At 44.0% G+C, this 55,874-nt stretch overlaps 1 protein-coding gene across 3 annotated transcripts; it reads right to left on the reverse strand.

Annotated features, from left to right (window-relative positions):
* Positions 1-4,377: 4,377 nt before the first annotated feature.
* Positions 4,378-29,462, reverse strand: RPS15A (ribosomal protein S15a). Of its 3 annotated transcripts, none has more exons than XM_085892028.1 (5): positions 29,362-29,462; positions 28,741-28,878; positions 25,691-25,770; positions 25,479-25,564; positions 4,378-4,519 (listed from the first exon to the last, which is right to left on the reverse strand). In XM_085892028.1, the coding sequence occupies exons 2-5, from the start codon at positions 28,871-28,873 to the stop codon at positions 4,426-4,428; spliced, it is 393 nt and encodes a 130-aa protein (XP_085748154.1). In that variant the 5' UTR covers positions 28,874-28,878; positions 29,362-29,462; the 3' UTR covers positions 4,378-4,425. The 3 variants fall into 3 exon arrangements, with proteins under 3 accessions (XP_085748154.1, XP_085748153.1, XP_085748155.1); XM_085892027.1 differs by having other exon boundaries at positions 29,313-29,410; XM_085892029.1 differs by lacking the exon at positions 29,362-29,462 and adding an exon at positions 29,297-29,321.
* Positions 29,463-55,874: the final 26,412 nt, after the last annotated feature.

The raw sequence follows: 55,874 nt of genomic DNA on the forward strand, positions 1-55,874 counted from the left end.
TTGCTCCTGCATTCATCTTGTCCACCACTGCATCTTCCCCAACTCTTTCTTACCCGCATCACTTGTTTGTCGGTCTCTCAGCCCTGCTGTTGGCATTTCTCCCATACCTCCATCTGTTATTCCTTTTGTTCTGTTACATCCTAATCTGTTCTGTTCCACCTCTTCCGTGAGACTTGACCTTGTAAAAATAAATAAAAAATAAACCAATGTCACCCGCAGGGTAACCCGTATCTTGCCAAAAGGTCACACTTATTTAAGGTCACACTGAGGTGAACAGAGCTGCTATCCACCAGGAGCGACTCCTTGAGGAATATCTGCCTACGAGAGATTCCGATGAGAATCGTTCTACAGAGCAACCATGAAAAATGCTTTTGCCTCATAACGTCACCAAATGACGTTATAATGTCTCAAGCTTGACATATCTAGAAAGCACTCACGAGGTGTTCAATTTGAGGTACTACACGATATGGTTCCTAAAACTTGAAAATTTGACCTTGGGGTCAAATATGTTTAACCTCAGGCGCTAACCATGAAGGTCAAGGCCAATCGCCACCAAAAACTAATCAGCTGAGCGCCAGACCATGAACTATATTCCCATGAAGTTTGAAGACGATCCAATCAAAATTACTCAAAAAATAAGAGTTTCGTCGACTCCCCTGATTTGCGACAAAGTGACCTTGACCTTCAAAATTTTATGCGCTGAAAGGGACCTCTATAGGCCTCTGATATGCGAAGTTACAAAAATTTCCAATGATAACTGTGCTCTGCAGAATTTTTTATACGTGATTACAGACAAACAAAAAAATAAAAAATAAAAAAATAAAAAAAAAAACATACAAGCTGACTAACATATCTTGCAAAAAACTTCGATTTGGCAAGATAATAAAGTAGAAAATAAAATTGTTGGAAGAGCAGTAGAATGACTGAGAATGTCATCTCTAAACACCAAAATTAACTTTGTAGGCCTCAGCATAAGCACAGATTAAAAATGTTTAGTGCACATCACCAGGTTAACATTCCAAATACTTCAAGACAGCTATTCAGCACAATCTCAGATCATCCCCCAATCATCCCAATCAAATTTCTGGGTTTCTAGTTTTTCCTTCCTGAGAGTTGGCAGCTGTATCCATATTGTTCACCAGTGCCCTCATCCCATATTTCTACAAATCGTGAGCAACCTGTGTTCCGATTTGGCCATCACGGTATTTAATTTTGGACAATCGTGGCTTTTGAGCTAAAATGAGTTATTGTTTGCGTCCGCATGTTTGATTATTACAATTAATGACGAGAAAGAACAAAAGGCTTGCAATTGTAGGTAATCAGGCCAGAATATGGGAACAAAGCTAAATTTAATAATGAAGTCATCAAACAGCAAATTACATGAGGAGATCCTGTAATACTAGATTTACAAGATCTAATAGACACACAACAGTTAATAATAGTGCCCAAACGTAAAACAATGGACAAAATTAATCGTGCCAAAAGGCAGGGAAAGGTTATGACATTGTCTGAAGAAATCGAGTTGTTCGATATGTCGACAAGAAGTGAAAGTGTGGCATCTATAGGCCGCCATTACTGGATCAATGAATCAACTGTGTAAACACAAGTCAAATATCTGTGCAATGGTTCTTGCGAGTAAAGCACAAAAGGCTCATTCCAGTCCCATGATACTCATATTGAAAGGATGGAAAAAGGACTTTATGTTTGGATCAAGGACCGAACAGAAAAAAATGCCTTTGAGTGGAGTGGTGATACGGGAGAACCCATAGTGGATTTACCTGGCCTTCGAGTGGACCGATGTATGGGAGAAACCGTTGTGGATTTACCAACCTTTTCACGAGGCACCCGGGGCCGAAGGCTCCAGTTCAACCATGGCTCATGTAATAAATCGAGACAAAGGGATTTATGCTGGAGCAGGTTTTTTAAGGCCAGAGACGGGATTCTTTTGGAAGAGGATGCCATTTCGTACCATTCTATCCAAGCAGAGAAGATCTGCTCTGGATCAAGCTGGCCAACGATTGTTTTACCCTTCTTCTATGTGGCAATGCAGCAGGTGCCTTCATCGTGCTCCCACTGATCCAACAGCCATCACAAGTTCCACATCCACATCCTTCTCACCTCCACCAGCATTCTCATCTCCGAGCTAAGTCTTGTTTTCTATTTATGGCAGAGAACAATACGAACGAGTAATGTAATACATTTAACCTCACACACCTCTTTGTTTTGGAATAAATTTAACACGTAAAAGTTTGTTTAACTTGCATGTTTATTTCGCTGTTAATGACATCAAATATATATATATATATATATATATATATGTATATATATATATATATATATATATATATATGTATATATATATATATATATATATATGTATATATATATATATGTATATATATATATATATATTTTATTTTTATTTTTTTTATTTATTTATTTATTTATTTATTTACGTTTATTTTAATGGGAATGAATTTATTTCCGGTTGCCGTCAATCTTCGTCGAAGTCGAGGAACTGAACCCCCTCTTCCAATTGGCCCTTAGGTTCCACAATAATGGTTTTACACGATTATGGCATTTTCCAGAAACCTAACCCCTGCAATATTGGAGGGTTTAGTGTTTGAAAATAGAAAACAAGAAAAAGAGCAATCAGAGATTGCAGACCCTCACCAGGACTCTTTGGTGTGGTGTTTGTGTACTAGTGTTCCACAATTAGAACTGCCACTTTATAACTGCTGGCCATGATGACCAGGCACCAAGACATCCTGCTTCGATCAGACACCTGACCCTGACACATAAAGTTTTTTTTAATTATTATTCATTATTCAATTGAATTCAGAATGGGATAAAAATAAATTCAATTAAAATCAAATGGAAGACAAACCAGGTACAATCCTGCATTGGAGTAATCAGAAGGAACCCAAACAAGCAAGAAGCAAATATTAAGTCATCAGGAGAAACCTGGATAGGATTCACATTTCAGCTGCTACTCCTCTTCTCTCAAACCCATCCAGGCACAGCCAAGTGAACCTTTTTTTTGTTGTTTTTTTTAACCAAAAAAAAAACCAAAACCCATATCAAAAAAAATAATAATTCTGGCTGCCAGACCATGCCCCCATCAAGTTGAAATTTAAAACATGTATTCCCATCATAAATGTGAGGTTTCACGTCGATTAAGCGGTTCCAGAGAAATCATATATTTTCTCTTCAATCCAATATGGCTGTCAAACCATGTGACCTATGACATCATATGTGTGAACCTGTTCTTCTTCATAGATAGGCAGTCATACGTGTAAAGTTTCAGCCATCGAGAAGATTTTTTTTTAACAATATGGCTGCCGAATCACGTAACCGATGACATCAAATGTTTTTCTGTGGACTATTTTATCCCAAGATGACCCTCAAAAATGTTCAGACTAATCAAATGCAGCGTTCTACCTATGCAATGACGTCAAAAAGGCACCTATGCCATTAAAAAAAGAAAACCACACATGCCCCATGAGTAATGGCCATGTGCCAAGTTTCAATTTTTAACTTGGTGTGGTTTCAGAGAAAGAGGTCCAAACTTTTTCCAATATGGCTGCCACTCCATGTGATCTATGACATAATTATCATTAAAATATTCCACATGAGTAGTCTCACCTATGGTGAAAATTGTCTCAATCCGACAAGCGGTTGCGGAGAAAAACAAAAGATCTGTGCGGACAAATAAACGGACCCAAAAGCAACAACCCTCTCCTTCGGCGAGGGTAATAACTTAAATGATGCTGTTGGATTGACAGCTGGTACAATATGAATAAAACAAATAAAAAAGTATGTTCATAAATTTTTCGAGGTCAATTCACCATTACATTTGATCTCAATTAAAGGTTACATGAAAAAAAATATAAAAGGTCCAGAGAGGGGGAAACAGACAGAGACAGACAGAGAGAGATAAAAGATAAAAGACAGGCATCAAATTCTTCCAACTCTGAGTTATGGTCTACAAAATGATTTTCAAAGGGAACATGACCTTTGACCTGTTTAATCTAAAATTGAATCAATTCATCTTTGTATTAGTTCAGTAAAGTGCATTAAGTATGGTTGAAATCTTGAGTGGTTATTGCAGTCAGAGAATTTCAATTAAATGGCACTTGACCTTTGGCCTTTTGAACCCAAAATGTAATCATGGCATCATTGTATTACAGTCCATAGCTTTGCCAAGTTTGGTCAAAATCCCTTAAGCAGGTCACAAGTTATAGTGGTAAAAAAAAGTTTTTATTTGATCACGGACAGACGGACAACACGAAAACAACGCCTCTGGCACCTTAAGCGACGGAAGTACAAAAACTTAGAAGAGAAAGCAGCAGTTTTCAAAAACAAAACATCAGCAAACAAGTTTTACAAACGTCTTTATTTTCTCGTTTGGGAAAGGCACACATCTCAGAAGAAAAATCCCAGAATCTTCCCTCCGGTGTGTTTCTTCCTCGCCTCTTCGTGATCCATGATACCCGATGATGTGGTCAACACAATAAAACTAATGTCAGGGAGAGAAACAAATAGCTCTATGCATACAATCTCAACAGTGAAAGCAATGGGGTACATGAAACATACCCAACTAACAAGCAGACAAAATCTAAAAAATAAAAATTGGAGGCCAATTGAGAATAGTTAATGCGATTAAAATATGCTCATTTAACACATCACTGTCAGCAAGCATGAGATTAATCAACTATCCACAATAATTACAATTTCAAACTAATTTGAAAGTCACCCCAACCCCTTCCATCCAAAAGGGGAATGAAACCTTCAAACATTCGGCCTCTTTGGGGTCATGAAGTCATTTGACCCCCCAAAAAAATGTTGGGGTGGAGGACGACGTCTGTGCTGCGAATTACCGACCCATGCAATATATTTTCACACTACACAACCAAAAGCAAAGTACTCCCAAACAAAACAGTCAATAAAAATAGAAGGGCACTCAGTAGAGCGCATACTTCCACCATGCAATTGCCTGATCCAATATAACATCAGGCCCAATAAATTCTTAAAATATCAGTCTGGAATATACATATATAGATATATATATATATATATATATATATATATATATATATATATATATATATATATATATATATAAATAATAGAGTTTTTAGCCCCATCTCTCAATGGCGAAGAATCACTTAAAAAATTAATTAATGCTCGGATCCGGATCCCGATACGGATTTTCACCAAAATCGAATCAATTCATCCTTGTCACACATCCAACCTGTCCACCAAGTTTCATACAAATCCGTCCATAGCTTTTTGAGATATCATGCCATATATCGTTTTTGGCACCATCTCTCAATGGTGAAGAATCGCATTAAAATTCTAGGAGCCGGATCCGGATCTTCACCAAAATCGAATCAGTTCGTCCTTGTCACACCCAACCTGTCCACAAAATTTCATCCGAATCTGTCCACAACTTTTTGAGATATCCTGCACACAAACAAACAAGCAGTCATAGACTGGTACTTACAAAATCGTCAACTTGACCTCTGACCTTGTCTAATAAAAGCTGTCTCTAGAGAAGGTAGCGACGCAAACCAGAAGTTTATATGATGATTCTGTACGAAACCATCAAAAATCGAATGTTTTGGATGTTTGACCTCACTGTGACCTTGAACGTTGGCCGATTTTGCCCAAAATCGAATCAGCGCTAGCAATCACCCTCCTGAATCACATGGTGCAATTTGACATCGGTAGCTTCTTCCGTTCGAGTTATCTGTACCAAACCATCAAAATAGAATGTTTGACCTCACTGTGACCTTGACCTTTGACCGATTTTGACCAAAATCTAATCAGCGCGAGCCATCACCCTCCTGAATCACGTGGTGTAATTTGACATTGGTAGCTTCTTCCGTTCTCGAGTTATCGTGCCCACAAACACAAAAACAAGCAGTCATAGACTGGTACTTACGAAATCATCAACTTGACCTCTGACCTTGTCTAATAAAAGCTGTCTCTCGAGAAGGTAGCGACGCAAACCAGAAGTTTCTACGATGATTCTGTACCAAACCATCAAAATCGAATGTTTTGGATGTTTGACCTCACTGTGACCTTGACCTTTGACCAATTTTGACCAAAATCTAATCAGCGCTAGCCATCACCCTCCTGAATCACGTGGTGTAATTTGACATTGGTAGCTTCTTCCGTTCGAGTTATCATGCCGACAAATAAACACACACACACACACACACACACACACACACACACACACACACACACACACACACACACACACACACACACACACACGACGGAGGAAGTGATCAATATACTTACGAAATCTAAACAAACAGACGGGGTGAAAACAAAACCTCCTTCCACCTTCGTTGGTAGAGATAAAAAGCCTACATAGCTAGTCAATCTTTAGATCTTGCATTGTGCTGCAAAGTAAGGGGCTTTCATGAAATCCATTACAACTTCCTCATTTAACATTGGATAGAGCTGATCTACAATCATATTTAAAGTTCCTATCAAGCCCAATTTAATGGGATCATTATTGATGTGATAAATCTGCAAAGTTTTTCTGAGACTTCAACTGAAACACATATAAATGCAGTCTGATGGAGTATACTGTACCTGGCAACACCATGTCTGATAAAATATCTTGCTGACGTTCACATTATTTGAGATCTCCGAGCGTTTATCTATTTGTAAGCAATCGAGTATTTTCAGCAGCCGGTGACCCTGAAGTGATAACGTGATGTAATGGTTGAAATTTTCAGCTGGTGTCCGTACATCTCATTGGAATAGATACACGTTGCCTTCAGAAAGTATCCACTTCCCTTGGCTTTTTCACATTTTGTTGTGGTACAGCCTGAATTTAAAATGGATTAAATGGAGATTTTTTTTGTCACCGATCTACACATAATAAATACCCCATTGTGTCAAAGTGGAATTATTTTTATATTTTAGAAATATTGTATTCAAAAATTTAAAATTTAAAGCTGAAATGTCTCTAGTCAATAAGTATTCAACGCCTTCGCTATGACACTACAAATTGAGCTCAGGTGCATCCAATTTTTTTTGATCATTCTTGAGATCTCCACAACTTGATTGGAGTCCACCAGTGGCTAATTCAATTGATTGGACATGATTTAGAAAGAAACACCTTTCTTTTTAAGGTCCCACAGGAGAAAGGGGAAACAACAGCAGCAAGGCAGAGGGAGAAAGTAGATTGAGATGGACAAACAAAGGATGCAAGTCATGATGAGGGGTAAGGGAGAATGCAAAGGGTGGACAGTATAGATAGATAAGCAAAATTGTTTGATCAGTCTGTGATTTTTCCAAGGTCTGAGGAGAGGGAAGAGGCTGCTGCCTGTCTGTCAGAAGTATGAGAGAGGTCACATCAGAAAGTGGAGTCATCAGCAAAGAGATAAGGAAGATTTTCCAGAATCAGAAAGATATTGATGAATATTAGAAATTATATGGGGCCTAGAACACTGCCTTGTGGTACTCCAGCCTTGACAGGGAGAGGAGAAGAAAGGGTTCCATTGAGAGCCACATGTTGTCCAGGAGAGTGGAGGAAGTTAGTAACCCAAGAGTGGAGTTGGCCTTGTATTACATAGACAGACAGTTTGGAAAGCAAGGCAGGATGCCAGACTGTATCAAAAGTTCGAGATATGTCCAGAGAGACGGCCCTGATCTCATGTCTGATATTGAGGGCCTCCACCATTGTTGGGAGTAGAAGCAGCATGTCCAAAGTAGAGTGACCAGGTCTAAATCCGAATTGATGATGGGCAATTCCACGAGAAACGGACCGCAGAGGTCAAATTTTAAATTTGACTGAAAAGGTTCATGTTATGTACCAAATGAAAGCTGAAAACGTACTTTCAGATAATATCAAGATCACAGAGTTAGGTTGCTCTGTTGGCTTACATCACTCGTTGCAATTAATGAAGTCCTTCTACCGAAAGCGCAGTAAAATCGGCCCTCGATAATGCAAAGAACTATCAATTCATTAGTCTTTCAATTCAATGGTATGAAGTCAACAAATGCAATCCATCAGAAGCTACCTGTATTAAGATTATTTCAAAACCAATTTAAAATAATATGAGTTGTCCTTCTATGCTTAATTAACACTCAAATTAGGAGTCAGACGTCACTCTGTGACGTGCACTCCATAACGAAAATTTCCACGACGTTATGGAGTGACACCGAGTCATTTTTGTGAACTTTGATTGCTCTTGCACAGCGATAAAGCCACTAGTACCTACTCTCTTTTTATCATATTGCAAAGGAAGAGTTGCACTTTACAGAAATATTCATGTAGTTCCTGCAAGTTGGACCACTGTCAGGTAATTAACATTCAAAAACTGTATTACGAAGTGACACTGTCTTTTGTCGTTTATTAAACAATAACAACATTTATTGAAAACTCTGCTCTCACAATAGTTATAAAATTGTAATGAAATACTGGGAAGATACACTAATAGTTGTACCTTCAGTAAAGGTGTTTCAAAATTCCAGACATTATATGACCTAATTCCTCTGAAATAATTACAATAGTCCCGTTATGGAGTGACGAAAAATCCCGCTACAGAGTGACGAGTCAATTTTGAGATGTCTCCCAAAGCAACAAATAATTTATAGATTATGCCACACTTTCAGTCTGAACCCAGCTGACGACGTACTTGAACATTTCAACATCTAACACATAAGAAAATAATAAAAATTAAAAATCTGAACTGAGAAAATATACAACAAGCCGGTAGGCGACGAGGGATTCGCGAGGATCGAAGCGCTGGATACGATGCTGTTCATTCTGACCGATCCACCGCCGAAGATTCATTGCCAAGACGTATTGGTTCACATACAATTTTTCCTCTGCCTGGCAAGATGTTTCTTATTGCGTATTTTGCAAACTGGCACTCATAAAAAATGACGGTAAATAGACACCCTATTTTTGAAGGACTACCATTTGAAAAATAATCCGTTTGCTGGTTTGTGCTGTGGAGCCTCGCGTTGCGCGCGCGCACACACATACACACACGCACACACACACACACGGAAAACACGATAAACTTCTCTCAATGCTCTTGTTTGACCACACCTGAGCCACACAATATTTTTCATAAGCTACGCACACTTTCCTATGCCACTCCCACTTTAAATAATAAATAATTGGAGGTGGTGTGTGGGTCGTGGAATCGTTTTCGGTAAATAGATAAATAATGGAAGGTGGTGTGTGGGTCGTGGAATAGTTTTTGGTAAATAAATAAATAATTGAAGGTGGTGTGTGGGTCATGGAATCGTTTTTGGTAAATTAATAAATAATTGGAGGTGGTGTGTGGGTTGTGGAATTGTTTTCGGTAAATAAATAAATAATTAAAGGTGGTGTGTGGGTTGTGGAATCGTTTTCGGTAAATAAATAAACATATTATATTATTAGAAATCCACAAAGAGAGAAATGCCGGTGATTCCATTTATTTTGGATCCTTTTCACTTTGGTCAATAACGTTTGGATCGAGGAGAGATCGAAGGTGGAACGACGGTGTAGTTTGTTACAAACACTGTATACACACCTTAAATGACGGTAAACAGACACCCGATTTTTGAAGGACTACCATTTGAAAAATAAAACCTCAATCAAAAATCGGCTCGAGTAAATTTTCTAAATATCTCAAAGTGTTTAATTCCGAAGTCTCGTTTCTCTACATTCAAAACTGAAGGACAAGTATTGAAAAAAACTGTACGCGGTTTTTCGGCCGCTACATTGCAACGGGTGGTTGCTCAGCAACGAAATTCAAACGCGCACATTCCCAGTATATATTCCACCTCTTGGCAAAGTTTCATCGAAATCGGTTTGCTGGTTCGTGCTGTGGAGCCTCGCGTTGCAGACACACATACACACAGACAGACAGCCGGAAAATCCGACACTAAGGGATATCTCATGTATAGCGAATCCAATAAACATATACAAAAGTCAAGAAATAGACTAAAGAAATTGAGAACAATTTATGAGTGGATGACCAGAAACAAAACAAAGTTTCGACTTAATCCGTTTGCCACATCACAAAACTTCACATGACTGTCCTGCAAAAGGTTCCATTTCCCAAAGGACATTCAGCAAAGACATAATGATTGTGATGGTCAAGGGATTGCTGGAGAAGGAATCCAACGACTTGGTTGGAATCAATCCAGGATTTATCTTCCACCTCTGGGAATGTATATGCCACAATTAAAAAGGCCCGCTTTTCACAAAAAATGATACTTCCAAGCAACCATCATCTACTATCCGAGTCACCTGGCCAACAAACAACTTCTGAGATTTTTTTGTGACATACTGCACAGTCACAAAGTCACCAGGGTGCACTTGGGGTTGACCGTCTAACCTGGGGTGCTCAGCAGGTGCTGGACTAGCAGTGTTTTGACATTCCAAGGATGATACATAGCACTCGGGGTGAAGACTCACCAATTCAAATTGTTCCGCTGTTGAGTACATAGAAGCGCTCACAACATATTTCCTCACAGGTTTCACACAGTGTGTTTGGTGTGTTTTCGGAAGTGACGTCACCAACTGCCAGCGCTCGTCCAATTGCGACTGGCACTTCTGAATGTATCCTGCTGCCATGAATAAAACATATCCTTTTCCACTGTGCCGCTGCACCGCGGAAGAAGGATTCTTTTTTTTTTTTTTGTATACCTTGGTCGAGGCTCGTATGAGAGCTAACACACAACTCACAGCAAGGAGGCATGAGACAAGAGGGACAGGAGTGGAAGGGACAAAACAGTGGGGACCAGACACATTTGGTGAACTGTGGAAGGGAGAGGGATGGGGATGGGACAGGGAACATGGCGAAGAGAAGATGGACATTACAGGGACTTTCAGGAAGGAAAGCAGGAGAATTGAAGGAAGTGGGCTTGGGTGGATTATCGGGGGTAAAAAAGATCGAGGATTTGGATGGGGGAAGATAAGAGGTGGTGGTGAACAGCTGTTTTGAAAGCATGGAGGGAAGAATGGGAAAGAATAGAGTGAGGAAGTTTATTCCAAAGGCGGGAAAAAAGAGGAATGAAAGAGTGAAGATGGGCAGTGATTCGTGATTTTGGTAGTTTTACCAGAAGGGGGTTGTTGGCGGACCTTGAGCGCCCTGCGGAAATGTGGTGGGGACAAATCGCAGAGAGAGCAGGGGGGGCAAGGTTGGAGAGGAGTCGGTAGAAGACAGAAAGACCACCGACCAACCTGCGGTGATTGAGTGAGAGGCCCAAAGACTCAGCTTCATTGCGGGAGATGCCGATGATCTTAAATGCCCTGGTTTCGACAGCGTGAAGCCGAGAAAGGTGGGAGGCAGGAGCACCAGCCCAGAGGGGAGAGCAGTACTCCATCAGGCTACGGACAAAAGCTTTGTAAGTGGTCAGGAGCCCAAGAGGGCCGAGGAAGGACTTTGCACGACGGAGGATTCCCAGTCGGCGATTGGCTTTTGAGGCAAGGTTGGAAATGTGACTTTCCCAGGAAAGGTCATGGCAGATAGTGAGACCCAGAAGCTTGAAAGAAAAGACTTCTTCCAGAGGATTGTTGAGAAAGTGGATGGGGGGGTTTTGTAAACGGTCCTTTCGAAGAGACATATAATGGTGAGAGTGTGAGATTTGTCTGGATTGAAAGACATGTTCCACGTGTTGGACCAGTTTGTGATTTTATCCAGATCTGCAGTGAGCGTAGAAGCTGCTGCTTGCCGGTCTGAGGGATGACAGATGGTACGGCAGAGGGTGGAGTCGTCAGCAAAGAGAAATAGAGAATTTTCCAGAGAGTCCGAGAGATCATTAATGAAAACCAGAAAAAGAACAGGGCCCAGAACGCTACCTTGAGGAACTCCAGCCTGCACAGGGAGAGGGGATGAAAGAACTCCATTTAGGGCCACACGTTGACTGCGACAGGAGAGGAAGTCTGCGAGCCATGAGTGGAGATGGCCTTGAATACCATGGGAAGAGAGTTTGGTGAGTAGGGCAGGGTGCCAGACTGTGTCAAAAGCACGTGATATGTCCAGGGATACGGCTCGGATTTCCTGTCTGGCATTGAGGACCTCCATCCATTGATGGGAGAGCAGAAGCAGCATATCCAGGGTAGAGTGACCTTGTCTGAAACCAAATTGATGATTGGAAATCAAGCCATTGGAGAAGAGGAAGGATTTCATGTCTGAAGCGATGATGGATTCCATCACCTTGCTGATGATTGGGAGAAGGCTGATTGGTCTGATGATTCTGCATCAGATACAGGATCCCCAGCCAGATTTGCCAACCAAACTCTCCTCCTTACCTCACCTCCTATCCCATCAACAGTGCCCTTACCGTGAGATGTCGCAAAAATTCCAGGATAATTGAATCTTGAACAATTCTTGAAGGAATGTTGGATTGGAAAACAATAATTTCTGTTTAAATCGGCTGGCTGCCCCATCTGAAAAAAGTCAATCGCCCGAATCCTGGGGTGGCGTGATAGCAGTGTGGTGATTATATTGAACAGGAAGGTATGAACAGCATATTTGCCATGCTGGAGGTCATCGCGAACAATAACGAAAGACTCGGTAACATTAACATCAATCCAGGCGCACACTGTGAAGAGTGACTTGGACGTGGCTCCAATGAGCACTCTGGATTTCATTCTGTTCTATCACAGCATAGTTCTCCGCAAAATCGACCTGGACGACAACGCAATCACCATCAACTGCCTTCCTTCTATCTTCAAAGAAGTAGCTCTGCTTCCTCTTGATGAATGAGTGCAATCTGAAGTATGGAAGTTGTTTGCATATCTCATGCAGGGCATCCTGCAGAGTCCCATCTTTAGCTACTTTTGTGGCCCACTGCTCAATTGTCATCCACTGAAACCATTTCAGCGGCAGGTTAGCTGTTTCGTCATCGACAGAATACACTGTGGCAAACTTTGTATGGCATTCCTGACATTTTCTTGTCATGCAGTTGTCCGAATCCTGATCACATACAATGCTTCCAAGGAATTCACGAAAGTTGGTCGAAAGTCCAGGTACATGAGATTTCAAGGCCTCCAATAAGAGGCGCATGTTTTCATGATATCTGCAGAGGCAGACATTGTGCAGAAACTTTGAATTGAGGCATACATTGGCTGGACGAAGTGCCGCGAATTTGGAGGAGCCGATCTTGATGTTCGTATTTTTCTCACAAAAAAAAATAAAAAAAATAAAAAAAATTAAAAAAAAAAACTGTATTCCTCACACTGTCATCATGAGGAAATTATTTTGAACCTTGTCCTTCCGTTTCCCAGTCTTCATGATCACAAGGTCCTCCTTCCCTGGCGACATCCATGAAATTTCTTAACAGCATCACCAATATCGGCAGAAACTTTGTGCTCAGGAGCATACTTGCTTTCCGTGTCAACTTCATGTCGGGTAGGTTCGTTTCTGACAGCAAGCCGTCCGATAACAGCTTTGCGTTTTCTCGGTGATTTCGGGAGGGCCTCTCGAGCTCGTTTAACAGCCATGCCTATGTTGGAGCTGTTCTTATAGGCAGGAGACCAATAAGTTGGAACAGGACTCAGTGTTTTTACCCTTCGCCCGACATCTCCGCTGACGCGCACATTCACTTTTCCTTGCCTTGGCAACATTAGCAGCATGCGCCTCTCTCTTGCGTTTCGCATCCAGCTCCCTGCATTTTTCTTTGTGCCAGTCTAGAAAACGCTTTTGTCGCTCGGCAGCAGTCAATGGCATCCTTTCTGTAATATGAATGCATCGACAAATTATCCATATGAATTGCACTGTACCCTTCTATGAATAATCTAAAAGATCATGAAATGTTTTAGGCCACAAAAACTGACAGTAGAGGTTGTAAGCGCTTCACTCGGCTAGTCCACTGCAAAGTTGGCGGTCCGCGGTGGCACGGTGATTTGTCTAGTTTTCCTCTTACGAAGCGTATCTGCAGGTGACAACAGAGGTGTAGTTTGTACTCACCGATTGCTGGATGTAAACAGATTTCAAAACCACTCAAGATGACCACGCGTAAACTTGAAACTTGTCATACGGAAGTAAAATCTGGCACGCAATGAATTCTGGGACAGCTACTCTGCCACCACCTTTTTTCAGGCTGAGTTAACAATTGTTTGACAGAATGAGTCACTCCGTAACGTTACGGAGTGACAAGCTTTCTTTTTAATTTATTTTTTGCACATTAAAAAAAAAAAATTATAATTGTACTGTACAGTGATTGGGTGGTATAAGTTCTTAATGACCCTGGATTTATTTGGTTCTTCATCCACCAGTCATGACTGTGCAGTATGTCACAAAAAAATCTAAAAAGTTGTTTGTTGGCCAGGTGACTCAGATAGTAGATGATGGTTGTTTGGAAGTATCATTTTTGCGAAAAGCGGGCCTATCTGACTTGGCATATACATTCCCAGAGGTGGAAGATAAATACTGGATTGATTCCAACCAAGTCGTCAGATTCCTTCTTCAGCCATCCCTCGACCATCGCAATCATTATGTCTTTGCTGAATGTCCTTTGGGAAACAACCTTTTGCAGGACAGTCATGTGAAGTTTTGTGATGTGGCCAACTGATTAATTGCAAACTTTGTTTCGTTTCTGGTCATCCACTCATAAATTGTTTTCAATTTCTTGACTTTTGTATATGTTTAGTGTATATTTTCTAACTTCAGATTTGTAATTTTTATTATTTTCTAATGTGTTAGATGTTGAAATGTTCAAGTACAACACCAGCCCAAGTCAGCTGGGTTCAGACTGAAAGTTTGGCGTAATCTAGCAATGATTTGTTGCTTTGGGAGAAATCTCAAAATTGACTCGTCAATCCGTGACAAGACTATTGTAATTATTTCAGAGTAATTAGGTCATGTCTGGAATTTTGAAACACCTGTACTGAAGGTACAACTATTAGTGCATCTTCCCAGTATTTCGTTACAATTTTATAACTATTGTGAGAGCAGAGTTTTCAAATAAATGTTGTTATTGTTTAATAAATGACAAATGACAGCGTCACTCCGTAACAGTTTTTGAATGTTAATTACTTGACAATGGTCCAACTTACAGGAACTACATTAATATCTCTGTAAAGTGCAACCCTTCCTTTGCAATATGATATATAGAGAGTAGATATTAGTGGCTTTATCGCTGTGCAAGAGCAATCAAAGTTCACAAAAATGACTCAGTGTCACTCCATAACGTCATGGAATTGTCCTGATCTGAGACAAGGCTGTTGAAGAAAAGGAATGATTTTATGTCAACTGCGATGATAGATTCCATGACCTTGCTGATCATTGGCATACATACAGTCAGCTAAATGGGCTGTAGTTAAGGAGATCATTTTTGCACCATTTTTATGTCATGTTGTGATGGCTGATATCTAGTTTTCCTCGGTAGATATCGGAGACCAGTGCTGAAGTGTTAAAAATAAAATAAAATAAACTAATACACGAATGTTGAAGCAGGTCGCATTTTATGACCTGCAAATATGTGCAGTGAGTGAAGAGCAAATCCACAAATCACGGCGTCCGACCATACAACGATACACAACACACAAGACGAAAACATCGTCACAAAGTGTTTACATTATACGTGCACGGAGTCAGGTCAGGTATGGGAGCATGTGCCAGAACAGCGCGTCGCTGCGTCCACTTTCCGCCGGTACTCCAGGGGCCTCCGTCTGGCCATCCCCCAGGCAGATGCCAGGCCCATCCCCATCTCCTTGAGATGATTGTCAACCTGCTGCAACCATGAGGCACGTGGTCGGCCCGCTAGCCTCCTCCACTCATGAGAGAATCTGGTGAGCAGGATCAGCGTCAGGAAAACGAGCCACATGTCCATACAGCCGCAACTGACGCTCAGGGACTATGCAGGTAACAAATCTCATCCGAGTCTCTCTCAGCAACCGCTCGTTGGACACAAAATCCGACCAGCGATAGCCAAGGATTCTCCAAAGAGACCTGGTACCAAAGGAATTAAGTCTCCGTCTCAGATCCTTGGTCAGAGTCCAAGTCTCGCACCCATAGAGCAAGACTGGAAGTACCAAAGACCTGAAGACTCGGACGTTCGTCCTCCCGCACAGGTACCGGCAGCGCCACACCCCATGATCCAGTGAATCCATGACTCCCCAGGCCCGACCCAGACGTCTATTGACCTCTGACTCGCAGCCAGCAGAGACATGAATATCACTGGCAAGGTAAGTGAATCGCTACACGACCTCAACATCCTCACCACAAACAGACACAGACAGGACAGCAGCATCCAAGATGTCACCGAAAGCCTGGATCTTAGTTTTGACCCAAGAAACCCGTAATCCTAACGGCTCCGACTCCTCATTCAGCACCTCGAGGGCCCCCAAGAGGATGTCTAAAGTCTCCGCAAAGATGACTGCATCATCTGCAAAATCAAGGTCCGAGATCTTGACATTGCCAAACGATGCACCGCAACTTGATCTCTCCGACATCCTCCCTAAAATCCAGTCCATACAAGTGCTGAAAAGTGTGGGGGCAAGTACACATCCCTGACGAACTCCAGTAACAACTGGAAATAAGTCAGAGATGGTACCACCACACTTCACAGCACTCTCAGTACCAGAGTAGAGTTCAGACATCAGATCGATCAGCTTTGGTGGCACCCCACGAAGACCAAGAATCCTCCAGAGGACATCCCGATTCACTGAATCGAACGCTTTACAGAGATCAACATAGGCTGCAAGCAGCCCCTGCCGAAACTCTCGTCTGCGTTCGGTGAGGACACGAAGTGCAAGGATACGGTCAATCGTTGACCTCTTTGGTGTAAAGCCTGACTGCTCTGGACGCTGGTGCTCAAGCAGATGGTGGCGAACCCTATCAAGAATTATCCGAGCAAAGACCTTGCCCGGCACTGAGAGCAGCGTCACCCCTCGGTAGTTGTTGCAGTCTTGGCGATCACCCTTCCCTTTCCAGAGAGGGACAACAAGGCCCCTCTTCCAGTCATTTGGGATGATGCCTGTGTTCCAGGCAGAGCACAAAACTGCATGCAACGACACGAGTGCAGCATTTCCACCAGCCAGGAGAAGTTCAGCATGGATGCCACAGATCCCTGGAGCTTTGCCCCGTTTCAACTGGTTCACCGCAGCCCGTGTTTCCACAAGCGAAGGTGGACCACAGTTGATTCGAGGGTCAGCAACAGGGATTGTAACACCCTTGACGTCCAACTCGACAACTGGGGGATCAGCCTGGTACAACCGCTCAAAGTAACCGGCCCAGCGGGCCTTCACTTCAGACTCCTCTGTCAAGAGCCTACCACTCTCTGCTCGAACTGCAGTGCTCCGAGGGATGGGCTTGGATGAACGTAATGCGCGAATTCCCCTGCAAGCGGGACGAGAATCACCTGTCCACAGGTGATGCTCTACCCCCTCACAGATTCCTCGCACATAGGCCTCCTTGTCCACCCTCAGTGCATGTACAGTTTTACGCCTCAGCTCCCTGAACAGCTCAGCTCTGCCATTCAGCCTGGCCCTGCGACTCTGGTCAATGGTATCCAGTGTCCCTTGAGAGACAAAATTCTTCTTTGCCCTGCGGTGAGCTCCAAGGCATCCACCGGCAACATCAAGGATGGTGGTCTTGAAGGCGCTCCACAACTCTTCAGGACCCCCCAAAGCACCCAGACCCCCCAAGTGTCCACTCAGCCTGTTCGCAAACTCCTCAGCTACTCTCTCATCCCTGAGCTTGGCAACATCCAGCCTAGGCTGGGATGGTACCATTCTCCAGGATTTAAGGTGCAGCTTTAGAGTTGCTACAACAAGCTTGTGGTCAGTATTGAGGAACTGAGCACTCCGGTAGACCCTGCAGTTCTGGATCATCCTCCAACGACCGTCAATGAGGACATGGTCAATCTCCTTTGCCACACCGCCAGCGTTGGAATACCAAGTACTGCGATGAGCTTGTGGGCGCTGAAACCATGAACCAGCCACCCTAAGTCCATGACTTCTTGCAAAGTCAAGGAACTTAGTGCTATTCTGGTTCATAGTTCCTGACCCATGGGGACCAACACACACCTCATAACCATCCCTATCAGTTCCAGTCGATGCATTGAAATCCCCCAAGACTAGAAGTGTATCTCGTCTGGGGCACTGATCAACCACAGACTCGAGTGTGGCGTAGAATGCATCCTTCACGGTGAGATCACTCGCCTCAGTCGGAGCATAAACAGAGACCAGGGAAATGACACCTAAGGAGTGACGAATCCTTAATCTCATAATACGCTCGTTGACCGGTGTTACCTCAATTATCATTGGGGTCAGCTTATTGGACACAGCTACAGCAACTCCTTGGGTATGGTAACCATCAGAGCGACCAGACCAATAGTAGGTGTAACCACCCACCATTATCTCGCCGCAATCCGGTCTCCGAACCTCAGAGAGAGCTGCAATCCCGATGTCCAAACGCTTGAGCTCAGATGATAACAGAGACAGGTGATCATCCTCTCTTAGGGATAGGACATTCCAGGCACCCACCCGAAGGGACCGCCTCAGGTTAACCCAAGGAGACCGCCGTCTGGTGGACGACACCTCAGCACCACTCCGACACACTCTCCCGCAATCTGACCCAGGGATGTTACCCCGTGGTTTCCCTCCTATCATCAAAGATTGGGGGTCCCGAAGGCTTTGCCCCAATCCCGTCATCCGGTGAGCTGCCCTGCGAAGGGAAGCTGCGCAGGAGGTACTCCCACGGAGTGGGTTTTCAGATTTTTTTGCGTTTTGCGGAATGAAGGGTTTTACGGTGGCCGGAGTGCAAATCCTGCCACCAACCTCCTAATAAGAAGTAACCCAACTGCAGGAGGACGTCCGCAGACACAGTTGGGCACTAGATATGGATGGCCGTTGGCTCACAAGGAGCTCCTCCGCCCTTTGACAGGTTTTGTTTTTAATCCTGCTGGGTGTCCATATGCAAACACCCCCCTCACCAGAAAACCTGGTGGGGGAGACGGTTTAGTCGCCGACAACCCGACCATGGAACAGGTTAGTACAGGTTTACATGGTACCTGTGGCAGGTCACAGATCGAACCTAACCTGACATATGACCTGACCTGCACGGAGTACACAATATGTAGTCGTAGTGGTCCATGATTGTATGCCGGTCGACAAAATCTAAAATTTCATCACTTTCTTTGGGCTCTTGGATGAAATTTAGACCGTATTTAGCGATGGAAGAGTGTCACTTGTGTTAAAACGGTGAAAGCAACCAAAGTTTGGTCAGCCCTAAAGTTGGAGACAAACCAAACATTGAGTCACAGACTGAGTTTATGGTTTGGATACCATCGTGAGTGCTCCCAGCACTTTACTGACATCAAGAAGCTGGATTTAGCTGAGAAAGGAAGCAGTGGGGGAAAGAGAGTGGCACTTGTATATGTGGAAGAATTGCATTGCTCAGCCAGTGGGTCACCCAGATGGCAGAGCACTGGTATGGTTTGCCAGAGGACCTGGGTTCGACCCCTCGTCTGGGCCTGTAATTTTTCCACTTATATTTATGATGAGAAAGTGCATTAACTCAACAGCCATCTACCAATTACAGAGGAGGTAGTCTTACCCAAACCATTACAATGTCAAATGGCATGTCTGAAAATTAAAACCAATCTTTGTTGGTTCAAATTAGCATAAGGTTTGATAACATCCAGCAATGATCAGATCATTCATGTCAATGGCAAATTGTTAATGTGATGTGATCATGCGTCATGATGTACAATGCGAGTCCACACACAAAAAGTACGAGTGTAAATGTAAAACAATGCATCAAGCTGTCACTTCTCACAGCAAGAGTGGAACTGCAGTCCAGCAGGAACCTGTTTCCACACTTACTGTTTTGTGGAAGAGCCAATAAAGTGAGTTTGGAGAAGATAATGCCATTCAGCCTTGGCCTAAGCCCACTTGCACTCTCAACGACTCACGGAACCCTTGTGAAGCATGTAAAAACCAACCTCATGCATCAGAGTCTCTCACCACACCAGACCCCATCCATTCCATCCCATCAGTGTAAGGATTATTGAAAGAATGGCCATAATCCAACAAATGAAGGCCAATCACAAACCTACTCCATTTGGAGAGCTTGCAACACTCCTGACTGAGCTTGCAAAGTTGGCAAGCGCTATAACAAAGCAGATCCACTTTGTAACCGACATATTCTGTGAAAAGCAGAAACAATGCTGAACGAGCAAGAAGAGCTTCAGAAAGTATCCACAGTCAAGATCCTTGCACATCGGTTTAAGGTTCCTAAGCAGTGGAAGACGTTCCTTAACCATGGCCCAAATTTCCTGTTTACAGCATGGAAAGATGGAGCTTCAGATATCCGAGAAGAAACAAAGGTTTTTCATGCTCGAGGAAGCGAATGCTACTTTCTCTGTCAGGAGTGGTGATGCTCAGGTGGAAATCATCAAGGAACCAGTCATGTGATCACAAGGAAGCAGCTACACATTTGCTTCTACAAGGCAAGTATGCAGCTCGACAAGCTGAAACAATCAAGAGTTCTGACACAGATGTTTTTATTATTGCCATTACTCTGTGTACTGATGTTTCAGCGATGAGTACCATCTACTTTCAGACAGGGCAGAAAGTGAAGAGGAGTGTAGGTGGATGTGGATATGGTTACAGAGGAGCTGGGTCAGCAGAGATAGAGTGCTCTCCGTGAACTGCATTCCTTTACAGGATGTGATGGTGAAAGTGCTTTCTATGGGAGAGGGAAGGTGAAAGCATGGAAGATCATGGAGGAAGAGGTCTGTTGATGTGTTCATCGCTCTTGGAGCAGAAGTCACACCCTCGAGTGAAATAGTGTCAAAGCTGGAGGCATTCACCTATGTTCTAAACTCACAGAAGGAATGTTTATCCTTCAGCAAATTAAGGAACAAAAACTTCAAGCTGTTTGCAAAGACCCTAGAATCAGCTACGCCTCTTAATCAAGTTTCTCTTCAGTAGCATTGCAGAGCTAATTACCAAGCTGCCATATGGAGAAAGTCTCGAATGGAATATGGACATCCCTTCACCTGCTCATCTTGGCAGGCAGATGGAAGATGATAACCTGGTCATAGTCTGGACAGACTTGCCTCCAGCAGAGATTCTTGAGACAGCACATTGTTATTATGAGAAGTCAAAGTGTGAGAGCAGATGGTGATCTTGTTTGGCAAATAGCTCGTCTTGCCACTGATCTCTGCAGCTGTGGGAATTGCGTCAATCAAGCAAAGGATAGTAATGATGATTATGATTATGATGATCCAAGTGAGAGTTAGAGTGATGAAGAGGTAGAAGCAATTCTTCAATAGACTTCAGAGACCATTTACAAATGTTCACTGCTTAAGATACCATTTAATATACTTTAGTATTGTTTTAAACTGATGCAGTGACCCTATTACAAGTACACTGATAGTCATTTTGCCGACCTGAGAAGGATGACAGGCTGAGTCAACCCCTGGTGTTAGTTCAGCAGCAAACAGGAAACTCAGGACCCTAGGATCCCAAGCCACCACACTAACCGCCAAGGCGACGCCAGGCTAGGTTTGGGTTTAAACTGGCTATCTGGAGGTTATTGAATTTAACAACATATTTTTTAAGGTGTTTATACATATATACATACAGGGAAATGATGTTACTATTGTACATGCAGCTCATGTAAAGTTTCCTATAGGAGAGAGACAGAGAGAGTTATTAGCTTTGTCACATATTTACAGTAGTGTAATGGGTTAGAACGCCCACTCTGAGTATGGGGAGGGGGGGTCGTTGGTTAAAATCCCAGCCAAGTCATACCAAATAATTTAAATATACCATCAGATATGGGGAATCCCCCACCATTGAATGAAAAAGGTCATACATATTCCAGATAATGAGGGAGGTGAATTGGAAACAAGACACCATTTGGTCATCATCTCAAAAAAGTTCCCCAGGGGTGAGGAACGTAGTAACCAAAAATAATTGAAATCAGATAAGTGGTTTTCCATTTATTACAAAAAACATTTTTTAGCAGCGTCTCGTGTAGCGAATGCTGCTCATAGAGAGCTCGGCATTGTTCTTCTTCTTCTTGTGAAGACAAAACCTTTATATTAGGACTCGGCTCCTTTATATACACAATCCGGATCTCCTTAAATACTAAGGACTTGCACACATCCTCGCATTAAGGGTGCCTTTTGAGAGTGTCTATCATGAACTTTTAAATATATTCGGACATTTGCTTTAAAGTTTCGAAAAGTTCACGTTACTATTTAAAAGATTATTCCATTTAATATATTGTAAAGTCATAAATACATTATTTATTTCGTAAATACACGATATTTCGTAAATACACTATGACGGGTGACGCTATTGGCTTAATCAAGGCACGGGACGAAATATCGGAAGTTGTTGTTTTGTTTTTTTTTAAGCCGACAAAACCTTTAGGACGCTGCTCTTGGACACATTTGTCCTTGTTTCAAGATGGCCACCCCAGTCGGCCATCTTGGATCTGGCCACGCCCAAAACAAATAGTTTTAGCTTACGTTATACATTGTGATTTTACATTACTTGGCATCATGGGACTTAAGTACTTTTGGCGCTGATGCAGAACGACGACTTGGTTGATGTCAAAAACTCGACCGTCCATCACTCTTTACTGAAGATCGGTCATCAATATATTATTCATCAATGTACACCGATTTCAATGTTTCTAGTGCCTCAAGTGTCATTTGTTCAGGGATTTCTCCTTTATGTACAAGGACAAATGTGTCCAAGAGCCGCATCCTAAAGGTTTTGTCTTAACAACAGCAACAGCAACAACAACAACAACAGCAACAACGCGGAGCTCTCTTAGAGCCAGCGTTCGCAACGCGACGCGACTAAAAAGATGATTGTAAGTCACTGCAGTTTTATCAAAATAGTGGCATGGAGGTAGTGAATGAAAATCAAAAACCAAGACTGTCGAGCGTTCGTCCGATGGCCTACGAGGGCACAGGACAGATCAGGAGGTAACAGAACAAAAAAAAAAGGAAGAGCAGAAAGAGGGGGAGGATGGAGGGGAGAAAAACATTAACAGCACGGTTGAGGGAAAAATACACTGAGAAATAAGGGATGTGGGGAAGAATATGGGCAAGGGGAGGACACAGGGTGAACAAGATGGATTCAGCTGTAAACTCTCAATCACAGAAGAGGAAGGAAAACTGGAAACTCAGAAAGAGGTGGGCTTGTGGAGGATTAATGGGGTAAAGAATATCATGGTTTTGGATTGGGGATTATCTAAGATGGTGGTGAACAGCTGTCTTGATGACCTGGAGGGGAACACCGATATTGAAGGGACCGAGGAAGTTGGTTCCACAGGTGGAGGGAAAAAATAGGAGGTTTGACGAGAAGGGGGTTACTGGAAGACTGCGTCCACCCTGAATACATTTGGAGGGGGGCGCAGAGATACATGGAAAGGGCAAAGGGTGCAAGAACAGAAAAGGAGGCAGTTGAAGATAGCCCAGAGGGGAGAGCAGTACTCCACTAAGGTGACTTAACTGTCACCTTACTGGAGTACTGCAAGACCTTCTCCAAATGGCAGCTTGGTAACTCGCTCTCTGCAATGCTTCTGAGGCATGTCTTAGTTCGGACGCATAACTGATTCTAGGGTCTTTATATGCTGCTTGAAGTGCTTGTACCTTGCTTTGATTACGGATGACCATTCTTCCGGGCGAGGTGAATGCCTCCAGCTCTAACAGTACAGTATTTCACTCGAGGGTGTGAAGGGCTTACAGATTAAAGCTGCAGACGAACAACTTGTAGGTAGATAAGAGTTCAGGTGTGGTAAGGAAAGACTTTGCATGACAGAGGATACCTAGTCAGTAACTGACTTTTGGAGGCAAACTCAGATATGTGGCTTGCCAAGAAATATCATGGGTGATTGTGAAGCCCAAAAGCTTGAGCGACTAAACTTTTTCAAGATGATCAAGGAAATAGATGGGAGGGTTCACCATATGGCTCTTTCTTCCTCCTCCTCTTCTTATATTCTTGCAACAAAACAATGTTTCTGCCAATGTTTATTCACATTATCAATTTTACAGGTGTACTTGCTGGAAAACATTATCCCTACGTGTGTGTGTGTGTGTGTGTGTGTGTGTGTGTGTGTGTGTGTGTGTGTGTGTGTGTGTGTGTGTGTGTGTGTGTGTGTGTGTGTGTGTGTGTGTGTGTGTGTGTGTGTGTGTGTGTGTGTGTGTGTGTGTGTGTGTCCTCCTGCAGTCCCAGCCCAATTACATCCAGACCTGCAACATAGGATCAGCATGACCACAATTAGTGCACAAGGGTGTTTTTGTTTTTATCTCTATCTTTGCCAGTGCTCTTAAAGGAGGGGGGGGGGTGTGGGAGGATAAAAGTTCTATATTTAAATGCGTATTGTGCAGCACCACTCTGTGGGAGAGAGTGGTGCTGCACTCTGTGGGAGGTGGGAGAGGGTATAAAAGTCCCCACACCATAGTGTCATATTCCTGTCCCCATGTTTTCCAATGCAGTGAGGTGTTATGAAGTATGCAGAAAGAGGTATTTTGAATTACACATTTCAACTGGAAGGGTGCTTAGTACAGAGCATACCTCTGCCAAGCTGATTGGTTTACATTTTGTATCCCACCGATGGGGGGGATTCAGACCTGAACTAAAATTTAAGTTGGCTTGCTCTTGTCACCTAACCAACTCGTCCACCAAATTTCGTCTGAATCCGTCCACAAAGACAGACAGACAGACAGACAGACAGACAGACAGACAGACAGGCGTGAAAACATAACCTCCATCTACCTTCGGTGGTGGAGGTAATAAGGATAACAACCCTGGCTGCTCCCAATAGGGAGTCAGTGCTTCTGGTTAATGTTAATTTATAGTAAGTTTTTTGTATTACAGGAGAAAAGCACAAATTACATTTATTTATGGGACCATAGCTTGTTACTCCGATTACATCTGCATCGCCTTTCATCCGGTCACACTGGCCAGCAGAAAGTAACCGTACGATGGTGTGTGCCAATGTGAACACCACCATCATATCAAAAAAGCGCAGGGTGCAAATAAATACACTTACAAAGGATCATCAGTTAATCAATATCAGTCTTTTAAATAATGTAGCATAATTTAAACCACGTCGAAAATGGTTCCTTAAAATTATATAACGTTTTTAAGCGCTTAATACAAACGTGACACAAACACGTCAGGACATGAGACTCGATTAAATCACTGGAATACATGTGTGACACATCAGAAATGCTTTTTAAACAACATTTGGAGGGCTTATGGATAAAAACTTTTTTAAAAGATATAAAAAATTGCAATACCATGCAACACAATGCAAGATGTATTCATATCGACTTGCTATTATTTATTCATCCATTCAACACAAAATTACGTGCAAACACCAAACTGACGTATCCAAGGAATACATATGCACTTTGTAAAATGCACAACATACTTTTAAGATAACAAGCTTGGAGTAAGACAAGCAGCACTCTGAGCTAAAAAAAAAAAAAATTCAAAAGGGGTGAGAAGAGATTTGGCTCACCCAAACTGTCGAGAAGGCAGGAGGTTTCTCTGCCACTTCTCCAAATCTTTTAGTTGAACGTCAAAGCGAGGGCTGATCACTCCACACTGTGACACAAGGTGGACACTTTCTCAAAAGTACTGGTACTCCACGCCGATCCGAACCAACCAAGAGAATGTGCTGCTCATGATGTGAAAATGTATGGTTACGGTCAGGTAAAGCATTTCACAGACCTTGTTCAACCTTCCCGTCAGATTGACCACAACCTTTCCTGCTCGATGGTCATCAACTATCTCAAACTCTCCTATGTATCCTGTAATGAAAAAAGGTCACAAGATGAATGTGAAAACAAAACTATATAATACAAACTGAACGTTGAAGTCTTACAGTAAAGGTTTCCACATCATTCTCTTCACCTTTACCTGTTTCTCTGCGTAGCATAAAATGCCATATAAAAAAAAAACCACCTCAAAAACAAACAAACAAAAAACTAGAAGGGCACTTGGTAGAGCTCCGCCAAGAAATGCCTGATCCACGAGAACATATTGGTGACAGACAATACCTTTTTGAAATATCATGTTATACAGTACTATATCGTTTTTGGCCCCATCTGTCAATGGTGAAGAATGACTTTAAAAATTAAATAATTCTCACATCCAGATCTTCACCAAAACTGAATCAATTTGTCCTTACGAAACTCCCAACATGTCCACCAAGTTTCATCCGAATCTGTCCACAACTTTTTGAGATATCGTTATGTATATATATACATATACATCATTTTTGGTCCTATCTCTCAACGGTGAAGAAACTTAAAATTTCTAGTATCCGGATCCGGATCCGGATCTTCACCAAAATCGAATCAGTTCGCCCTTGTCACACACCGAACCTATCCACCAAATTTCATCCATATCCGTCCACAACTTTTTGAGATATCCTGCACACAAACAAACAGACAGAAAGGGGTGAAAACATAACCTCTTTCACCTTTGGTGGTGGAGGTAAAAAGTTTTTTTTTTTTTTTTTTTTTTTTTAAAGGAATAAAGTGGTTTATAATTTCTTTGTATTCCCAACAGAGTAATAACGCATGTCAATTTGTTAAGACAGTCACTTGAAACTTTCTGAGACCAACTAATTAGTTAATACCCTCACCAGAGGATAGGGTATTGTATTTGGGTCCGTTTCTCTGTCTGTCTGCACAAATGCCACTTGGTGGTAGCTAGTATTATTCCACGTTATCTTTTTCCAAGTACCTCTATAAAGAAGGTACGAATTACAACTTGCAATTTGCCCATGGCCGCACAGGATTCTAAAGATTCCAAGCGGGGTAGGAATGGAAACGGCAAAAATGCAAACGGCGTCTTCAGTCAGCGAGCCGGCAAGCTGGGAGCAACAAGTCACACTTTTTGCCACATTTTATGCAATTTAAATGCTCTAATTGCGGTGAGGTGCTCCATTTGAAACTGGTCAATAGATGTAGCTTTTTGATGGCTATGGTCTGAAATTAAAAAAATAATAATAATTAAAAAAAAAATTTGTATTGGTGCCAAAGTCAGTGACCAATTGCAAATTAATTGTAGGAGGATGAGTACACCTTTAAAGTACATGTATTTACAACTTTATTGCATCTATAAAGTATGTACGTATGTACTATAAAAATACGTCTTCACCAGTAAATACGTCGACGTATGTGCAAGTATAAAATATATACATTTGGAACGTGAATCAAAACAATAAAACTGAAAAGGTCAGTTTGTCCACTGCATGAACATAAACCATTGTGTCAATGCATAGTCTACACGCAACGCAAACACTACATCAAAACAAATTCGGGTGAGGGTCTGCAATCCGATTGTTCTTTGTAGTTTCACTATTGCAGTCGTCGTCCAGCCACCCTCACCATGGTAATTGCATCACAACCAGATTGCCAGCACACCAACTACACACCACCCAGAAACCCCCAAAAAGGAGGAAACCAGAAGTACATGAGCAGGGAAATGCTTGCATAACTGCTCACATACATCCATGTAACACCAACAGAAGCGCAAAGATTATGGCGCGGTGTTATACAGATGAAAAACTACAGGTTTCGGCACTTGGCCAAAAACGAGCTGTGAATCATAGATAGATAGACAGACAGACAGACAGACAGACAGACAGACAGACAAACAAATACATAGGTGTGGGCTGGACCTGGAGTTTTGGGCTTGAAGAAGTTTGTACGCCACAAACGAAACATCACCTGAAGCCAAGTTTGCACTTTCTTGGTTGTTGTAAATTGGTGGAATTCAGCTCTTGTTGGTAAGCTGTACCTTTTGTACATACATGGATCATTGGTCCTCGTTCGGGTTTAACAAATTCGATGACCTGCTGCCGAAAGCTAGCTCTTTTCACTGGCGAGTTCCCACAACTTCCAAAAGGCACTACCGTAGTCCGTCAAACTTTTCATTCTATTCAGTCTGGTGTAATTTATTACCCGTGATGTGATGTCTTCCATGAATGATCTCATCAAAAGGCAAATAAATGTGCTGTTGATGTTTGGTCATCGCTCCAATTGTTTTTTTTTTAAACACGTTGGAGATGTTTCATGTAACCGACACTGACACCGACACACTCACACATGAATGGTAAACATTTAGTATCTTCACAGGTGATAGATAAAGGTGAGAGCAGCACTCTTGACCTGAGAAACACAAGGGGGAAGACAATTTGGTTCCACAAGCACAAGTTGCACCGTACTGTTCTGTTCTTGCATGGCTGATGGGTAGCTATAATTTCAGCCTGATGTTGTCTTAGTGGTTAGGGTGGCAGCTTACGATCCTAGGGTCCTGAATTCAACCCCCGTTGGGCGGCTGAATTAATACACCAGGAGGTTGACTCAGCCTGTCATCCTTCTGAGGTCGGCAAAATGAGTACCAGTGCATTGGTAAGGGGGACACTACATCAGCGGCATAGCGGCGTCCCAACCAATGATGCAACCAGCAGCCACGGGCTGCACTGGATAGAGCTATCATTTATTGGAAGTGCAGCCCTCCACACGAGCACTTTTTGCCGACCTTAGGAGAATGACAGGCTGAGTCAACTCCACCCGGTGTTAATTCAGTGGCAAACGGCACTCGAACTCAGGACCCTAAGATCCCAAGCCAGCCACCCTCACCACCAAGCCAACACCAGGCTTCCTACTGTACTACAATTAGATTAAAATAATCATTGTTATTATCGCAGATGGCTCCACATTGTATTGTAAACAGTAACACCCAGCCGATGATGACCCATGACCCACCGTGCTTCATCATCACCATGAGGAACTTGACGATGACTTTGGAGCACGGCCGGATAAGCACCTGTCGCTTGCCAAGCTTCTCGGCGTTGTTGATGCATTTCAGAGCATCCGCGAGGACATTCATGCGGACCATGGCGGCTGTACGGGTCAAAGGTCAACACGGCAATGGTCAGCAGGCACGGACCCATGAGCAACGTCTGCTTTTTTTCTCAACGTTGCGCCAGCCAAACTGGCACTACACATACTACACGGCATGCTCTCGGCAGGAATAGGCCGTTCACGTAAAAAAAAAATATATATATATATATATATCTGATCAAATCGTCGAATAAAGCTGAGCTCCATAATTTGTTAATAATGAAAGCATTTCATTGTTAAAATTTAGACACTCGCAATGAACGACGTATAGGCCAAACAAGTTCAATAAACGGTCGTGCTCCCCACCCGTCTGACAAACAAGCTACCGGAAGCGAACGACGACCGAGAAGAAGGAAAATAAGTGTACAGACAAACTAAAAATTACTCGCGAGTACGATATTCCGTAACGATTATTCACAGAACAGGAGGATTACGTGATTACGGCTCGGATTCGGCCGGCCAGCCCAGACACAGAGAACACACCGGCCTCGCTAATGGCGGAAAGGAAGAAAGAGGTCCGCGCGATGCATTTTGGGAGCGACTCCGATGGTTCAAGTAACTCTGCACGGAATCGTGTTTCTTTGAGAGATAATTAATTCACAAAAAAAAATTTGTAAATATTTACTATTCAAGAGTTGCGTTATTAATCCTTAAAAAAAAATTATGAATAAAATAGTAACTACCCAAGCTGTGGGGTGGTTATACACCGATCATAAAGCAACTTTTTCGTACAGGAAAGGGAATTTTGAGAATCGGGTTTACGAGTATTTCGTCAATTATGCTTTACGTAAAATGATTCAAATAAACAAAATACTACATTTGATTTTTGTCCATTGGTTTTTGTTGAAGGGAAGAAGGTGTGGAGGTCGAAGAAGAAGAGGAAGCGGTTAATTCTCGTTCTTTGCTTCCCTTCAGCACACCGATATCCCCTTCAACGATAATTTAAACAAGTACTGCGGTGTGTTCCGCAATAAGCTTGCGATCGCTTACCAAGCCAGCCGTTCCTTATCATCCTTGGAGTGCTTAAGCCACTTGGCGAGCGCTCCACAAACTTATTGGCACTGGTGATGGAACACACCGGCCAGAACTATGGAGCATGGCACAAAAGTGTGTGCTGGAAAAATGAAGCATTTTGTGCTTCACAAACACAAACACAACTCCCACCAGATGTCTTGGCGGTTTAACAATATATGGATTTCACCACCCAAGGTGCAGTGCGCGGGCGCCATATTGGTTGGCAAGCGAAACAAGCGAGAAAAGGCCAACGAACGAGCGTAATCTTTGATTGCAGAAGTCAGAATAACGAGATAACGTGATAGATTGGAAAGCTCCTGAGGATATCGTTGCGAGGAAAGTGAATACAACCAACATGGCGGCGCGCACAGCATTATGAGATAACTCTGAAAACCCTCTTCACGCATTCGCCTCCGAGCTGTCCAGCTTGGGGTTAAATGTCGGGCTGAGCTATAAAAAAAAAACGTCCAGCTTGGGGTTAAATCTCGGGTCAGCGATAAAAAAAAACATCCAGCTTGGGGTTAAATCTCGGGTCAGCGATAAAAAAAAAACATCCAGGTTGGGGTAAAATGTCGGGCTGAGCTAGAAAAAAAAAACATCCAGCTTGGGGTTAAATCTCGGGTCAGCGATAAAAAAAACCCATCCAGGTTGGGGTAAAATCTCGGGTCAGCGATAAAAAAAAAACATCCAGGTTGGGGTAAAATGTCGGGCTGAGCTATAAAAAAAAACATCCAGCTTGGGGTTAAATCTCGGGTCAGCGATAAAAAAAACCCATCCAGGTTGGGGTAAAATCTCGGGTCAGCGATAAAAAAAAACATCCAGGTTGGGGTAAAATGTCGGGCTGAGCTATAAAAAAAAAACATCCAGCATGGGGTTAAATCTCGGGTCAGCGATAAAAAAACCCATCCAGGTTGGGGTAAAATCTCGGGTCAGCGATAAAAAAAAACCCATCCAGGTTGGGGTAAAATGTCGGACTAAGCTATAAAAAAAACATCCAGGTTGGGGTTAAATGTCGGGCGAGCTATAAAAAAAAACATCCAGGTTGGGGTTAAATGTCGGGCTGACCTATAAAAAAAAACATCCAGGTTGGGGTAAAATGTCGGGCTGAGCTATAAAAAAAAACATCCAGCTTGGGGTTAAATCTCAGGTCAGCGATAAAAAACCCATCCAGGTTGGGGTAAAATCTCGGGCTAAGCTATAAAAAAAACATCCAGGTTGGGGTTAAATGTCGGGCGAGCTATAAAAAAAAAACATCCAGGTTGGGGTTAAATCTCGGGCCAGCTATAAAAAAACATCCAGGTTGGGGTTAAATGTCGGGCCAGCTATAATAAAAAAAAACATCCAGGTTGGGGTTAAATGTCGGGCTGAGCTATAAAAAAAAACATCCAGGTTGGGGTTAAATCTCGGGCCAGCTATAAAAAAAACCATCCAGGTTGGGGTTAAATGTCAGGCTGAGCTATAAAAAAAAACATCCAGGTTGGGGTTAAATCTCGGGCCAGCTATAAAAAAAAAACATCCAGGTTGAGGTTAAATGTTGAGCCAGCTATAAAAAAAAAACATCCAGGTTGGGGTTAAATGTCGGGCTGAGCTATAAAAAAAACATCCAGGTTGGGGTTAAATCTCGGGCCAGCTATAAAAAAAAACATCCAGGTTGGGGTTAAATCTTGGGTCAACAATAAAAAACAACAAAAAAATCATCCAGCTTGGGGTTAAATCTCGGGTCAGCCATAAAAAAACCATACAGGTTGGGGTTAAATCTCGGGTCAGCGATAAAAAAAACATCTAGGTTGGGGTAAAATCTCGGGCCAGCTATAAAAAAACCAATAAAAAAAACATACAGGTTGGGGTAAAATCTCGGGCCAGCGATAAAAAAAAACATCCAGGTTGGGGTAAAATCTCGGGCCAGCTATAAAAAGAAACATCCAGGTTGGGGTAAAATCTCGGGCCAGCTATAAAAAAAACCAATAAAAAACCATACAGGTTGGGGTTAAATCTCGGGTCAGCTATAAAAAAAAAACCCCCAAAAAAACCCATCCAGCTTGGGGTTAAATCTCGGGTCATCTATTAAAAAAAAAACAAAAAAAAACCCATCCAGCTTGGGGTTAAATCTCGGGCCAGTTAGAAAAAAAAATAAAAAATAAAAAACCATCCAGATTGGGGTTAAATCTCGGGCCAGCTAAAAAAAAAACATCCAGGTTGGGGTTAAATCTTGGGCCAGCAATAAAAAACAACAACAAAAAAATCATCCAGCTTGGGGTTAAATTTCGGATCAGCTATAAAAAAAACCATACAGGTTGGGGTTAAATCTCGGGCTGAGCTATTAAAAAACCCCATCCAGCTTGGGGTTAAATCTCGGGCCAGCTATAAAAAAAAAACCCACCACCTTGGGGTTAAATCTCGGGTCAGCGATAAAAAATCCATCCAGGTTGAGGTTAAATCTCGGGCCAGCTATAAAAAAAAAACAAAAAAAATCATCCAGCTTGGGGTTAAATCTCGGGCCGAGCAATAAAAAAAAAAATTATAACAAACCATCCAGCTTGGGGTTAAATCTCGGGCCGAGCTATAAAAAATAAAATAATAATAAACCATCCAGGTTGGGGTTAAATCTCGGGCCAGCTATAAAAAAAACAATTATAATAAACCATCCAGCTTGGGGTTAAATCTCTGGCCGAGCTATAAAAAATAAAATAATAAAAAACATCCAGGTTGGGGTTAAATCTCGGGCCGAGCTGTAAAAAAAATAAAATTAAAATTAAACATCCAGCTTGGGGTGAAATCTCGGGCCAGCTATAAAAAACCAAAAAAAAAACCAACCAGCTTGGGGTTAAATCTCGGGCCAGCTATAAAAAAACATCCAGCTTGGGATTAAATCTTGGGCCAGCAATAAAAAACAACAAAAAAAAATCATCCAGCTTGGGGTTAAATCTCGGGTCAGCTATAAAAAAACCAAAAAAAACCCATCCAGCTTGGGGTTAAATCTCAGGCCAGCTATAAAAAAAACAAAAAAAACCCCACCAGCTTGGGGTTAAATCTCGGGTCAGCGATAAAAAAACCATCCAGGTTGGGGTTAAATCTCGGGCTGAGATATAAAAAAAACCCATCCAGCTTGGGGTTAAATCTCAGGCCAGCTATAAAAAAAACATCCAGGTTGGGGTTAAATCTCGGGCCAGCTATATAAAAAACATCCAGCTTGGGGTTAAATGTCGGGCCAGCTATAAAAAAAAAACATCCAGGTTGGGGTTAAATGTCGGGTCAGCTATAAAAAAAAAACATCCAGGTTGGGGTAAAATCTCGGGTCAGCTATAAAAAAAAAACATCCAGGTTGGGGTAAAATCTCGGGTCAGCGATAAAAAAAACATCCTGGTTGGGGTAAAATCTCGGGCCAGCTATAAAAAACCAATAAAAAAACCATACAGGTTGGGGTAAAATCTCGGGCCAGCGATAAAAAAAAACATCCAGGTTGGGGTAAAATCTCGGGCCAGCTATAAAAAAAAACATCCAGGTTTGGGTAAAATCTCGGGTCAGCTATAAAAAAAAACATCTAGGTTGGGGTTAAATCTTGGGTCAACAATAAAAAACAACAAAAAAAATCATCCAGCTTGGGGTAAAATCTCGGGTCAGCGATAAAAAAAACATCCAGGTTGGGGTTAAATCTTGGGTCAACAATAAAAAACAACAAAAAAATCATCCAGCTTGGGGTTAAATCTCGGGTCAGCCATAAAAAAAAACATACAGGTTGGGGTTAAATCTCGGGTCAGCGATAAAAAAAAACATCCAGGTTGGGGTAAAATTTCGGCCCAGCTATAAAAAACCAATAAAAAAAAACCATACAGGTTTGGGTAAAATCTCGGGCCAGCGAAAAAAAAAAATATTCAGGTTGGGGTAAAATCTCGGGCCAGCTATAAAAAAAAAACATCCAGGTTGGGGTTAAATCTTGGGTCAACAATAAAAAACAACAAAAAAAAATCATCCAGCTTGGGGTTAAATCTCGGGTCAGCCATAAAAAAAAACCATCCAGCTTGGGGTTAAATCTCGGGTCAGCCATAAAAAAAAACCATCCAGCTTGGGGTTAAATCTCGGGTCAGCTATAAAAAAAAAAAAACAACCAGCTTGGGGTTAAATCTCGAGCCGAGCTATAAAAAAAAATAATAATAAAACATCAAGCTTGGGGTTAAATCTCGAGCCGAGCTATAAAAAAAATAATAATAAAACATCAAGCTTGGGGTTAAATCTCGGTCCAGCTATAAAAAAAACAAAAAAAAAAAAACATCCAGCTTGGGGTTAAATCTCGGGCCAGCTATAAAAAAATAATAAAACATCCAGCTTGGGGTTGAATCTCGGGCCAGCTTAAAAAAAAAAAAAAAAAACAACCAGCTTGGAGTTAAATCTCGGGCCGAGCTGTAAAAAAAATAAAATAATAATAAACCATCCAGCTTTGGGTTAAATCTCGGGCCGAGCTGTAAAAAAAATAAAATAATAATAAACCATCCAGCTTTGGGTTAAATCTCGGGCCAGCTATAAAAAATAATAATAATAATAATAATAAACCATCCAGCTTGGGGTTAAATCTCGGGCCAGCTATAAAAAATAATAATAATAATAATAAACCATCCAGCTTGGGGTTAAATCTCGGGCCAGCTATTAAAAAAAAATAATAATAATAAACCATCTGCCACCACTGGTTGTTGGTGGACGTGAATATCCCACGCTGCCTTTCATCAAGATTCGACGAGTTATCGCCTGCACCCTTTTTTCACTTAAAATTCTCGGCCCAACCTCAAGGGGGCACTGCGATCTCAGCAATGATTTTAAAAACAACATGCAGCTCCAGCTGATGAATGAATGAATCGCATGTGAACAAAATGCATGGGTGTGGACGATACACTAATTATAGCACATAGACATATGTGGCACCAATAAAGGAAGTGGGGGGGGGGTGAGAGGTGGTGACAATGGGGATGCCACTGATTAATTAGTTTTGTGTTGGGGCTGAGAGATGGTGACAATGGGGATGCCACTAAGTAATACGAGTTTTGTGTAGGGGCTGAGAGGTGGTGGCAATGGGGATGCTATGGAGTAATACGAGTTTTGTGGAGGGGGCTGAGAGGTGGTGACAATCGGGATGCCATGGAGTAATACGAGTTTTGTGGAGGGGGCTGAGAGGTAGTGACAATCGGGATGCCACTGAGCAATATAAGTTTTGTATCAGGGGCTGAGAGGTGGTGATAATAGAGAGGCCACTGAGCAATATAGCCTTTGTGTATTGCAAAGCAGTGTTAAGCATTTGGTTCACTCTGCCTTTCTGTCAGTCTATGATTGAGTACCTTCTTAATTTCAATTGAATTATGTATTTTCAAAATGTAGAACATGGATCTGAACAGAAATTTGCAATTTAGCAGTAATTTGGCTCTGATATTGGCAAATCATATGGCGTTGCATCCAGGTCAGGTCAGGTATGGGAGCATGTGCCAGAACAGCGCGTCGCTGCGTCCACTTTCCGCCGGTACTCCAGGGGCCTCCGTCTGGCCATCCCCCAGGCAGATGCCAGGCCCATCCCCATCTCCTTGAGATGATGGTCAACCTGCTGCAACCATGAGGCACGTGGTTGGCCCACTGGCCTCCTCCACTCATGAGACTCCCTCGCTGAGAGAATCTGGTGAGCAGGATCAGCGTCAGGAAAACGAGCCACATGTCCATACAGCCGCAGCTGACGCTCACGGACTATGCAGGTAACAAATCTCATCCGAGTCTCTCTCAGCAACCGCTCGTTGGACACAAAATCCGACCAGCGATAGCCAAGGATTCTTCGAAGAGACCTGGTACCAAAGTAATTAAGTCTCCGTCTCAGATCCTTGGTCAAAGTCCAAGTCTCGCACCCATAGAGCAAGACTGGAAGTACCAAGGACCTGAAGACTCGGACTTTCGTCCTCCCGCACAGGTACCGGCAGCGCCACACCCCATGATCCAGTGAATCCATGACTCCCCAGGCCCGAACCAGACGTCTATTGACCTCCGGCTCACAACCTGCGGAGACATGAATATCACTGCCAAGGTAAGTGAATCTATCCACGACCTCAACATCCTCACCACAAACAGACACAGACAGGACAGCAGCATCCAAGATGTCACCGAAAGCCTGGATCTTAGTTTTGACCCAAGAAATCCGTAATCCCAACGGCTCCGACTCCTCATTCAGCACCTCGAGGGCCCCCAAGAGGATGTCTAAAGTCTCCGCAAAGATGACTGCATCATCTGCAAAATCAAGGTCCGAGATCTTGACATTGCCAAACGATGCACCGCAACTTGATCTCTCCGACATCCTCCCAAAAATCCAGTCCATACAAGTGCTGAAAAGTGTGGGGGCAAGTACACATCCTTGACGAACTCCAGTAACAACTGGAAATAAGTCAGAGATGGTACCACCACACTTCACAGCACTCTCAGTACTAGAGTAGAGTTCAGACATCAGATCGATCAGTTTCGGTGGCACCCCACGAAGACCAAGAATCCTCCAGAGGACATCCCGATTCACTGAATCGAACGCTTTACAGAGATCAACATAGGCTGCAAGCAGCCCCTGCCGAAACTCTCGTCTGCGTTCGGTAAGGACACGAAGTGCAAGGATACGGTCAATCGTTGACCTCTTTGGTGTAAAGCCTGACTGCTCTGGACGCCGGTGCTCAAGCAGATGGTGGCGAACCCTATCAAGAATGATCCGAGCAAAGACCTTGCCCGGCACTGAGAGCAGCGTCACCCCTCGGTAGTTGTTGCAGTCTTGGCGATCACCCTTCCCTTTCCAGAGAGGGACAACAAGGCCCCTCTTCCAGTCAGTTGGGATGATGCCTGTATTCCAGGCAGAGCACAAAACTGCATGCAATGACACGAGTGCAGCATTTCCACCAGCCTTGAGAAGTTCAGCATGGATGCCACAGATCCCTGGAGCTTTGCCCCGTTTCAACTGGTTCACCGCAGCCCGTGTTTCCACAAGCGAAGGTGGACCACAGTTGATTCGAGGGTCAGCAACAGGGATTGTAACACCCTTGACGTCCAACTCGACAACTGGGGGATCAGCCTGGTACAACCTCTCAAAGTAACCGGTCCAGCGGGCCTTCACTTCAGACTCCTCTGTCAAGAGCCTACCACTCTCTGCTCGAACTGCAGTGCTCCGAGGGATGGGCTTGGATGAACGTAATGCGCGAATTCCCCTGTAAGCGGGACGAGAATCACCTGTCCACAGGTGATGCTCTACCCCCCCACAGATTCCTCGCACATAGGCCTCCTTGTCCACCCTCAGTGCACGTACAGTTTTACGCCTCAGCTCCCTGAACAGCTCAGCTCTGCCATTCAGCCTGGCCCTGCGACTCTGGTCAATGGTATCCAGTGTCCCTTGAGAGACAAAATTCTTCTTTGCCCTGCGGTGAACTCCAAGGCATCCACCGGCAACATCAAGGACGGTGGTCTTGAAGGTGCTCCACAACTCTTCAGGACCCCCCAAAGCACCCAGACCCCCCAAGTGTCCACTCAGCCTGTTCGCAAACTCCTCAGCTACTCTCTCATCCCTGAGCTTGGCAACATCCAGCTTAGGCTGGGATGGTACCATTCTCCAGGATTTAAGGTGCAGCTTTAGAGTTGCTACAACAAGCCTGTGGTCAGTATTGAGGAACTGAGCACTCCGGTAGACCCTGCAGTTCTGGATCATCCTCCAACGACCGTCAATGAGGACATGGTCAATCTCCTTTGCCACACCGCCAGCATTGGAATACCAAGTCCAGCGATGAGCTTGTGGGCGCTGAAACCATGAACCAGCCACCCTAAATCCATGACTTCTTGCAAAGTCAAGGAACTTAGTGCTATTCTGGTTCATAGTTCCTGACCCATGGGGACCAACACACACCTCATAACCGTCCCTATCAGTTCCAGTCGATGCATTGAAATCCCCCAAGACTAGAAGTGTATCTCGTCTGGGGCACTGATCAACCACAGACTCGAGTGTAGCGTAGAATGCATCCTTCACGGTGAGATCACTCGCCTCAGTCGGAGCATAAATAGAGACCAGGGAAATGACACCTAAGGAGTGGCGAATCCTTAATCTCATAATACGCTCGTTGACCGGTGTTACCTCAATTATCATTGGGGTCAGCTTATTGGACACAGCTACAGCAACTCCTTGGGTATGGGAACCATCAGAGCGACCAGACCAATAGTAGGTGTAACCACCCACCATTATCTCGCCGCAATCCGGTCTCCGAACCTCAGAGAGAGCTGCAATCCCGATGTCCAAATGCTTGAGCTCAGATGATAACAGAGACAGGTGATCATCCTCTCTTAGGGATAGGACATTCCAGGCACCCACCCGAAGGGACCGCCTCAGGTTAACCCAAGGAGACCGCCGTCTGGTGGACGACACCTCAGCACCACTCCGACACACTCTCCCGCAATCTGACCCAGGGATGTTACCCCGTGGTTTCCCTCCTATCAAAGATTGGGGGTCCCGAAGGCTTTGCCCCAATCCTGTCATCTGGTGAGCTGCCCTGCGAAGGGAAGCTGCACAGGAGGTACTCCCACGGAGTGGGTTTTCAGATTTTTTTGCGTTTTTGCGTTTTGCGGAATGAAGCGTTTTACGGTGGCCGGAGTGCAAATCCTGCCACCAACCTCCTAATAAGAAGTAACCCAACTGCAGGAGGACGTCCGCAGACACAGTTGGGCATTAGATATGGATGGCCGTTGGCTCACAAGGAGCTCCTCCGCCCTTTGAGTGTGCACCCGAGTGTGCACATTTGCTTGTCTGTCTGTTTGTCTGTCTTTCTGGCAGTCAAACAAAATTGAAAATCATCCCAAACAGGAAACTTACTATTTTTAGGGATGCCATAAAAGGCACAAACACCAGGCATGAATAACTCATTGAACAAGTTAAATAAGGTGGTGTAAAGACGATGTATCAACAGTGTTAAACTTCTGAATCAATGCTTTGTTGTTGTTTTTCGCTACAGTCTTTAAAAACTTTTCTCTCTTCTCTCTAAAAAACAAACAAACAAAAAATCTCTTCTAAAAAAAAAAAAAGCTTAAAACTTAAAATTTTCCCAGATTAAAGTGCATGTTACATTTTTAGCTTATCTGCGATTTCCATTCCAGATATGGTATTGTCATCACGCACCGTCCGTCCGTCTGTCTCCTTTTTTGACTTGTCCGACCAAACCGCTGGGCTGATCCAGCTGACATTTGACAGCAACATTCCTCTCATGACTGCTAACAGGAATTGCAAAGCTCATTCTAGTCACATGACTTTAAGTAGGTCAAAATGGCCGACTTCGTGAATTTCTTCAAAAATCTTCTTCTCGAGACCCACCAGTCAGAATGCTACCAAATTTGGGTTACACTATTAGGACAGGGTCATGATATTAAATTGTGGAAGCCATGCCAATCACATGACCGGAACTGTGTCAAAACGGCGATTCCGCAAATTCCTTCCAAAAGCTTCTCCTGATCCACCATTCAGAATGCTACCAAATTTGGGTTACAATAGGCTGTTGTGCATCGTTTGGGAATGTCAAGATCTCTGACCTTGATTTCACAAATGACGCAGCCATCTTATCGGAGACCCTAGATATCCTTTTGGGGGCCCTCGAGGTGTTGAATGAGGAGTCAGAGCCGCTGGGATTATGGGTTTCCTGGGTCAAAACTAAGATTCAGTCTTTCAATAGCATCTCGGATGCTGCTATCTTGTCTGTACCTGTTTGTGGTGATGATGTTGAGGTCATGAAGAGATTCACTTACCTTTTTAGTGATATTCATGTCTTTGATGGCTGAAACCGAGAAGTCAATAAATGTCTGGGTCGGGCTTGGGGAGTCATGGATTCACTTGATCATGGGGTGTGGCGCTGTCGTTACCTGTGCAGGACGACAAAAGTTTGAGTCCTCGGGTCCTTGGTGCTTCCAGTCTTGCTCTACGGATGTGAAACTTGGACTCTGACCAGGGATCTGAGATGGAGACTTAAATACTTTGTACCAGGCCTCTTCGGAGAATCCGTGGCTATCACTGGTTGGACTTTCTGCCAATGAGCGGTTGCTGAGAGACAAATGAGATTTGTTACCTGCATAGTACGTGTGTCAGCTGCAGCTGTATAGACATGTGGCTCGTTTTCCTGATGCTGATCCTGCTCACCAGATTCTCTCAGCAATGGAGTCTCGTCAGTGGAGGTGGCCAATGGGCCGACCACGTACCTCGTGGTTGCAGCAGGTTGATCGGCATCTCAAGGAGTTGGGGATGAGCCAGGAATCTGCCTGGGGAATGGTCAGACGGAGGCCCCCTGGAGTACCGGCAGAAAGTGGACACAGCGACGCGCTTCTCTGGCACATACTCCCTCCCATACCTGACCTGACCTGATCTTGCTCATCAGATGCTCTCAGCGAGGGAGTCAAGTGAGTGGACGAGGCCAATGGGCTGATTGCCGAGTAATGGATTGCCAAGCAGTGGAAGAATGCGATGTGGTCTGATGAACCATCCTTCACCATGTTCTCGATGAATGCACCTGTGCATGTGAAATGACAGCCCAGGAAGCTGATCCACAACACCGAGTGCCTTGCTCCAACAGTAAAAGATCCGGGTAGTTCCATAATGATGTGGGGCATGTCTTCCTGGCATGGCCTGGGTCCATTTATTCCACAAGGCAGGGTTGATAGAGCGTGTGATGTTACCTTCCTAAATGATCATCTGCATCCGATGATTCAGTATTACCCATGATTCAGCACGAGATAGTTAGGGGAACATAGGTCAAGTGATGGGAGTGAATTTGAGAAAGGAGCATGTTGAGTGAGTATGGGTCAGCAGGCCCGAGTGAGTGAGTGGAGTGAATGTGGAATGCATGGTGCGAATGAATGAGTAGGTGGAGGAGTGAAACCCACCCAAGTGATCCCAGGGTCAGTTAGTTAGTGGGTTAGTTAAATTTACTAAAAGGGGGTCGGTTTGTTGTTGGTGTCGAGAGAAGGTACGAAACCCGTTTGGAGGGGTGCAGGAGTAAAATTGACTGGCTGGGAGCGTGGCTTGGGAAGGTGGGTACCGAGTAGTAGGCACTCCGGGCACCGAAGTAGTCAGCGACAGTAGGCCAAGGGTCCAAGGGACCGGGATAGTGTACTGGGCACGGGCGACCCGCGGAACGGCACCCGGAGCACCAAAGATGCCACGTGGGCATGGGAGGGGGGCAATGCCATGGAGGGCAACCCCCCCCCCCCCCCCGTTAATAGGGAGCAGGTAGGTTCGGAGACAGCCTCATGGCCCGGGGGTGCCATAGTTAGAGTTCGGCAGAGGAGGAATCCCTGCCAAGTGAGCCACGCTGCCCAGCCGTGAAATTGTGCAAGAGCACAAGTGAAAATTTGAGGACTAGGCCCAAATTTAGAATGGACCCCAACACAGGCGACGGGAATCATGGTTTTTAGAACCTATAGTTTAAAGAGAGGCGTTTTGAAAAGCCCCAGAGATAGTTTAAAATGTAATAAATGCTAGGATAGTTGGGAAATGTACCCCTTAGCACCATCCATCCTTTCGCACTATCCATCCCTTTGCTCTCCGTAGGCCGCTGGTCCACCTTGGTAGATTGCTGAAATCTGTGGGACGCCATTCTGAGGCTTCGTTGGGCTTCGAGACAGGATGCTAGTCTCTTTACTCTTCCCTTCCAAAAAAAAGGAACTTCGGGGTTGGGAGTATATGGACAGGATAGGTTAGCCGGACAAAGACAGTAAGGGGGTTAGGGAGGCGAAGTTATAAGAAAAAGAAAAAAAGGGGGGGCTAAATTTGGTTGCTTTGTGTGCAAATTAAGGGAGTGGGTATGGACACACAGGCAAAGGCGATAGGTTGAGGGGAGACCGTAGGTTATGTCCGAGCCTGCTGCCAGAACGGCCGGCACCACCGCACTCCCTCCTGTTGGGGAAATTATTACTCTCTAGACAAGAAACCTTTGCCTCAGTCTGAGTAGGTCAAAGTGTTTGTGTTTTTCCTCTACTGTTCTACTATTTAGTTGTTAAGGCCTACCACCTACTTATAATCTTGTCTTTCTTTGACACTTTGGACATTGCTTGGGTTTCTGAAAGTACAAGGTGACCGGGCTGATAAGCTGTGCATTCTGTTCTTGCGATCAAAAGCCCTCTCTGCTTATAAAATGGAATGGATATATAGGGAGGGGGAAGGATGATCTGAGGGACAGCAAATAAATGGTACAGAAGAAAGAACTCCTTGTGGACATTGATTAATTACTGGACTTCTGTGGTTTATTTTATCCCGATACATGCAACACTGAGTCGGCTAGACGTTGAATCCTCGGGGAGGTCAAGATCCCTCAACAATCTAAAGAATCCTTTCGATCACGACGCGGTTCGAGGGTAGAAATCCACGTCAGTTGGTGCTAGTGACACGGATTCGAATCGGCGTTGTGCGGCGCTCGTGACCGGAGGTGCTTAATCTGCCGGAGGCAGTGCCTGGAGGAACGACAAGTGCTTGAGCGAAGGTAAGCAGGGAGGGTTCTCCGAGGGTGCGATTTATTTTATTCTGTGATTTTAGAGTGAATTTAGCGGTTGTGATTTGTGTGATTTTAGAGATGGGAAATAGAAATTGTAAAAGGAAGGAAAATGTGTATACCGAGGCAAATTGTATTCAAAAACCACGGAGAGGTACATGTGCAAGAATTATGTTTGATAAGTATGGGCCTGAAGCTGTGAGAGACATGGGGAAATGGTGCAATTGGACCAAAAATAGTCGATTACCCTTCCCTGAGAATGGAACGTTCGATCACGAGTGTTTAGACAATTTAAGAAAAGTACTGGAAGTGAAAAATAGTGACAAAAAGGTCCAGAAGCAGGTGAACTGGAGCGTTTATATAAATTGGATGAAGGAATGTCATGACAGAGACGAAAAGGCACGGTTGTTTAACCTGAAGGGTCAGCTAGACCAATTAACGAAGCAAATGCCGGTGAGACTTGAAAATAAAACCAAGAGACAGCGAGCAGTGGCTGTCAGATTTGAGGATGAAGAAGAAGACTCAGATACATGGCCAGAGTGCACAGTTCCGATAGCACAACCGCTCGAGGACGAAGAAGCAGGAGAGACAGAGGGAGATGATGCCACAGGGCAAGGAGAGGCTCAACGGGGAGCCAGGCGAGTAATTAAGAAAGAAACAAGAACACAAAGCAAAAATAAAGTTCCTCTTGCTGACAAGGGTAAAATACAAACTCGATCAAAAAAAATAATGCCGGAGACCGCGAAGGACGGAGATGATGAGGCACTCATTGGCGCGTTTCCATTGCGAGATTACCCGGGTGCAAGGGAGGTACAAGCGATATATCGTCCGTGGGGCTCTGAATTAAGAGCCATCGTAAATGAGATGCCGAAGATATGAGAGAACCCAAAAAATTCCAGGCGGAACTACGCGTGGTGGTGGCATGCCATCAGCCAACATATATGGACATGGAAATATTATTAAAATTAGTGGTACCAGAGGGGTTACTCCGACAATTGAAACAGGTCGCTGCATGGCCAGATGAAGCTCCTGGAGACAGGGAGGAGCTCAAAGAACATATTGACACCCTCATTGACGCTGTCACAGAGGTGGTAACACTTAAGACCGACTGGGCAAAAATACAGATGTGCAGGCAACGCGCTGGCGAGGACCCATTGGAGTTCTTAGAGCGTTTTCGGGGTGTATACCAATGTCACTCTGGACTGAAAGAAGAGGGGGTACCATTTGCTCATGTATACCTTAATGGTTTGACGGCCAAATTACAAAATGAAATAAAGCGAGTATGTATTGGTTGGGAATTAAAGGAAGTGAAAGACTTGATGGAATATTAACGCATTGTAATTCATTGTTGAAACATCGTTCTGATGAGGAAAACGAATCAACATTAATGGTATCCCAGGTTCAAGGTCAAGGTGAATGCCCCGGGGAAAGGAATGTGAGATATAATGCACAAAACCGAGGGCAAACCAATTACCGTCAGAGACCAAAATACAGAGACCAGCGCAGAGATTTCTGTTATACATGCGGAAAACAAGGATACTGGGCTAACGAATGCCGAAATCGTAGAAACAGTCGAACTTATAGTTCGTATGAACCGGTAGAACAGAGACCAGCGGCACAATACAGAGATGAAACTCGCAGACACTCCACGCCTCCAGTGAATGAAAATCCATATTATAGACAGCAGTAAAGATGGGGAACACAGTTTGAGCAAGCTGGTTCATTTCAACCCACTGCACCTCAAACCGAATTCCCTCCTCCTCCAGCCTCGTTCCCTCCTCCTCCACCCTCATTTCTTCCTCCTCCATCTCAAGGTTCATTTCAAACCCAAAACCCATTCGTTTTATGACAAAGAAAAGAAGCGACTTCGTCTGAGTTACCCTTCCTGACTTTGAAACCATGTGACGAACCGAAATTGACTTTGAAAATTGAAGGCCAAGAGATTCCTTTCTAAGTCGACACAGGAGCGACCAAATCTGCGCTCAGAAGGAGTGATTTCCCAGACGCCCCGTTATCGCGAGAACGAGTAAAAGTAGTGGGAATGTCAGGAGTTGCTAGTACGATTCCACTGACAGAGCAGCTCCGGGTGGAAATTGGACCATTGTCTGCAAACCATGCATTTTTGATGGCAACTGATACACCAATTAATCTGTTGGGGAGAGATCTGTTATGCAAGCTGAATTGTTCAATTAAGTGTACCCCTGATGGTGTATATTTAGAAATACCTCACGAATCACACATAACTATGATGAATTTATTACAGGAAAATATAGAAAATCTTGTATATCAATGGACTGTGATTAATTGTGAAGCATTTAACCATTTGCAGGAATATTTATCACATTTGGAGAGAAACGTACCCGAGGTGCTCGATTGGGTGAGTAAACATGGCATGGACAGACGGTACTTACAGACTCGACTACATTGCATTGCAGATTGCAACATCAAGGGAAAAGATAACGTCTATGCGAGTGAAACACTCTCGAAATTACACCAGACCTTTGACTTAGTGTTGGGAACAATTTGGATTGGGAAGCAAGGGATTGGCCTGGAAGTGCATCTCACGCAGGAACAATTAAAATTGTGGAACCAACCGTCCAGTGTTACACCACATGCTACTTTAGCGATTGCAGAAGGTTACCAAGAAACGGACATTGGTCACATGGTAACCTCTTTGAAAAAAGCATCACAAGCGACTTTGATGGAATCGAGCCAAGTAAACGGACTTTGGAAGATCGGGGAACAGGGATTCTGTTGGACAGAATGTCAAGGATCAGCCAAAGCTGTGTTTGAGGTGGTCGATCTCGCAGAATTAAATGGGTCAGGAAAATTACCTGAAATACTCGAACAAGTCCCGACTTGTCTGTGGGCAACACATGCCAACGATGTCGGCCAAATTAAAAGTATGAATCCAATCAAGATCACTATAGATCCAAAAAAGAAACTGCCTCGAAAACCGCAATACCCTTTGTCTCCAGAAGCAGAGGTAGGAATTGCTCCCGTAGTGGAAGCGCTATTGAAACAAGGGATAATTATTCCCACTGTTAGTCAATGTAATACACCGATCTTACCTGTGAGAAAACCTGGAAAGCCAACGTGGAGATTCGTACAGGATTTGAGGGCAGTGAATGATGCGGTAATTCCAGCTTTTCCTGTAATTGCAAATCCAACTACCATTCTATCAAGCATCCCAAGTAACACTACCTATTTTAGTGTTGTGGATCTTTGTTCAGCTTTTTTAGTATACCAATAGCCCAAGAAGTACAGTTTCTGTTTGCATTCACCTACCAGGGAAAGCAATACACTTGGACTGTATTGCCCCAGGGGTATTGTGAAAGTCCAACATTATTCTCGAGGGCCCTCAAAGACGACTTGGATGATGTAGTTTTCCCTTGTGGATCCACACTGATTCAATATGTTGACGACCTGCTGATCTGTTCAGCGTCAAAAGACGCATGCGAACGAGATACATTGACATTGTTGAGGGCCTTAGCCAGGAAAGGACACAAAGCATCGAGAGCTAAATTGCAATTTTGCCAAGAAGTGAAATATTTGGGGCATATTCTGAAGGGAGATACAAGACGCATCTCCCCTGAACGTATAGCGGCAATATTAAACCTGCCCAAGCCAACTACTGCTAAACAGATGAGGTCTTTCCTCGGAATGACCGGCTATTGCAGACAGTGGATACCAGATTATGCGGCCTTAGTGCGCCCCCTGGTGGACATTGGTTCGGCAAACGCACCCAGCCCACTTGCATGGACACAAAATGCCGACAAGGCTTTTGTAACGTTAAAACAGGCTCTTTCTTCGGCTCCCGCTCTGGGTTTACCAAACTATGAAAAACCTTTCCATTTGTACGCATGTGAGAGACAGGGATTCGCACAATCTGTGCTGACACAGAAGCACGGAAATAAATTACGGCCTGTTGCATATTATAGTACTAAATTGGATCCAGTAGCGCAAGGATTCCCCCCTTGTCTCAAGGCAGTAGCAGCCGCTTCGCTCGCGGTGCAGGCGACAGAAGCGCTCGTCGCGGGAAACACTTTGGTTCTCCTGGTACCGCATGCAGTGACAGCTGTATTGTTAAAAACGAAAACACAACATTTGTCGGCTTCAAGAGCAACAACATACGAACTCTCACTCACAGCACCCACGAACATTACGATTAGGAGATGCGCACCGCTGAATCCTGCTAGTTTGTTGCCAGGAGTACAAGATGGTGATCCTCACAATTGTGAAGAGATAATCGCCCACACGTGTCAACCCCGTCCTGACTTGAGAGACACACCAATCCAAAATTCTGAATTGGTTCTATATGTCGACGGCTCATCATCGCGTGCACCTGATGGATATTTATTAACAGGCTACGCTGTTTGCTCTGATCACGAAGTAATCGAAAGCGGGAGATTGGCTGAGAGCTGTTCCGCGCAGCAGGCAGAACTGTTCGCCCTCACTCGTGCATGCCATTTAGCCAAAGGCCAAATAGTGACAATCTACACTGACTCCGGCTATGCCTTTGGTGCTGTACACGAATTCGGAGCACTCTGGCGCGAAAGGGGTTTTATAACATCATCAGGTACGCAGGTGAGGAATGGAGCATGGATTGCGAATCTGCTGGAAGCAATACTTCTGCCTCACCAAATTGCAGTGGTAAAATGTGACGCCCACACTGGGAGATCTGATGACGTCTCACGGGGAAATGCCAGGGCCGATGCAGCTGCAAAATCTGCTGCCCACACCAGAGCTCTTTTAATATCACAATGTGTATTGAGACAAGAGGCAACGCCGACCATTGACGATATAAACACTTTGCAGACAGCTGTCAGTGCTAAAGAACGAGATTTGTGGATACTGGCTGGATGTGAATTCGAAAATGAATCCAAATTATGGAGATCATCTGATGGTCGTGTGGTGGCACCAAGAGCTCTATTACCTTGGCTCGCCCGATTGGCACATGGGGCCGGGCATACTAGCAAAGGGGGCATGAGTGCTTCAATTGGGAGACAGTGGTTTGCCCCGGGGTTTAGTCCAATTGCAGAACAGTATTGTAGGACATGTCATATTTGCCAAAAACATAACCCAGCAAGGGGGGTGGAGATGGCCCCAGGGGGTCATCCAATTCCATTCGGACCTTTTGTTCATATCCAGATGGATTTTGTCCAGTTACCAAAATGCTGCGGTTTTGAATTTGCGTTAGTCATCGTCGATTTGTTCACCAAATGGGTTGAGGCTTACCCTTGTCGGAAAGCAGATGCCATTACTGTGGTTAAACTGTTGATGAAGGATTTCATCTGTAGGTTTGGAATACCTTGTAGGATCTCCAGTGACCAAGGTACTCATTTCACAGCCGAAGTGGTGAAAGAATTGTGTCGCGTATTGCAAATCAAGCAACATTTCGACTGCCCGCATCGTCCGCAATCTGCGGGGGGCAGTAGAGAGGCAAAATGGATTCCTAAAGAATAAACTGGCTAAGATTTGTGAACAAACTGGATTAAAATGGCCAGATGCTCTGCCAATTGCTCTCATGACTATGAGATCTACCGCAAATCGAAACACTGGCTTATCTCCGCATGAGATTCTGATGGGAAGACCAATGAGATTACCGAACTCACCTCCTTTGACTATAAAAGACATGAACGTGCAGCAAATGGACGACACATTGCTTACGTTCTGTATCTCTCTGAATCATGCTGTAAGAACTCTTTATGCACAAGTGAAACAAGCTCTGCCAGAACCAGCCACATCTGATCATCACAACTTCAAACCCGGAGACTTTGTTTATGTGAAAATTTACAAACGGAAGAACTCTCTTCAGGCACGTTGGTGTGGGCCATTTCAAATACTGCTAACTACCCATACAGCTGTGAAGTGTAAAGGAAGAGCAACATGGATCCATGCCACACACTGCAAACTGGCACACGGCAGAAAAGAACCCGAGGAGAACATTGCTTCCTGATAACTTTAATGATTCTTTCCATTGCAGGATTATTTGTACTACTAAATGCAGGTGGTGCAATGTGTACTTGGTCTGTTAAACCGATAAGTACTGTATGTGATCAACGTTATTTGCATGTTCATTGGAGATGGGCCTGTCAGACTACCCACCAAACTAAGCCTAGGGCATTCAGAGACCGAAGAAGCTTAACGAGCAAAGTGGGTTCACCACATGGTATAAACACTTATCTGGCTCTTTCTCGTAAACACGCGAAAGCTTTTAATAAAACCAATTGCTGGGTTTGTACTAAGATACCTCATTCAGCAGTTACTGGGATACCGCTTCTGGCTATACCATTTAATCTGAGTGAATGGTGTGGATACTGGGCAAAGGAAAGAAACTGGGATAAACAAGATAATAACCTTAACGACCACATCGTTACCAATGGAAATGGAAATTGCCTCCGACAACGAAATTTCAGTAACTGGTTTTGGCCAAATTTTAATTTAAGTAAGATGCCTCCACATTTTATGGTTGAACGGGCAACAGAAAAACCCGAACTATGCTTGGTACAAGAGGCATCGGGAGAAAGAAGATTAGGGAATTCTGAATGCAGTCATTATGTTTATGAAAATCACACGATGGGACCACAAGTCGCTTTAAATAATACCTATTTCGTGTGTGGAAATCGAGCATACCCATGGCTTCCAGTTAATTGGAGTAGATCTTGTTTCTTGTCATTCATTTTGCCACATATGCGCCTGTTATCTAAGTCACCTTTTGAGCATTTGAAACGGGATAAACGGGGTTTCACGTCAACTGAACTGTTCTTCATGATTTTAATCCCTCACTACGGTGTTGGACAAACGTCTGTGGGATTGGCAGAGTTAGCTGCTTCGCTTGAATTATTGGCAAATAAAACTGCTCTAGGCATGGTTGATATCAACTCGGAGGTCGTCGCCCTACGTGCAGTTTCAATGCAAAACCGAGTTGCGCTCGACCTCATTCTCGCGGCTCAAGGAGGAACGTGTGCTGTAATTAACTCTGAGTGTTGTACTTATTCTACATTATTATTATGTTATTATTATTATTATTACTTATTCTACACTTATTCTACACTTATTCTACACTTAGATAATACATTCTGAGTGTTGTACACCCGAATGAGTTATCCCTGATAACTCGGAGAAAATCACGAACATAGCTGATAAGATTAAGCAAGAAGGAGCCAAGTATCACAATTATTTTACGAAAGATGGGCTTTATTCCTGGTTTGAAGGGATTTTTGGAGGCTGGGGAACTACCCTATTGCATTGGATTTCCGTTGGGTTATTGTGGATCATCATTGCAGTGGTGCTTGTTAGATGTGAAACAATTACAATGCCGGCATTGATTGTTTCTTGTCTAAAGAGGAATACTGCTAAAAAGGTGATGGTGGCCCAAGCACCACCCTCATACCCTGGTTTTGAGACTGAGTCCTACGACTCTTTTGAGATAGAACCTGAACTTGGAAATCCATAAGTAGCGCAAATGAATGTGTTCAATATTCACGGGAATTGTCAATCCACTCTTGCTCATCTGCTTTGTTCCCGAAATAGGTTGTCGAAAATCAGCTGTGCAGCCCAACGGGTAGCCTTATCTTCTATCGGCCTAGGGGCCTACCGGAACCTCAACCAGGTCCGAAGCTGTACAACCACATGAAGCCACCTGGCTTGCGGGACAGGAAAGGCTCAGGGACTGAGCTCTACGATGGGGAAAAGGGGGGATGTGACTACCCAAGAAAATGGGCACACTCAAACGCAAGAGAGAATGTATTTCCAAGTGAAGAGAAAATATATATCGTTAAACTTAACTAGTGTTGCCTTTTTAGGCAACAAGGGGGGAGTGTTGGGGAAATTATTACTCTCTAGACAAGAAACCTTTGCCTCAGTCTGAGTAGGTCAAAGTGTTTGTGTTTTTCCTCTACTGTTCTACTATTTAGTTGTTAAGGCCTACCACCTACTTATAATCTTGTCTTTCTTTGACACTTTGGACATTGCTTGGGTTTCTGAAAGTACAAGGTGACCGGGCTGATAAGCTGTGCATTCTGTTCTTGCGATCAAAAGCCCTCTCTGCTTATAAAATGGAATGGATATATGAGGAGGGGAGGATGATCTGAGGGACAGCAAATAAATGGTACAGAAGAAAGAACTCCTTGTGGACATTGATTATTACTGGACTTCTGTGGTTTATTTTATCCCGATACATGCAACACTGAGTCGGCTAGACATTGAATCCTCGGGGAGGTCAAGATCCCTCAACAATCTAAAGAATCCTTTCGATCACGACGCGGTTCGAGGGTAGAAATCCACGTCACTCCACACAACCTGACGGGACCAGACCAGAGGCCGGCCAGCTTCACCTGCCGACCTGCTCGTACTACAGTTCCTGATCCGCATTTGCCAAGCCTTGTTTGCCTGCCTCTGCCATGACCCCATGCCTGCTACCCTCTTGCATTGCCCCTGTGTTCACCATCACCATGTGCGCCAGACCACCCCAGTGTGTTGCAAGGACTACCCTGCAGGCAGCTACACCATCCATTTTTTGTGTTTTGCATCTTCTCCATTCATTTCCATGAGCCACAGACTGCATTGAGCAGCCTGGCTACCTCTTCAAATGGCATGCTGTGTTAGGGTGAGTTGCCTCCAGCAGCTGGGGGTATGAAATGAAGTAAAGAGAGAAAAAGGTTCACTGCAAGGAATACTCAAGGGGGACCTTTTGAGCAGACCTTGAGGACGACTGACCTTCAGCTGTGGAGTACTCACCCACACACAAACTGTTGACATTGCTGTGCCTTTCTTTTCCCACAGATGACAGGTCCTGGGCCATGGTTAGTGTGAATAGATAAGTTAAGGTTGTAAATAAGTTCTTTGACCCACCTGTTGTTTGTGTTAGCGCTGGCAATGAAGTTACGTTGTCTGTGTGAGTCTGTTCGTTAGTTACGCAGCACATGAGGTTATTTATTTTTGGGGGGGACATGTATAAAAAAAATGTCGCACTCAGGGATCCGTAAGTAAACTGTACTCGGGGAGAACTTACACATGCTGGTCACATGCAAATTTGACGACTCGGGACAAGTCTGTAAAAAGGGGAGGGGGTAGTGTTGCGAATCTGGAAACCATGAGCACACAACATACAGGTCCTATAGAATAGTTATATTGGTAAGTATGTGTTTTAGTTAGCGTCCCCGTCCCTTGTTTAAATGGTGAATAAATGTACATGCGCTGTGAGTTATTTTGATAGTTAGGGTTTTTACATCACTCACAACAACAACTACAGCTCCTACATCTCCAACTACAACAGCAACTATGGCTCCTACATCTACAACAACAACGATAACCCTCTGCTCCCGGCATTCTCCGAGCGCTCGCTGGTATGCGGGCGTGTTCGGAATTCGTTCGGGGATGGAATTCCATTCCCAAATATGGACATCAACCGATTCGCTTGGCTGCGCGCAAAGTAAGGGAATGCATCATGTCCCACCCAACGGTGAGCGGACTGAATTCCATTCCCAAATACGGTCATGAATCGGTTCACTTGGACTGCGCCCGAGAGCGGGTCACGAGGAGCGAACCGCACCCGAGATCGATAAAAGGGAAGTCGAGCGAGAGAATTGAGAGAGCGAAAGAGCGAGGGAATCTGCCAGTGTCAGAATCTGGTCGAGCGTGAGGATCTGCTGGAGCTCGGAGGGGAAGACGCATCTCTCGAGGCTGGGCTGTTATATATATATATATATATATATATATATATATATTTTTTTTTTTGTTGCGAATTCGCGCCCGCCGGCGTGCGAACGGCCACGTGACTCGAATCGCGTCACGTCACCCACCGGACAGACAATTCTGTCGTGACCCTCTCGGACTAACGCCGGGAGCTAGTCACGGGTGGGCCTTTCGGCCTCACCACGATCGTGCCAATCGGCCACCCTCGTGGGATAGGGTTGTTCGCCAAACTCGACCTACCTAAGTACCCACGCGGAGGGTAGACCGGGCGATCACACCTCGCCGCAGGTCGACTCCGGACATGGGCCGCTTAAGCGACCCGTTCCGTTCTATTGGGATAACCGAGCGGTGTTATCGTCGGCCTCGATGGTTCCGATTAATTATCGGGCGTATTAAGCCCACTACCAACCCTTTACGTGAAGCAAGATGGAGATTCAATTAAAGAAAAGACGAAGCGAAAAGGGAAAACAGTTCAACATGATGCACATTTATTTCGCGGAACATGGAATGCACACATATACAATTAAAACAATTATGCACAAAAAGTAAATGTAACAAAAGAAACAATGACGCAGAGATACTACCGAAGAAGACCGACACACGGCAACACTTAACAGTTTTACTTCACCAGACTGGCGCCACACACACACGTTTACACAGAAACAAAAGAAAAGGGCCACCCTCAAAGACAAGGGAGAAGACGGGGCCTGTGGGCCAATATTTGCGCGGGACCTGAAAGAGCGGTCAGGTCCGCGAGACCGGGTGGATCCTACCCGTGTCTTTGTGATGAGCTGCAAATGTGGCAGCGTGGCGGTTTGACTCAAAGCGGAAATTTCATACGAATCAGCCAGATTTATTGGGGAACATCAGGGAACACAACACAAGCAAAATATTCACGACAATGTTTTAATTAATCTATAACCCATTCTTAACTAGGGAGATACGGATTACGGGTTTTGAAGGGGTCCCTACCGAGATAAGCCTTAAACGATATGCAGACATGACATAGACAGCATGCAGACAAGACAGAGTACTTGGTGATGTTTCATGGATGAGAGGAAAGTGTCAAAAGCACGAATGTCGCTCGTAACAAGACGATGTCCACGGATTTCAAGCCCAAGCTCGAGCAGGCCACGTGGCAAAATGAAGGCGTTGTCCATTTGTCGCAGACCTCACACACGCAATCTCGCGCGTTCAGATCCCGCGATGTCGACTGCACCAGAGAGAAAGATCCAAGATGGTATGCTCCAGCTGGCTTTTCACAAGGTCCAGCATACAAGTCCAGGCCTGGCCTGTTCACCAGACAAGGCCAAATCGAGGCGCTGGGCTCCGGCAGGCTGGGTCCATGGGATTCCAAGACGTCGTCGAGCCATGAGATGAGTAGGGACAGAGGCTCCTTCATTAGACGATGACCTCCTCTCGAAGCCGACTCCAGACTCACACAGCAGCCAGGTCCTCTCGAAGCAGACTGCCGCCTAACCCTCAGGTTCAGTTTCCTCTCCCTTCCGAATCACCACTCTATTTCCTTCGTTCTGCTCGCTTCAAAGCCCGACTGCTCAACTCCGTCCTCTCAGTTCTTTCCACCTTTTCTTTTCGGGCGCGCCTCCACGAAGCCGACAAACTCCTGCCCTTAGTTTCACTTCCTTCTCTAGGCCACTCCCTCTCAGCAGACTGGGCAGGGCCTATCATCCGGAGAGGGGAAGGAAGAAGAGGAAGCTCTCGGTACACCACCACCGCACGAACAATAAACAGCCTCCTACATCTCCCGACACACATGTAATGTCCATTTTACCGAACAGCCTGGCTAAGCATGCATTTAATGGGGTATCTGGGCTAATCCTATATTTAGTAGCATATTAAGGGCCATTTCCGTTACAATATATATATATGTATATATATATATATATATATATATATATATATATATATATATATATATATATATATATATATATATATATATATATATATACAGCTCTGGAAAAAATTCAGAGACCACTGCAATATTTATCAGTTTTTCTGGTTTTACTATTTATAAGTATGTGTTTGAGTAAAATGAACATTTTTGTGGCTGTTAGGACACTGTGGCTTGTAGGCCTCTCCAGGTCTCCGTCTAACCATTGGACGACCAGTTGTTGGGCAAAGCTGAAATTTGGACTCATCAGAGAAGATGACCTTACTCCAGTCCTCTACGGTCCAATCCTTATGGTCTTTTGCAAACCTCAGCCGGGCTCTTCTTTGCTTCTCATTGATGAAGGGCTTTTTTCTAGCTTTGCACGACTTCAGCCCTGCCCCTAGGAGCATGTTTCGAACCGTCCTCGCCGCGCACTTCACCCCAGCTGCTGTTTGCCATTCTTTTTGTGGATCACTTGATGTCATCCCACGGTTGTTGAGTGACATTCGAATGAGTTGGCGGTCATCCCGGTAAGTGGAAAGTCGTTTTCACCCTCTGCCAGTCTGTAGCTTTGTTGTCCCCAATGTCTGCTGCTTGACCTTGTTCTTATGAACCGCAGTCTTTGAAATTTTAAGGATGGAAGCAACGTGGTGCTCACTGTATCCCTCTGCCAGTAAAGCCAGAATTGAACCCTTCTTTTCCTCACTCAAAACTTTTCTTTTCAACTCTTTTGGCGTGGTGAATGGTTATTTTTTTTATTCCAATTACTTTTGAGGTACGACTAGCACTGTTTTTGCCATCCAGCTGGTCCTATTGCAAGAGGATAGTGATGACCACAGCAGTGGTTTTTATACTTTTCCTTGTTGAATAAGATTCAGTTCAGGTGATGACCTAATCAGTACCTCACTAAGTAGAATGAGGTGTGCCTGTGTTGGAATTCAACAGACACTTGAATGGAATGGCTGCCATACATGTGGAGATGATGATTAAAAATTTTCGGGGTGGTCTCTTATTTTTTTCCAGAGCTGTATATGTATACATCTATGTGTATATACAGTATCTCACAAAAGTGAGTACACCCTTTACAAAAATGTACATATTTTGTTGTTACTTTTTACTCAGATGTATTATAAACACAAGACTCAAAGAAATGATAGAGTAGACATTCTGTCATACATGTACAGGCCCAAAACATTTATTCTGTGGAAACAATGTGGCATACTGGGCATATCTATGAAAAGAGGAGGGGGGGGCAAGAAAAGTGAGTACACCCTCTGTACTTTCTCACATTGAAGCATTATTGTTGTCAGTATTTTGTATGTCCACCATTATTTTTGAACACAGCAGCTATTCTACTCGGTATGGAGTTGACCAGTGTTCCACATGTCTTTGCTGGGATCCTGTTCCACTCCTCTGCAATGACTTCTCGAAGTTGCGTGATGTTGGACACCTTTCGTCCCTCAACCTTACATTTCAGGATGCCCCACAGGTGTTCCATTGGGTTTAGATCAGGTGACATGCTTGGCCACTCCAACACATTGACCTTCGACTTCCTCAGAAAGGCAGTTGTCTGCTTGGAACGATGCTTCCGATCGTTTTCGTGCTGAAATACAGCTCCTCGACCAAGTTTTCACAGGGAGGGTAACATCGTCTCCTTCAGGATGTCACAGTACATCGTAAAATCCATGTTTCCCTCGATGAACTTGAGCTCTCCAATACCGGCAGCACTCATGCATCCCCAAACCATGACACTACCACCACCATGCTTGACAGTAGGGATAACGCACTAGTCTTGGTACTGTTCCCCAGGTCGCCGCCAGACACGCTGCACTCCATCAGATCCAAACAAATTGATCTTCGTTTCATCAGACCAGAAGACATGT

Source organism: Eptatretus burgeri, chromosome 8 (genome assembly GCF_056783735.1).
Source record: "Eptatretus burgeri isolate ZD-2024b chromosome 8, Ebu_testis_v1, whole genome shotgun sequence".
Taxonomy (NCBI): domain Eukaryota; kingdom Metazoa; phylum Chordata; class Myxini; order Myxiniformes; family Myxinidae; genus Eptatretus; species Eptatretus burgeri.

Coding starts and splice junctions, on each gene's coding strand:
- RPS15A (XM_085892028.1), bottom strand. CDS start 28,873: ATGGTCCGCATGAATGTCCTCGCGGATGCTCTGAAATGCATCAACAAC. Junction 25,565..25,690: donor TGACGGGAAGGTTGAACAAG/GTCTGTGAAATG, acceptor CTTGTGTCACAG/TGTGGAGTGATCAGCCCTCG. Junction 4,520..25,478: donor CTGCCTTCTCGACAGTTTGG/GTGAGCCAAATC, acceptor CCCTGACATTAG/TTTTATTGTGTTGACCACAT.